This window comes from Patella vulgata, chromosome 8, assembly GCF_932274485.2.
Source record: "Patella vulgata chromosome 8, xgPatVulg1.2, whole genome shotgun sequence".
Taxonomy (NCBI): Eukaryota; Metazoa; Mollusca; class Gastropoda; family Patellidae; genus Patella; species Patella vulgata.
The window spans coordinates 4,828,795-4,900,883 of NC_065886.2; the positions used below are offsets into that span (position 1 = coordinate 4,828,795).

General features: G+C 37.4%; 4 protein-coding genes across 4 annotated transcripts; 3 read left to right on the forward strand and 1 right to left on the reverse strand.

The window, feature by feature from the left end:
* The first annotated feature begins 13,773 nt into the window (after positions 1-13,773).
* On the forward strand, positions 13,774-24,063 carry LOC126829422 (MIT domain-containing protein 1). The gene is made up of 7 exons (XM_050559329.1): positions 13,774-13,859; positions 14,987-15,166; positions 16,116-16,217; positions 18,014-18,150; positions 19,069-19,155; positions 20,519-20,637; positions 23,124-24,063. Exons 2-7 carry the CDS (start codon positions 15,016-15,018, stop codon positions 23,269-23,271), a joined length of 744 nt encoding a protein of 247 aa, XP_050415286.1. The 5' UTR covers positions 13,774-13,859; positions 14,987-15,015; the 3' UTR covers positions 23,272-24,063.
* Positions 24,064-26,800: 2,737 nt separating this feature from the next.
* LOC126829424 (anaphase-promoting complex subunit 10) lies at positions 26,801-29,413 on the reverse strand. Its single transcript, XM_050559332.2, has 3 exons — positions 29,225-29,413; positions 27,580-27,742; positions 26,801-27,268 (listed from the first exon to the last, which is right to left on the reverse strand). Exons 1-3 carry the CDS (start codon positions 29,337-29,339, stop codon positions 26,983-26,985), a joined length of 564 nt encoding a protein of 187 aa, XP_050415289.1. The 5' UTR covers positions 29,340-29,413; the 3' UTR covers positions 26,801-26,982.
* Positions 29,414-29,677: 264 nt separating this feature from the next.
* On the forward strand, positions 29,678-39,791 carry LOC126829398 (beta-alanine-activating enzyme). The gene is made up of 10 exons (XM_050559221.2): positions 29,678-29,814; positions 30,225-30,382; positions 31,440-31,531; positions 32,427-32,544; positions 33,364-33,584; positions 34,990-35,182; positions 36,053-36,282; positions 37,389-37,498; positions 38,845-39,035; positions 39,588-39,791. Exons 2-10 carry the CDS (start codon positions 30,236-30,238, stop codon positions 39,789-39,791), a joined length of 1,506 nt encoding a protein of 501 aa, XP_050415178.2. The 5' UTR covers positions 29,678-29,814; positions 30,225-30,235.
* A 16,393-nt stretch (positions 39,792-56,184) lies between these two features.
* LOC126829421 (uncharacterized) lies at positions 56,185-69,585 on the forward strand. The gene is made up of 4 exons (XM_050559327.2): positions 56,185-56,342; positions 57,679-58,071; positions 65,693-66,070; positions 68,799-69,585. The coding sequence occupies exons 1-4, from the start codon at positions 56,288-56,290 to the stop codon at positions 68,915-68,917; spliced, it is 945 nt and encodes a 314-aa protein (XP_050415284.1). The 5' UTR covers positions 56,185-56,287; the 3' UTR covers positions 68,918-69,585.
* The last annotated feature ends 2,504 nt before the right edge of the window (positions 69,586-72,089 follow it).

The following is a 72,089-nucleotide window of genomic DNA, read 5'->3' on the forward strand; positions in this document are numbered from 1 at the left end:
TTGATGTTCGCAGTATTAATAAGAATAATTCAACATTTAGATGAAAAGTCATTCATACCTCTCTACAAGACCCCATAGTAAGGACTAGCCGAATAGTTAGCATGTCATTGAGTCAACTGGAGTTGACAAGGAGTAGGGTCGCCTGTCCAACCTCGTGGTTTTTCTCCGGGTCCTCCGGTTTCCTCCAACTGCTAAAGACCCCTACGCGCAAGCGAATTATTGAAATAAAATTGAACCATGTGTTAGTCACGAAATGACCTAGTTTGTGTCGAGTGGACGTTAAATCTCATTTATCTCTCTCTTTCGTTTTAGGTGAGGCTGAAAATAGATCATTCACAATAATAAAGAAATTAAACATTGTTAGTTGTCTTTTATTTATCCCATAGTTTTATTTGATTCCAGCTTCACCAGTTTCTTCACATTTTTTGTTTCATCCAGAGTTTCCGGCGTGGTTCCCCCTTGTTAGTGTTGCAGGACGGATATCCTGACAAGTACAGTTGTCTAGTCGTTCGGATGGGACTAAAAACCCAGGTCCCGTGTACACATTGGCGTGCACGTAAAAGATCCCTTGACAGTTGGAGTTCGATATAAGAGTAGGCCGTAGTGCCGCTGTCCGGGCAAAATTTCCCTCATAGCACACTGTATGGCGTATGCCCGTCTTCATTAGCCCAGTTCGGAGCAGAATAGTAGGACATTAAACCCCATTTCATTTCATTTCATTTACATTGTTTGTTATATGTTTTTTTCTTCAAATAGAGTGTTAAAGTATCTTTCCCACCTATAAATGGATATATGTCCCCATTCTTATAATCCCGAAAGTTTTTTTAATTAACAAATTTATTCGTTTGCACTTGCGGTATTATGTCAGATTTATGTATATCTATAATATAACTTTCCTTGTCGGTGATTACTTGGACCGAAGAATTAAACCCAAAGAGAGACAGATGGTGTTTAATGTCCACTCGACACAGTCCATGGGCAATGTTTTCATTCTTAACAAACACAAGAAACTCAAGACACCTTTAGTATTGTGCTTTGTGCATTTCGAACAAAGTATTCGATTCAGCCTGCAATAGAAACCCCTAAATTATAACTGACATCACTGGGAAATATTGGAATAGGTTAAAAAAAAAACGTATGTGGCTTAGTAAGACGCTGGTTCACAAACCCACAATCTCGTCAATAAGCACCTGCCCTACCCTTATTTACATCTCACCGACCTTGACAAGGTGGTAATGGTACCAAACCACAAAGGTCCATAAGAAGGGGATGGTAATGGTATACCAAAACACCAGATACAGTGAAAGGGGTGGTAATGGTACCAAAATACCAGGTCTTGCGAGAGGGGTGGTAATGATACCAAAATATCAGGTCTTGTGAGAGGGGTGGTAATGTAACCAATTAAAACCCCACGTGGTGTGGGAGCGGGGGTGGCAATTGTACCAAATCATCTGGTCAAATTTGGTGTGAAGTATTGGAGTTGATCATAGGGTTACAAGTCGGAGAAGGTGCATCAGACGTTAAAGTATAAAAAATAAATATATTATTTGGGGAAAAAAGCCGTAATGCGATCTATTCAGCAAAATAAGTGCCTGAAATCCCATGGTGGCCTTTTGACAGTTTTCGGGCATCGATCATAATTAGTTTAATCAATTTGTCGGGCAAATTTTTCGGGCAGACGGATAAAGTGAAACAAAATGAAATATTGCCCGAACTTTCATGACCTCTGCATTGTACAACAGTTTTCGGGCATCGATCTTTATATTTTTGTGTCATCAATTTTCCTGGAATTGAAATTTCTTTAAATTGACTAATGGATAAAAATTTAAAACATATAAAGTCAGTGATAGTGTGTAAGTGTTGCTTGTTTCATCAGTTTTTCAGGACTGTGAATGTAACAGCTTGGTTGATTGGAGTTGAGATGGGCATAGGTTGGGATTTCACATCTAAAAACATATTATATATAACATAATATAATATTTTGGACCACTTTGAAGTGCTGTATATATGTATACGGGCTGAAATAGCTAGAAAACGCGTTTGAGGAAATCTAAGTTTCATAAATTTTCTGTGAGGGGGGGGGGGGGCGGGCGGTGGCTCACAATCCCATACCCCTCGACAGCAATGTAACCCGATCATTGCAGCAGGCCTCACGTGAGTGGGATGCAGTCGGTGCGCCGCCCCAGGGCCCATGAATATCTCAAGTTCAAAGTTGTAATGAGCAATTATGCATGAATCTTTTATTGGTCCTTTTAAAAAGATTTTTGATTCCTCAGATTATGTAACAGAATCATCAAGCGTATGACTAATGTTGGAAAGGAGGGGCGGCGGGGGGGGGGGGGGGGCAGCATATTTTTTTTCCTTTCAAGGGCCATGCAGGCCTGCCGATCAAGGCTTGACACCAGGTTAATTTTTAAACTAAACAGGGGCTGGTATATTTGGTTTTCTAACAGACTTAATTATCTTCTCAATTAGGTGTGGTAATTTAATTGCTGTAAAAACTCATTTCATGAAATGATTAAGTTCTTATAATTAACGGCTGGCACACTTTTAAAAAAGCTTGAGTTTAATTATTTACAACTCAAAGAACCTTCTATCTCCTAGTGCAGGTGTTTTTAAAGCAATTTAATCTCTTTAGTCTAGGCATCTATCTAAAATGTACGTAAGGTTCTTGACTTGACAACAAATCTGAAATGATTGTGTCAGGAGAAGGGGGCGTGTCGGTGCCAGAAGTCACTTTACAGATGTCAGGTGACCTATTGACACGTGATTGCCCGCCATTTTCAATATTGCCTCGTGAAACTGCAAGGCCTAAGAGTTGGAGAAGAAATTGTGTATAAATTTGCCACAAATGAAAATGAAAAGATGTCTGATTATTCCACAAGGCTGTTTAATCCAGAATCCATGTCTTTAAAAATATCACAGCAAAATTCTGGTAAAATGTCGCCCCCTGTAACTGTAAGTAAAAGACAAACTTCTTTTTATAAATGTCAGTGACAGTTCTGGTTGCTGCTGTCGCAGCCCTGCAGATTGCAGCCAACGGTGACCAGCATCTCAGGATCCACATTTTCAAAACAGGCATCTTGTTTGTAGTAAAAAAGTATGGGCATTCATGTTTGATGTGACTCTCATTTTTGTGTCTCAATATTTCATATTTGTTGTTCAAGAGTTTGTCTTACTTTTAAAGCCTTACTAAGTTACTGATTGGTTTTAATCTTAATAATCTTAAACGCCTAACCCTGAATTTGAGATGGAATGTAAAAGTGACAGAAATAGAAAAGGAAGTCGGATCAAACATGATATGATTGTCAAGATATGTCATTTGATTATTTTGGTTGCCCACACTATATTATCGTTTGCACTCCCAATTCCAAATTCGTAGGCCTACATGTGTAGACAATTTAAGGCTACACAATTTGCCAACTTTCTGAAAAGTCACTTGACCTGAAGTGTATGGAGGCTACACAATTTGACAACTTTTTGTAGCATTTATTTAATAGTTTACAGATCTTTCTGAAATTAATTGGTTGTTCAGCTTACTGATGACAGAGAAGACACCTGAACTATATATTTTTGAGGAATTTAATATACATTCCAACCATTGCACATAGAGTTGAGGTCACAATTATAATCAAGGGCTAAAGGTGTTGCCGAAAATTTGAAAAAATTGTTGAAGTTCAGGCTCTTACCCCGAAAAAATGCGCTTCTGATCTATATATCCAATATTTATGACAAAAAAACCCCATTTTACCATCGGTAGACGAATCGTGTACCATACATAATGCGTTTTAGCGCCATTTGTACCATGGGACACGAAGAACGAGGCTAGACATATTCCACAAGTCATGTCAAACGGTGACGCCATTTTCTTATATATGTGTGTGTGTGAGTTAGTTGTATGTTACGTCCGCTTCCACAGAGGTGATATCGCAGACATGGAGAGCATGCACAGTAAATACTACCGGTGTAGATTGGAATAACCAGACGCTAGAGATTGCCATTCAATGGAGACTTATGGCATATTTCGCCGAACATAACTGATTTAAAATTAGAGTAAAAATGGAAACAACTAAATGTAATTCAGTTTATATACATTCATATTACATTATTATATGTGTTGCGACCCATTTGTGTCAATTTCTAGATCCCATATATTAGCGATTTATCCCTGTATTGGCCGAGAAAGTTCACCCAGATTTTCTGGCGTGGTTCCCCCATGTCAGTGATGGAGGATGGAAGCTGACAAGGACAGTTGTCTAGTCATTCGGATGAGACGAAAAACCGAGGTACCGTGTACACTTGTGTGCACGTAAAAGATCCCTTAACAGTTAGAATTTAATATAAGAGTAGGCCGCAGTGCCACTGTCTGGGCAAAATTTCCCTCATAGCACACTGTATGGTGTATGCCTGTCTTCATTAGCCCAGTTCGGAGCAAAACAGTAGGACGTTAAACCCCATTTCATTTCACTTAAAATTTAGGTATGCCTGTTGAATTTGAATTATTTCCAACAATTAGTCCCAGAGTTATACCCCTTGATTTACAAAACCTTTTAAAAACTCTGGAGACCACCATATCCTTACTATGTTCAAAATTAGTCGAACCATATTAGCCATCTGCTGCTGACAACATTTATGGCGAGCCAACTAACACAGAATGAATAGGTGAAAGTCAGTTTTAACGTCCTACTATGCCATGCTGTGTGCTATGAGGAAAAATTTGCCTAGGGTTCTTTCATGTGCATGCCAGTGCGTACACAGGACCTTGTTTTTTCGTACCATCATTATGACAGCACCACTGACAAGGGGAAACCATGAGGAGAGCATAGGCGACTTTGCTGTTATGGTTAGCACCTGCGCGCTGTATCATAAGGTCTGTCATTGAGTCAACTGGTGTGGTTTCGATTCCCTGGTTGTACGTGACAAGGAGTAGGGTTGCCTGTCCAACCTCGTGGATTTTCTCCGGGTCCTCCGGTTTCCTCCCACCCATACACGCAAGCTAATTGTTGAAAAAAATTTGAATCAAGTGTTAGTCCCGAAATGACCTAGTTTGAGTCGAGTGGATGTTAAACCCCATTTCTCTCTCTCTGTCTCTGAGTTTATTGAGATGTTTTTCTAAAAACATGCAGTGTGTGCCGTAATTATTTGGTTGGTCTGAGGATGGGGTGGCCAAGTGATTTAATTTACGCTGGCGGTTTAGATCATACGGTTATTCATTCGAGTCCATTGGCATGGTATCAATTCACTGCTTGTACATGTACATGACAAGGAGTGAGGTTACCTGTCGAACCTGGTGGGATGAGTTGTCTTATTGGGATGAGTTGTCTTGGGATGAGTTGTCTGTATATCGAGTGGACTTTACACCCCTTTTCTCTCTCCATCTCACTCGGAGGAGCCAATTTGCATTCCAAATTGAAATTTTTAGTTAGTAAGAACAGGGCCTCGAGTTCTAAAAGCTTTTTCAGATTTAAGGGCCAGATCTTTCTTTAAAAGTTTTTTATTATCATTTTTCAGATTGAGTTTGAGTCATCAATGAAATTCATTCAGCAGCCCTTCAATCAACCATCCGTAAAAAAGTCAACAACAGAATGTATGTGTGAACGTCACATGAGAAATGTTTTATGTCGTGCGTGTGGCTTTGTTTTTTATGGCAGAATAAGACAAGCATGTCCACTCCATCCCAATGTAATACATTTAATGGATTGTCAGTGTTGTCCTAAATGTAGAGCAGGACTACTTCAAGAATTCTCAAATTGAACAGTGTGTTCCGACTATTGAACAGTGTGATCCGACTATTGAACAGTGTGTTCAGGCTATTGAACAGGTGTGTTCAGACTATTGAACAGGTGTGTTCTGACTATTGAACAGTGTGTTCTGACTGCATTCAAAAATAATAATAAAAGACATTTCATATCTTCAAGTGTGGTTTAATGGTCGAGAACGAGACATTAAGTAATATTTATAATGCACGAGGACTTTTAGTTAAACAGAGGCTATCCCACACGTTAATTTCAATGAAAATGTTTGGCGAGTCCAACCTTTCATCAAGTATGAATTAATGTTCAGGTGGTGCATTGCCTGTGCCAAAAGGATGACGTCACATCAGTATTTTAATTATCGTTACAGATATGCGTATATTTGCTGTGTTTTTATTTTAAAGCAGATTGGGTTTTAAAACAAATTGGTGCTTTTCAAGGAAAACCAAGCAAACATAATCAAGAATCTTTGGCTGCTACTTCCTGGTGTGGGGGGGTTGGATGGCTGAATGGTTAGCGTGCGCGCGCTGTATCATAAAGTCTGTCATTGAGTCGACTGGCGTGGTTTCGAATCCTCGGTTATACGTGACAAGGAGTAGGGTCGCCTGTCCAACCTCGTGGGTTTTCTCCGGGTCCTCCGGTTTTCTCCCACTGCTAAAGAACACTATGCGGAAGCGAATGATTGAAATAAAATTAAACCATATGTTAGTCCCGAAATGACTTAGTTTGTGTCGAAGGGACGTTAAACCCCATTTCTCTCTCTCTCTCTCTCTTCCTGGTGTGACAGTCTACTTTTCTTATAAATGTTAAAGTGTCTGATCATGATTTGGGTGATTATAAAACCCTTGTAAACTACGATATTGTAAAACCTGAATCTCTATAGTGGGGTTGGGTGGCCGAATGGTTAGCACGTCTGTCATTGAGTCAACTGCCGTAGTTTCAATTCCCCGGTTTTACGTGACAAGGAGTAGAGTCGCCTGTCCAACCTCGTACTGTTTTTTTCCCACTGCTAAAGGCCCCTACGCTCAAGCGAATTTTTGAAATAAAATTGAACAATATGTTAGTCCCAAAATGATCTAGTTTGTGTTGAGTGGACGTTAAACCCCATTACTCTCTCTCTCTCTCTCTCATCTCGAACCTAAATAGGGTGTTTTTTTCCCACTGCTAAAGGCCCCTACGCTCAAGCGAATTATTGAAATAAAATTGAACAATATGTTAGTCCCAAAATGATCTAGTTTGTGTTGAGTGGACGTTAAACCCCATTTCTCTCTCTCATCTTGAACCTAAATAGGGTGGACAAAACCCCAAATGATGACCAGAGACATTAATCAAGACCTTTAATTTATGTTGACAAAAAATATTTATATGTGCAGCCCATAGATTGGGTTGACATTTTCTGTTTGTAAAAGAACATAATTCTTGTGAACTAGAATGTACTACACCACATTGTTGTGAATATTAAATAAGAAAAACAATATGAATGTATGTGTTTTAGGGTGCACTTCAAGGTTCACGCTCTAAAATATGACAATCAAAAAGCCGAAAACCCCTGGCTTTGAAATAGGTTGTCATTTATTAATAAAGTTGTTGCTGTTGCATCATGTACATGTACAGTTATTCATGTGCCAAAAGAATTTTTATTTTGTAATTGAAAAAAAATTGAGTTGTGTTGAGTTTGAATATTAAAACTATTCTTACATTGTGTTTGCCGAGTGAGTATGTGGTACATGTAACTATTGACAACCCCATCCTTGAAAATGAGAGAAAAGTGATATATTAAACATACATTATGTAAGAGCTAAATCTGCCTATTGCAGGTCTTTCTTTAGGCCCGAAATGTTATATAAATTGTTATTAATAAAACAAGACCATAATCAACTCTCAATGGCATCGGATACTCAAGATTTTAACTAGATTAGAACGGTTTGCCATTTAAAAATTTAATTTAGAAATGGCAAAGCGAGGTTAAGTCCCGATTATACCAGTGCCCTGGTTACCACAATGCATACATCTTGTCAAAACTACAAACAGTGATAACTTGGTCCAGAATGAAGTAATTTGAATGAATTTTTCAATATTTTCATTTTACATTATCTATTTTTGAGCTATTAAAGCAAGAATGGTCAGCTCTTTATCTAAATCTTACATAATGTATCTTTAATACCAGTACATATACATCACTGAACAGACTGAAACAATCTGCTGTTCCTTCAGCCTAGTTCACACACACCCACCGTACCGGTATGTGTTTTGACTGGTTTTAGGGTTTGGTAGCTGACAGACTAGTCGCATGTAACTTTGTAAGTGCAGGACCAGAAGTCTCTACGGTCCGTCTGGGATCTTCTATGGTACCGAACACATGCACATGACGCGTAAACCTCAAGCACATGTTTACTAAAATTCTCCCAGTAGTACAACGTACGTCGGGTTGTCAGCTAGGCTTGACTGCCTCAAATGGCCCGAAATATGAGAATAGCTTTTGGTATTATATTGCTACTTACTAGTTTTTACTGTCACCACAGCTGATCGGGTTTCTTAGTGCTAACAGGTTTATTAATTGTGTTATTACTTATTATGTGTTTGTTATTTAAGATAATAAAAATATTAATTTCTTACCAAGTTTGTTGAAGCTTACTTTTGTGTTAAAACTGCTTGAATGATGGCCGGTTACCCAGGAGTACTCACATTCCCGTCAGCTATAAGAAGGGCCGCATTAACCTGATCTTGTCTGTGATATCACCTCGGTGGAAGCGGACATAAAATACAACTAACTCACACACCTGATGTAAGCGCTAGGACCTTGGAACTGTGGGGGCCCCCATCACATTCCACATTTCTGGATGCAACCTGCCCTTGCTGATGAATGAAAGAAGTGAAGGGGATTGTAAGAAATGCTTTAGAGGAAAGTAGCCTGAATGCTTTAAACAACTGAGTAAGTTTAGTCCAGGCATTTTAACTCAATTTCGCACCATTTCGGGCAGTTGCTGCAATAGAAATGCCGACCACGTTTTATGGTCGATCTAGACATATATTATCACCAAAAAAAGTCCCAGTCCGAAATCCGTGCCCAAATGGGTCAAATTGGCAAAAATCCAAAATGGCCGCCGGTTTTGACTGGAAAATGCCAGTTTTTATCCACTTACCATAATATGATTGAGTTTGGTATCAAAATATATCCTTTCGAGGTAGCTGGACCCATTCCCATACACATTTTGGTGATTAGTTATACCGCGGAGTCAATATTGGGAAATAATTCCAGATGGCGGCCAGTTTTGGCGGGAAAATTCGAATTTTACAAAATAACCACATTTGGTGTCAAAATATATGTTTTGGAGGCAGCTGATCTCATTTTAGACACATTTTTTTCATCTTGGTAATTAACTGGTTCCCCTGGGTCAAAATAATGGGAAATCCCATTGGAGATTTGTGGATTACGAGTGGTCGAGTTCGCCTCAGATCTAATACGATGGCATTCATCAAGCATCAACTAAATTTCATTTAGACGCTCTGGTCGACCACTGGTCACTACGGAAGCAGCGTAGCAGGTATGACGAAAGGGGTCACTCTCAGCCCACTGTGGACGCAGGGTCGTGGGCGTGTCCGATTTCGATCACCAACCTCGAAAATTGAGCCAAGATGGCCAAACCTATTGAAGCATGTGGTGAATTTATTTCAGAAACTGATTCAAATGTTGAGACACAGATGAATACAATATCGCTTGTTTGTCAGATATGCAGTGAACTACCCATCGTCATTCCCAAAATGACGGAAAGATAACGGTATTGGGGGGCGACAATAATGATCCGATTAAGATTCCTGGCTTACGTTAATAATGAGCGGAGATACCAATTTCAATGGCAGAAAATTTAGGACAGAATAAAACTTGGTGTAAAGTCATGACTAAGTGCAACAATAAGCCAAGGGCGTGCTAGGGCCTCCGAGGGTAGGCAGACCAAAGTTAGGGCACTTTAGGAGGGGTGGGGTAGGATCGTGGAAAATTTGAGTTCTGTGGCACATGGTAGAAGCGATTTGACGTATATACCATGGCATACCATACACTGACACCTGATTAAGGGATTATGACTAAGTCACAAAGATCCGAACATGAACATAGTTAGCTGCAGTCAAGAACTAAACGACCTGTGAGTAAAGAAAAACAAACATCAAAAGATGAGTTAGTTGTATTTTACGTCCGCTTCCACCGAGGTGATATCGCAGACAAACATCAAAAGGGACTGGTATTCCTTATAAAGGGTACCTGCCAAGTTTCATTCGATTCTGTTCCCTAATGAGGGTAGGGGTGGGGAGGTAGAATTGAAAGTAGACTGACAACCCCAAGAACGAGACGACGATCCAAATACACTTTAAGCCAGGCCAAGGAAGTTACTGGTGACAGATTAAATGTCATTAGAGTTCGTGGTGACGGTTAGCGTATTGGCCCTGAGTATGCTAACCGGCAATAATGGTCCCCGTCGCCCGTGTTGCAATTTTCCTAAATTCATTTAGATAAATAAATAAAACTAAGACAAATTAGTTGATTCTGAATATTATGGAAATATTAATCCGTCTGTAAAATCTATTCTGAAAGTCATCCGTGGAAATCATGGTCTGATTGAGCTTGTATGGGGCCCTTACATCATCAATGAAAAACGGACATTGTAGTATCTCTGGAGTTAGTTGGGACAAGGAAAGGACAGCAGAAAAAGGGGGCACAATATTCGATGGCACATTTTCGGAAGAGAAGGCCCATAGCCACCCCCGCTCCCTCCCATATACCTTGTTAGGAAATCTCATCGGATTCGAGCGTTATCAACCATTTCGAGTTTCTTTTGTTTTTGAATTGATGAGGGCAGGGTAGGCGGTTGACTACCTAGCCAGCATGCCTCTGCAATTAGATTTTTTTGCTTAGGTTACACAGAGTGAAGAACAATTTCTGTGCTAGATGTTTTATAAATAAGTTAGATGTGCAAGTAATTAATGAGTGTCATCTATTTAGGGACACCAGCCTCAATGCGGATTTATTAAATACAACTAGATTAATGTCAAGTCGTCATTTGTCCTGTCTTGGCTTGTCCCAAAACAAATAGGCATTCCGAGTTCTACTGTTTACTGTTGTAACAGCGGTCACTGATTATATGTATATGTTGTAATGGACCGTCTGCTGTCTTTCCTACAGACCATGTGAAAGACAACGGTCCGCAAAAATGAATTTTGGCACCGCGGACCCTTTAGACCTTGATACAGACTCCTCCACTTCATTAACCTTAAAACATTGACCAATAACTATGGGTTGTTCATTATTAAATGGTTCACTGCATATCTGACAAACAGGTGATACTGTATCCATCTGTGTCTGAACATCTGAATTATTTTGTGCCACGTATTTCAAAGGGCACGACCAGCTTCCGCAGTGACCTGAGAGTGACCCCAGTCGACATACCCCTATGCCGCTACCGCAGTGAAGTGGAAGACACTGCAAATGAAATTTAGTTGATACTAGATGAAAGTCATTGTATTAGGTCTAAGGTAGGAGTATCATTAATCTGCAATCCCTAATCGGAGATCTAAATCCCAAATTAGAATTTCTCCTATATTGACACAGGGAATCACTTAATCACTAAAATATGTACAAAAATAGATTCAGCTACCTCGAAAACATATATTTTGACACCAAACTTGATCCTTATGTAAAATTTGAATTTTCCCGCCACAACTGACCACCATCTTGAATAACCCCTAATATTGACCCAGCGGTAACACTTATCACAAAACTGTGTATGGAAATGGATTCAGTTACCCCGAAAACGTATATTTTGATACCAAACTCGATCATATTGTGATAATTGGGTGGAAATTGGAATTTACAAGCCAAAAGCGGTGGCCATTTTGGATTTTGGCCAATTTGACCCATTTGGGCACAGGTTTCGGACTGGGACTTTTTTTGGGTCATAATATACGTCTAAACCGACCATAAACCGTGATCGGCATTTCTATTGCAGCAACTGCCCGCACTTTTCTATCTTGCCTGGACTAGTTATGCTTTCCTATGTGATGTGCTGTGATAGAATGTTCAGGAGGGCCCCTCCCTACACGCGATAGTCTGGTAACAGGTGGGCAACTTGATATGGGCTCCATCCATTCAGAACTCCGGAGATCAAGCCTTCATTCCCTGCAATTTACACAACGGACATTCGTTGTGGAGAGCCCATACCCCACTGGGGTCCCATTGTCGATCCCGTACATAAGTACATTGTTATTTATGGGTTAGTCGGGAAAGTTCCCCACGATTTTCCAACCTAGTTTTCTGTTGTCAGTGGTGCAGGACAAAGGGCATGGCAAGTACAGTGTCTATTCGCAGAGGTGGGAACTCAAGTCCCGTGATTCTAAGTTGCATCAATGATCTGACTTGCGACGTGACTTGAAAAATTTATTGAGACTAGACTCAGAATTGGCAGTCGTGACAACTCGCGATTTGAAAGAGCTTAGGAGTGACTCGAGTCGTGGCAAGGGGGCATAACACTAACTTACTTTATTCGCTTTGCCATGAATTGCCAACTCATTGGTGAATGGGCACGATTTGAAGGGGCTCAGGCTTTGTGAAGACTTGAGACTCGACTCGGTACTAAAGTAAAAGAACCCTTTACAGTTGGGTGTAATTTGATATGGGACTAGAAGTAGACTGGCACTGCTGTCAGGTGAACATTTCCCTCATATAGCACACTGTACACTCATATAGCACACCGTACATGCGATAGCACACTGTACACTCACATAGTAAACTGTACACTCATATAGCACATGGTACACTCAAATAGCATACAGCACTCATATAGAACACTGTACACTCACTCATATAGCAAACTGTACACCGTACACTCATATAGCACACCGTACACTCATATAGCACACCGTACACTCGTATAGCACACTGTACACATATAGTACACTGTACACTCATATAGCACACCATGCACTTATATAGCATAATGTACACTCATACTCATATAGTACACTGTACACTCATATAGCACACCACACACTCATATAGCACACTGCACACTCATATAGCACACCATGCACTCATAGCACACCGTGCACTCATTATAGCACACCATGCACTCATTATAGCACACTGTGCACTCATATATCACACTGTACACTCATATAGCACACCACACACTCATATAGCACACCACACACTCATATAGCACACTGCACACTCATATAGCACACCATGCACTCATATAGCACACCATGCACTCATATAGCACACCATGCACTCATATAGCACACCATGCACTCATTATAGCACACCGTGCGACCATATATCACACTGTACACTCATATAGCACACCGAACACTCATATAGCACACAGACTAGGTCATTTTGGGATCAACATATGGTTTACTTTTATTTCAATAATTCGCTTGCACGTAGGGGTCTTTAGCAGTGGGAGGAAACCGGAGGACCTGGAAAAGACCCACATGGTTGGACAGGTGACCCTTCTCCTTGTCACGTACAACCAGGGATTCGAAATCATGCCAGTTGACTCAATGACAGGCCTTATATATGATACAGCGAGCACATGCTAACCATTCGGCCATCCCCATTCGTTAACCCCCCCCCGCATCAGAGAGACTTGATTAATTTTGATAGAAACTGAATCAAGCATCAACTCAGTGGGATGTAGAAATTGGTCCTGCTAATACTATACATGTAGATGAAGCTGTACCTGGACAAAATTATCTTTTCTTGCATTATAGAAATACATGTAGAAGGGTCCCTCGAAATGACTACACTAATACTTACAGAGGTTTCAAATCTTCTGATTGTTTTTCTAGGCAATACACAAAGACCACTGTAGCAGATAGTGCTAACATTTCTTAAAACACAGCCTGAATAATAAGCACCAATAACGATACTGACACGCCTACAACGTACTCCAACAATTAATGGCAGAACTCTGTGTCAGAGATAATTTTCTCTTTTACTCTGTTTATTCTTACTAAAAAAGAGACTTGGAGCGCAAGACTACAGTTAAATGGCGGCGTCCTCAAACTAAAATTGTTAATTTGATTTAGGCTGATATTACAGTAATATTATCGGTAATTATCTGAATTTATTACAGTTCAAAGAATCAAGCCAGGCTCTAGGATGGTATTATGTGTGAATGATTTATTTCAATTTCACGAATTTGAATGAGGTCACTGACTTATTGAAAACATTCGGTTTATGTCACTCATCAAACGTAAACAAACTTACAAAGTCAAAGATTATGTAACAATTACAGTAAAAATGTTAAAGTTTATGAACAGGCCTACATGTTTATGAACGGCAGTGTAGGAAACATCAATGCTGAGCTCTCTGATAACGATTGGTAGCGTGTGCCACGGTGTGCGCTGCATGTATCAGAATAAGGCCTGTCATTGAATTGATTCAACTGGTGTTATCTCGATTTCCAGGTTCTACGTGACAAGGAGTCGGGCGCCTGTCCATGTGCGTTTTCTCTGGGTCCTCCGGTTCACCCCCCCCCCCCACTGCTAAAGACCCCTACATGAAACGAATTATTGAAATAAAATTGTACCATTTAGTCCCGAAATGACAAAGTTTGTGTCGAGTGGACGTTAATCTCTCTCTCTCTCTCTCTCTCTCTCTCTCTGATTGGACCCGCAGTGGCTTATCAGCGACAGTAAGATGCTGCCCGGGGCTCACTCTCAGTGTTGGCAGATAAAGTTTCTCAGGATTTTACCAGCGTGGTTTCCCCTTGTTAGTGGTGGGGGATGGAGGGCCTGACAAGGAACAGTGTCTAGTGGTTCGGTAAACACCATTCCATTTCAATTCTGATTAAATCTGGGGGGTTGGATGGCCGAATGGTTAGCATGTGCGCGCTGTATCATGCGGTCTGTCATTGAGTCGACTGGTGGGGTTTCAATTCGACCCGGTCGTACGTGACAAAGAGTAGGGTTGCCTGTCCAACCTCATGGGTTTTCTCTGGGTCCTCCAGTTTCCTCCCACTGCTAAAGACCCCTATGTGCAAGTGAATTATTGAAATAAAATTCAACCATGTGTTAGTCCCGAAATGACATAGTTTGTGTCAAATGGACATTAAACCCCATTTCTCTCTCTCTCTTTCTGTGATTCAAACTGCAAACTTATTTGAAATGTTGATCAGGCGTCATAGTTTCTTATTTTTGCATCAGGTCTGCCATGTTTTATTATTTTATTTCAACAGTTCAAGATTTTATTATCCAATGTATTACGATGTCGTCTGATGTGAATAAATTAGCTGGTATCGAGACGTCTGCTATCAGTCTGTTGAGAAGAGCGGTAGAATTAGACACAAACAAACGATTCGATGAAGCCGTGACATGTTATCAAGAAGGCCTACAATTATTATTAGAAGTTTTGAAAGGTAATTTTAGGAGCCGCAGCGTCTTAGTAAGACACAGTCTCGTTAACTAGGATGTCTCGAGTTTGCTCCCGATGTTGGCCTATAAAATTTTCAGGATTTTCCAGCATGGATCCAACTTGTTATTGGTGCAGGACGGAGGGCCCGGGAAACACACTGTCCTGAAGAACTATTGACAGTTGGAATTCGAATTCCGTTTCATTTCAATATTTAATTTCTTGTTGATTTTGAATTTGAACCAGATTGGGACAATTTTCGGAGGATATCAAGTTGTCCTATTTTCATTTCCTGCTGTTCAAAAAGACACCCTACCTGACCCCCACCCCTCCTTGGAAAACGTACTATTCCCTTTTTTATTAAAAATTGGTGATTTTCTGTCTTTATTATACTAGTTAAATTTTAATGAATTAAAGGAGCTAAATCGCTACTTTTTGGGATCTAGAAATTGACAAAAGTGGGTCGCACCGCATATAATACTGTAATATGAATGTATATAAACTGATTTACATTCAATGATTTCCGTTTTTACTCCAATTTCAAATCAGCTATGTTCGGCAAAATAAGCCAGCAGTCTCAATCAAGTGCAAATTTCTAGCGTCTGGTTATTCCAGTCTACATACGCCGTTTGATTTGGTGCAATGTGTCTAGCCTCGTCCCTCGAGTCTCATGTTACAACTGGGGCTTCAGCGCATTATGGTACACAATTCGTGTACCAATGGTAAAATGTTTATTTTGTCTTACATATTGGATATCAAAAGCCCATCTTTTTCTGGTAAGATCACAACATCAATGTTGATTTAATTTGACAAATAAATCGTGTTTTCAATGTTGAAGATTTTGGATGATATTGAGTTAGAGACTTAGCTACTTTAAAACTGCTAAAAGCACACTACTATTTACTGTCTAATGGAACTTCAAGAATGGATAATCATCAGTTATGCATATTTTTCAGGAACAAAAGATGAATCTAAGAAAGAAAAATTTCGTAATAAAATACAGGAATATATGGCAAGAGCTGAAGAATTGAAGATACATGTTCAACAGGAGAAAGAAGGTATATTCAATCTTCTATAGGGCTACGCGATATTTTTTTCTGTTTTTGCTACCACAGGTCTCAAATATATACTCTTCAAAAAAAGTAGGGGATATTCAGAAACAATACAAAACTGCGGAAATGCACTGCTGTTTTTATTAGAGGTAAACAGTGTATGTTAATAACAGGCCAATTGCCTACACATGAACATAAACAGTTCATATGGGCGGCTTATCTGACGGACCCATTTCACTCGCAAAGAGATACACTGTCAAAAGTGAAAATTTCAGGATTTCGTCGTGGCATGCTCCTAATCAACTGTCCAATCACGATTTGGGCCAATCTGACCCACTCCTCTTGCAGTGCCACGGCCAATTCTTGCAGTGTTGTCGGTTGACGTTGACGTCGACGAACACGTCTCCCGATCTTAAACGTAACACACTAAAGCAAAGATAAGCTAAACAGTAAATCTTATGCAAGAACCGATAGGAAAGCAAACATGGATAGGATAAACCAGCAAGCGGCAGTTTTCATCAACCCTTCCTTGAAGTGTCAAATTTGACAATGAACCCCTCCCACGTGTATGGGGCTATTGCGTGTCGCACATGCAGCTCAGTGGTTCTGTTCGGGCGATAAGTTCTTCATCTGTGAACATACTCTCAAAGCATGTCAAGTGTCCATGACTATTTATCATATCACAACCTGCATAGGTAGTTGCATTTCAATATCCCTTACTTTTTTTTGAAGAGTATATATATATGAACAACCTGTTACACAATGATTGTGGATTTTATTATTATTATTATTATTTTATTATTATTATTATTTTATTATTATTATTATTATTATTATTATTATTATTATTATTCATCATCATCATCATCATCATCATCATCATCTTCATCTTCTATAGCGCTTCATTATATCCGGTGATATTTCTCAGCATTTTACAAATGTAACATCACAGTTTGCAGTAATATTTAAATAAGTGTGTTTTTAACTCTGATTTAAATTTAACAAAAGTTACTTTCCCCTATTGATGAACAGGTGTTGGGTTTCAATCTGACAAAAAAACAAAAACAAAGTCCAGTGTACACGTAAGAGAGAGATGGGGTTTAACATTCACTCGACACATACTAGGTCATTTCGGGACTAACATATGGTTCAATTTTATTTCAATAATTTGCTTGCACGTAGGGGTTTAGCAGTGGGAGGAAACCGAAGGACCCGGAGAAAACCCTACTCCTTGTCATGTACAAGCGGGGAATCTAAACCACACCACTTGACTCAATGACAGATCTTGTGATCCAATGCGCACGCATTAACCATTCGCGCAAGCTAATTATTGAAATAAAATGGAACCATATTTTAAACCGTTTCCCTCTCGTTCTCTCCTTTGCAATAGACATAATATAGTTCTAACATCCACTTGACACAACTAGGTCATTTCGGGACTAACACATGGTTCAATTTTATTTCAATATTTCGCTTGCGCGTTGGGGTTTTTAGCAGTGGGAGGAAACCGAAGGACCCGGAGAAAACCCACTAGGTTGGACAGACGACTGTACTCCTTGTCACATACAACCGGGGAATCGAAACCCCGCCAATTGACTTAATGACCGACCGTTTGATACAGCACGCTCGTGCTAACCATTCAGCCATCCAACCCCCATAGCTAACATAGGCCTAACTAACATAGGCCTAACCAATATAGGCCTAACTAACATAGGCCTAACTAAAATAGGCCTAACCGTTGTGAATAACAATTGTATATGAGTCCCTCAAGTGTAAAATCTGTTTGAATTATCTGTTTATAGATGGTAAATATCATGAACAGATTCACATAGACAGTGGATCGCTGGGGAATAGTTACGAGAAATTATTCTCACGATTTTTGGATGAACGAGTTACGTGTGTAGAAATAGAAGATCCTTACATTAGATCAACACATCAGGTACGTAAAACATCAAAATATTAAAGATACATTATGTGAGGTTTAGATAAAGAGCTGACTGCTATAATAGTTAAAAACTAGATAATGAAAAATGAATATATTAAAAATTTCATTCAAACTACTTTATTGGAAGTTCTGAGTGTTAGAAGATGTAGCGTTGAATGTTTATTAGCATAGCAATGGTACTGGAAAAACATGACATCCATTTTATTGTTAAATTTTTGTATTAATCATTCAGGCATTTTAAAGATACATCATGGGAGATTCGATAACGGGTTGGCAGTTCTCACTATAATAGTTAAAAACTAGATAATGTAATGGCAATTTGCTGAAAATTTCATTCAAATTGATCCACTATGAACCGAGAACTAAGTGGTTGAAATTTCCGGCTAGCCCTGATCATCATTACTAAAGTCAGTACGATAAACAGCGTAGTCTCAATTATCCATTTAATCGTTAAATCGTGAAGGAAAGTTATGCAGTAAATCGGCTCATAATCCACTAAAGATCACAGGCTGGCGATGCCATCTAGAGTTGATTATGGTCTGGATAGGTTAATTAATGTCTAATTAATAATTTAGATAACAATTCAGGTCTAAAGAAATACCTGCAATAGGCAGATATAGATCGTGCATAATGCATGTTTAATTTAGGCAGGTTGTTTTTATGGCCTCAAATGTTATATAAACTATTATTTCGACATTTATTCACATGACAAGCCTATAATCAACCCTCTAGAACATCAGATGGCAGACATATTGAATGGATTGGACCATCCACGCCATATAATCGATTAATGTTGATACATGACAATTGGCTATTTCTTGTCAAATCTTCAAACTCTTATATCTTCACTCAGAATTCAGTAATTTGAGTGAAATATTTCAATATGTTCTAATTTATTTATGTTTATTGCAGGTTTATAATTTATTAAGACTTTGTGAATTGATTGTGAAGTTAAAATGTCCTGTGAAAGAAATAAAATTGTTGACGAGTAAGGAAGAGGTGGGTTCCTGTTTTATCACTAATTAACCTTTGTTCATTTGTTGTTTATTACAAATTTAACACCCAGGGGCCTGTTTCACGAAATTTTAACTAAGATAAAATCCAAATTTTAGTAATTTGATTGGATAATATTAGATTGATTTTAGTGCTTAGTCAATCAAAATTGGAGTATCTCCTAAAATTGGATTTTATCTTTTGTTAAAATTTCGAGAAACAGGGCCCAGGTTAATTTAGTTAAGATTATTTTCATATGAAGGAATTATAAAATAAAAGGTAAAGACATATATATATATAAAACATAGAGTTAAGATTTGTTGTTGTGAGAAGATAGGGAGGGTCATCTTCTCCCTTTGTCATAATAAAGTCTAGTTAAACCGGGAGGTCCAGCTGTTTGGTATTATCAATCTGATCCTATTTCGGTTCAATATTTCGTTTTACTTGTCTTTACTACACTAGGATCTGTAAGAGTTGTTATCATTGACGTGTTCTGAATGATGTGAGGGAATAGCTAATGAAACGGTCTGTTACGGCGAACTTTAGACGTGTTTTGCACGGAACTGTGGGTAATCCACTAGTAACATCAGTGCTATGCTGATTGATTAATCAAATGTCTGATGTCATAGGGTCAAAAGCTGCTTGTATGACCTCTGATGCGACCTATCGCTACAACCGGTCAGATATTCATGTAGTGTAGGCCATCGGAAGTGTAAAAGAACGAAACAAAATATAGATCTGTATTTTAATCCGATTGTGGTATTGTCAATATAGATAGACCCCCCGTCCCGTCGGGAATAAAGAAGTCAGTACTGCGTTATAATCCAATCTAATTAAAATATAGATCTATATTTCGTTTCGTTTTTTATACTTTCTATGGCCTACACTACATGTAGATCTAACAAGTTATAGTGGGAGTTCACGTTCTATGACGTCAGGTATCAAGCAAGCGACATTTGACCCGATTACGTCAGTCATTCGATTAACCAATTAGCAACCGCCATGTATTTTTTTATCTACTTTTGCTTTGTTTTGATTTCTATTGCCGCTAATGTCTACCCCCAGTTATGCGGAAAAAAGGTCAAACGCTCGATTCGACAGACCATTTGATTGGCTGACCCCTCATTTCAATCAGAACACGAGTTAAATAACAACGCTTCCAGATCCAAGTGTAGTAAAGACAAGTAAAATCGAAATTTTGACTATAAAAACGAAACGAAATTGGATCTGTGTTTTAATCAGATAGCGTTATAATCATATTTAAGAAACGGTCTTTTACTGTATTTATGTTAGAACAAAAGGTGAATAATGCCAATAGTTTCATGTCACTGAGTTTTCTTTCCTTACACTAAAACATTTTATTTTATAGCATCCACAAGCTCAAGATCAACAACATCAAAAATTAGGACATGTAAAACAGGGACTACAGAAACATAATATAGACTTAGATATCCAGTATTCTTCTACTTTACATGACAGAGAAATAAGGTTATAAAGCTGTTGTCAATTTGGTCCTGGGGATGGGTTGCGGAGTGGTTTAACATGTTTTTTGATCATAATGCCTGTCATCCATGTAGATCATGGGGGCTGATAAATAATACCATGCAGAGGGCTAAGAGGGACATTTTGGGTCTACCGGTTCTTTCTAATCCTTACCTTTTAACTAGACACTGTCCTTGCGAGGGGTGGGGGGGGGCACGGTTGCTAACTGGGTAAGAGTCTGATTGATCCCTGCATTGGTCAAGAAAGTTCATCCAGATTTTCCAGCGTAATTTCCCCTTGTCAGTTATGCAGGACAGAGGGCCTGATAAGGACAGCTGTCTAGTCATTCACATGGCATGAAAAACCAAGGTCCTGTGTACACATTGGCGTGCATGTAAAAGATCCCTTGACATTTGGAATTTGATATAAGAGTACGCTGTAGTGCCGCTGTCCAGGCAAAATTTCCCTCATAGCTGACTGTATGGCATATGCCTGTCTTCATTAGCCTAGTTCAGAGCAGAACAGTAGGACATTAAACCCCATTTCATTTAAGTCCTTGCGAGGCCCCTCGTCATGTACCACTGTCGAGGGGATACCATACTGAATCCCGGAAAGAAGTCAGTTGAGCAAGTTTATCAGACAAGAAGACTAGGCAAACTGAATATAATACTATCTCTAACGTTGATTCATTTAATTATGTCACGATTCTGCTCACAACACATCTGAAATTGGGACGGACAGAACTGTGACAGGGTTACTACAATTCTGTGTCCAGCGATTACTACAATTCAATCCCTTCAGTTTTCCGGATTCGTAGAGCTGTGACTAAACTCAACCGGACTTCATAAACCCAGTCAGTGCAGAAAAGTAGGATGTTAAACCCCATTTCAATATATTTCTGTCTATTAACAAACATTCCCAACAAGTCATCACTTCTTCTCTCAGAAGATTTAGTGAGTTCTCTTTCAGGTTTCTGGCTGTATTATAAAAATCCAGCAAGGTTTTTGCAGTTTATTAAAAGATATAAAAGGAGCTAAACCTGTAACTCAATTTTTCCATGAAATTAAAATTAAAAACACAAATTAAAATTCAATAGTGGTCCATTTCAATCAATATTGATGTGAACGTGCCTTGACAAAATATGGGATCCTAATATCCAATGTTTAAGACATAATGAACATGTTAAAATCGGTACATGAGTCGTGTATTCTATGGTTTCGGTTGCCATTTTTAATGAACAAAGAAAAACTCATCCTACAATTAGTTATGACTGATTCACAAATGACAAAATAATACTAAAAAAAATGTAGAATGGATGAAGCAGGCATAAAGGACTGATGTTCAATTTGGACTGTTCACATATTTCACCGAACATAATTGATTAGAAATTATAATATTGTTTCAACAATTGAATATAAACCACTTTACATACATTCATATTACATTAAGGGGAGGCAAGGGTCGACAAATGTCAATTTTGACTCAAATTATCGATTTTTTATATTTGCATATTTGTGATGTTCATTCATTTTTATTTCACTTGTAATTAAAGAAAATACATATAAAGTGGTTTATGATAGAAAAAATGCACTTTTGAACACTCTTGCAATTCAAATTTTGCTGTTTTACCTCTTTATGTCTTAATTTCTCAAAAAGTAAAATATCAACAGTCGACAACCTTACAAAAAATCGTTCTTGAAAAGTTTACAACAGATATGTCTGAGACTTACACACATACTTAAGTAATGTTAGTTCCATGCAAATAAGGATTTTCAGTACTCTAAATGAATTTTTAGTGTAGTAAATTGGCATTTGAAATCTCTCATTGAAAACATTTTTCATAATTTTTGTTTTGTTGAATAGAATGACATGTAAGGACACAATAACAACACCATATTGATAATTGCACAGAGAAATGTCCTAGGAACATTTTAAAAAAAGTTCCAGGCTTCTACCTTTGATACTTTCAGAGAACGATTTTTTTTAAGCAGTAAAAATGATTTTTTTTGTTTCCATGGTAACCAGTAAAGCAGATTCCCCCAAAACTGCCGATTAGCCTATTTTGTCGATGTGAACAATTCCTGAAAATTTCAAGTTGATAGCATTATTAGAAGCCAGTTATTTTAAAATTCATATATGTCGAGCAGTGCCTCCCCTTAATATGTGCTTTTAGACCCATGTTCTTCTATTTTAAAGAGGACAGAGGGCCTGACAAGGACAGCTGTCTAGTCATTCAGATGGGACGAAAAACTGAGGTCCCATGTATACATTGGCGTGCACGTAAAAGATCCCTTGACTGTTGGAATTAGATATAAGAGTAGGCCGTAGTGCCGCTGTCCGGGCAAAATTTCCCTCATATCACACTGTATGGCATAAGCTCGTCTTCATTAGCCCAGCCCGAGCTGAACATCTCACTTCATTTCATTTCTATTTTAGGGTTCCAAAGATTAGAACCATACGCCTTTTAATATATATATTTTTATATATTTCAGGTTAAATACCGGCTGGGTGATTAAAATTGGACGGGGTTTAGACATATATAAAGGTGTGGACAAGTTTGCTGTTGGTTTCTGTGATTTTGACCTTCGACCCTGTCATGAAACGACAATCGATATATTTCATAGAAAAAATATAAAATAAAACAAGTGACAATAACTTGAAAAAAGTGATTAACTTTTAAACACATCAAAAGGAAAGAAAAAAAAATGGAATTTATATTGAAAACTTAAGTTTTGCTTAAAGGGGCATTATGTAAGAGCTAAATTTGTTTATTGCTTCTCTTTCTTCTAATGTTACATAAATGGTCGTGATTTTTAATAGATTGAAAACGATCCTCATTTAATAATTTAATTTAAAAATGGATAATCAAGACTTTGTTTATTATTGTAGCAATGGTACTTGACATTAGAGACTATCTTCTAAAACTCATAACTTGGCTCAGAATAAAGTAATTTTGCTAAAATTATCAATAATCATTTCTCATTTTCGATTTTTGATCTATTATAGCAAGAATGGTCAGTTCTTTATCTTAATCTTACATAATGCACCTTTAACTGAATTTATTACTCAAAATATTAATCTCAATTTCTGATCTCCGTTTTGTATAAATATGAATACATATGAAGGATCTGTATATTACCACTGCCATGGTTCAATCCACTCTTCTTAATTCCACTCATACAATCTGATGAGATATTATTTCGTTTCGTTTTTTATAGTTCAAAATTTCGTTTTACCTCTCTTTGCAACACTAGGATTTGGAAGAGTTGTTATATAACACGTGTTCTGGTTGACGTGAGAGATTTGCCAATGAAACTGTCTGTTATGGCAAGTTCTTGGCGTTTGATACAAGGAACTGTGGGTTAAACCAGCACAACCGGTCAGATCTTCATGTAGTGTAGACCATCGAAAGTAAAAAAAAACGAAACGAAAGGAAATATAGATCTGTATTTTAATCAGATTGGCACTCATAATGCTTGTTTTTAAGATTTCTTTATTCTATATAACATTTTTTCAGGGAATTCAGAAAAAGGCATTCCCGCCTCTCCTTAACTACATTTTAATTGAACCTCATGGCCTTTTCTTTTTGCAATATTTCTATGGTCTAGATCGATATTTGTGTATGTATATTGGTGGTTTGTTATTGGCCACATCAATTTGTAATATTTCTATGGCCTAGATCGATATTTGTGTATAGATATTGGCCACACCAATTACCGGTAATTTGATTCTCTTCGGATAAAAGACTAATTTAAGAGTCAAAAGTACTTGGTTGTACGTTTCTAAAGCTTTTGATTCCAAATAATTTAGGTTTTGAAATATTAAACAAAACATCCTGAACATGCGACCCTTGTCCTTGTCACGTATAACCGGGGAATTGAAACCACGCCAGTTGACTCAATGATAGACTGTATGATACAGCACGCACGTGCTAACCATTCAGCCATCCAACCCCCCTTATATGATTCAAATGCTATTTTGTTTTTAATCAAGATCTTGAAGAAAAGAAATCTAATGGTTGTGACCTTTAATATCCTTTAATAGTCAATTTTAGGATTCAATCATTTTAGAGACTTTTCCCATTTTGGGGGTTTTAGGAGCCAGGGTGGATAAGACGCTGGCTCGCTAGTCTGGAGGCCGCGTGTTCGATTCCTACATTGCCCGTAATCATCAGGATTTTCAGACATGGTTTCCCCTTGTGTGTGCAGGGACAAAGACAGCTGTCTAGTTGTTTGGATGGTATGAAAAACCAAGGTCCTGTTTATACATTGGCGTGCACCTAAAGGATCCCTTGGCAAAATTTCCCTCATAGCACATCGCATGGCGTATGCTCGTCTTTATTAGCCCAGTTAGAGCAGAACATAGAATGTTAAACTCCATTTCATTTCTTTTGGGGGTTTGTGAAATGAAATGGGGTTTAACGTCCTACTGTTCTGCTCCTAAACTGGGCTAATGAAGACAGGCATATGCCATGAGGGAAATTTTGCCCGGGCAGCGGAGCTACGGCCTACTCTTATATCGAATTCCAACTGCCAATGGATCTTTTACGTGCACGCCAATGTGTACACGGGACCTTGGTTTTTCGTTTGGGGGTTTGTGTTTTGATTGTAAACTGAATGATGTTTTAATAATGAATACGAACCAATCATGCATCAGAGATGTATTGTTTTTAAACTTAAATTAATTGTATTTTGTTGTTATTATTTGTCAGACATTTTTAAAAATATATTTTTATAAAAAAAAATAAAGTCTTAGCGTTTTGCCACATTTCTATTAAAGATGTATTATGTAAGAGCTAAATCTGTTGATTTGCCGTTCTTTCTTTTAGCTTCAAATCATATATGTATACTATTATTTAGACATTTATTCACATGACATGCCTATAATTATCTAAATGGATTTGAACACCCACGAGATTTTAAAATTTTACGATAAAATGGATAATAAACAATCTAGGCTACATCTTCAAACTTCACCCAGAATAAAGTACCAGAAATTGAATGAAATTTTCAATATATTAATTTTCCTTATCAATATTTAAACTATTATAACAAGAACGGCCAGCTCTAAATCTTACATAATGCATCTTTAACTGATTGGTTATAAACCATTTTCTTCCGTGTGGTAATATTGAGATATCCTGTCAACATATGACAGTTCTTAACACAAACTATTCCTGTTTTCGTTGATTTTCTCCCTTGTTGTGAGTCGGCCACCAATGGCCCCCGTTTTGAATGTATCTTAACAGACAAGGGATTTTACAGGCAGTCGATGCTTGTGTATCTTGTCTGCAGTTTTGTCTTCAGGAGTTGTGTCCGGTGCGATTCTCCTGCACTGACTATTATAGTCATATACAGAGATTCTACCTGACACATACAAGGTCATTTCGGGACTAACATACGGTTCAATTTTATTCTTATAATCCGCTTGCGTGTAGGGGTCTTTAGCTGTGGGAGGAAACTGGAGGACCTGGTGACAACCCACAAGGTTGGATGGACAGGTGACCCTTCTCATTGTCACGTACAAGCCGGGAATTGAAACCACAATTTAATATGAACACGTTAAAACATTCGACTACCCCCCCCCCCCCCAGTCATTTACAGGAAAAATTTGAGGAATTAGCTAATTAGTAGAGAATGGTACCCACACATTGTATGATAATGTAAGTAAGATAATGAACATTTATAGTTTGGCGATCCAAGTTCATAGACATATACAGTACATGTAACTGTATTCAAATCAGATGAACATTATGGAATGGTGATGACATGTGAATATAAATCAATATAACTTCAAATAAAAAGATACAGAAATGGGGTTTAATGTCCACTCAACACAAACCAGGTCATTTGATTAATCTGCTTGCGCGTGGGAGGAAACTGGAGGATCAAGAGAAAACCCTTAAGGTACTGCTTGCCACTTGACTCAATGACACACCTTATGATCTAATGTGCACACATTAAGCTACTAAACCACCCAACCCTACTGCTTGCCACTTGACTAAATGACACACCTTATGATCTAATGTGCACACATTAAGCTACTAAACCACCCAACTTTCAATAAATACCCTGATTTATAGTTGAAGAGACATTGTTTTTAGTAACCCATACATGTAGACTCCCTGTTGGCTGTGTTGAAATTTGTAAAAGAGAGGTTATTTCGGGACTAACATATGGTACAATTTTATTCAATAATTTGTGTCTTTTCCATTAACTCAAATAATCCTTCTCTAAAAACGTGTCTGATTTTTATGTGTTTAATATCACGATTCACATCCACCGTTCCTGATGACGGGAGAGATGTCATAAAGTACACACTTCTAGTTTTAACACAACTCAACAGCCATAATCAACGAACAACTGAATACATCTGTAATTCTTTACTAGTGAAGTTCTGTAAACCTGTGGTGGACAGATTAAACGATTGAGTTGGTGAACGGATTTTAATTCGTCGAACATGGGTGTCTCGTCCATTCTGATGATTCGAAAGTATAGCTACTTGTATCATAAATGTTCTAATTGGCTGGTCATACGAGTCTTTTAAAGGTATGGACATCCAGCCAACTGGCTCCGTCATCTCTAGTTGCTCGATTTCTATTAAATCATTAAAATGGTTTCCAGCTCGTATAGAAATTCTGAAAATAGAAAATAAAATTATGGGCAATAAAATGAGAGAGAGAAATGTAATTTAACGTCCACTCGACACAAACATGATCATTTTGGGACTAACATATATGGTTCAATTTTATTTCAATACTTCACTTGCACGTAGATGTCTTTAGAAGTGGGGCTGACCTGGAGAAAACCCCCAAGTTGGACAGGTGATGTTCCTACCCACTGTCACTTACAATCGAGGAATCGAAAACCATATGACAGACCTTATGATCTAAAGCCCATTTGTTAGGTGTAGAACTTTACAATCCATGTGGAGTGTATAATAACTTACTTGTTCGGTGTATAACTTTCATCAGCTTTATAATTAGCGAAGAAACAGATATCGTAGATGGTTGTTTTACGACGGAACTGGATATTAGCGAGGTGTGGTTGGGGGCCGTCTGATTGCCAGTACGTATCATGACCTTCATCTCGTAACTGTTCAACACCAAAACCTGCAAAATAAAAAAAAAATAAAATTGTTACGTGTCATCGGAATTTGGCATTGGAGATTCTGTCAGGGAAAATATATATTTTTTCAGTGTATACGATGTTCCATCAGGGGATTTGAAGATTTAAATTTACCTACATGTAACAACTGGTCAGGGATTCCATCAATGTATGATCCAGTTATTATTTTAATATCTACCGGTACCTGGAATCAATACAGAGCGTTGAAGACGAGATTGTCTTCTTTCGCCACGTCTTATTTTCACAAAGGCAGCTTACTGAACGTGTTATTTAAATCAGCAAGCTTGTTTTTTTTACTGGATTATCAAAATTTCCATTGAATGTGCTAATTACTCGGATTATGAACCACATGGTCGATTCCCGTCAAGGCATGATTAAGTAATAATTAACCTGTTGTAATTTATCCGAAAGTAGATTGATTTATGATTCCATGCCGGTTTATTGTTTTACCAATCGGCTAGATTAAACATCAATCAGCTAAAGCCGACAAAAAACAACAGGTTAAAGAAGCTAAGTTTCTAACTCAATATCATCCAAAATCTTTGACATTGAAAACACAATTTATTTGTCGGTTTAAATCAACATTGATGTTGTGATCTTAACGGGAAAAGATGGCCTTCTGATATCCAATATTTAAAGACAAAATAAACATTTTACAATTGGTACACAAATCGTGTACCATAATGCGTTTCAGCGCTATTTGTAATAAGGGACTCGAAAAACAAGGCTAGGAATATTCCACAAGTTATGTCAAACGGTGATGCTATATTCTTATCTGGACAGCATGCCCAATAAATACTATCGGCCTAGACTGGAATAACCAGTTGCTAGAGATTGAAATTCGATTGAGAATACTGGCTTATTTCGCCGAACCTAACTGATTAGAAATTACAGTAAAAACAGAAACGATTGAATGTAAATCAATATATATACATTCATATTACATTATTGTATGCGTTTCGACCCATTTGTGTCAATTTCTAGGTCCCAAATATTAGTGACTTAGCTCCTTTAAGAAAAGTGGATCTGACATACTGTATATTTAAAAACTATTAGACTTGATTGTCAAACTAATGAGAATTAGTGAGTATTTTGACTGGTTGACAGAAAGTACATTTATGGCCATGGTTAGGTCAATTTTGAGGTCATGAACTTTGATTCCACTCGTCTAAAGTTCAAATTTGAAATTAAACATCATCATTTTAGTAGAGAGTACAATGATCCTAGAGAACACTACAACAGGCAAGTAAATATTTATATCCTACTCTAGGACAAGGTGAATTTCTCGGTAACTTTCTCGGCCAACATCTAGAGCGAATCCAAGACTTCGTGGTTAGCGAGCCAGGGCCTTACTGACTCCCTGAGCCATCGCAGATCCTATTTATATTATATTATATTATTATGTAATATTTTAATTATTAATTATGTACTACGATATGAAATTGAAATGTTCCATTTTGATCTACCTGGTTTACAAGAGGATAGTGACCAAGCTGCCTGATTTCCAACCTCTCTCAGCTTTCCCGATTTCTCATCTTTAAAAATATCGGTCGTCTGTGTTCCACTAATTTTTATCGACATTTTACTAGTTTAGTTTGTATTTTTACGTTTAGTTTGTCGACATTTCATTCATAAATCGTTGTTGCTTAAATAGCGCCGCCTACCATGTCAAGGGGAGACCACTACCAAACATGAGATACAAATCATTATTCTGTCGAATAAAATGTCCACTAAAATTCTACTTAGACGGATAAAGATAATTTTATTAATCACATTCAATTAATTATAATAATCTTAAAATATCAATATTAAAAATTTGGAACAAAATTGAGAAAATCCGCATATGATTTACGCCTGGATGACAGGGTGTATTCTAGAGCATACTGTTTACGCCTCCATTCTTAAAGAGTTATTGTTTACATCTGTCAATGGTTAAGAATAAAGAAGCAAGGCTTTTACGTGCAGGTGTCAGAAAATTAACATCTAACAATGAACAATATTTCTTTGTTGTCAGTGCTTCATCTACCATGATCATCTATGTAGTCAAGGAACTTAGGTAAAATTGTTTCTTTGTGAAATTCATAGGTTTGAACTTGGACTTTTATTTTATATTTTTGGAAATAAATACAGTTATTTGTTTTTAATTAAGATGTGGAATTTGTACAGAATAAATTTGTTTCATTGAGAAATAATATTTTTTTAATTTTCACTTTTTGTCTATTATTAAATCACATGCATATCCATTTAAATTTTATTTTGATTACGTGTATTGGAATACTGTGCCTTTTTATTTTGTGCGTAAAATTGGAAATTCTTGACTTCATTGACTCTGAAAAATTGAATAAATTTTAATTTAAATCATAAATGAAAATCAATTTGATATCTGCTAGATTATAGATGTCTTTGTTTGTTAATACCAACAAGATGACAATATTAAAACTCTCAACATTTTCTTTGTCTTAAAAGATGTTGTAAAGATGGAGGGTGTTGATGAGGAAAGAAGTTTACTGAGTTTAGTGAAAGAGAGTGTCTCTACCTATCATGATAAAGTCGCTGTTACCTACGATGATGGGAAAATAAAGTCAAGTTTAACTTATGGTGAAGTATGGAGTAGAGTGGAACAGGTATTTATAATCAATCTAGTATGCTTTCATCTGATTCTTTATACAGTGTATCCAGAGTAATGAAATATATATAGAGAGAGAGAAATGGGGTTTAACGTACACTCGACACAAACTAGGACATTTCGGGACTAACATATGGTTTAATTTTATTTACATAATTCGCTTGCGCGTAGGGGTCTTTAGCAGTGGGAGGAAACCGGAGAACCCGGAGAAAACCCACGAGGTTGGACAGGCGACCCTACTCCTTGTCACCTACAACCGGGGATTCGAAACCACGCCAGTCGATAATGAAATATAGATTTAGCATGTAGAGTTGATCTTAAAACCTGTTTCCCTCGCTCTTATCAATTTCAATCCATCGCACATCTCTCCAAACCATTCTCACCATGGCACATCTCTCCAAACTATTCTCACCATGGCACATCTCTCCAAACTATTCTCACCATGTAGCTGCAATTCCATTCCATGGCACATCTCTCCAAACTATTCTCACCATGAAGCTGCAATTCCATTCCATTGCACATCTCTCCAAACTATTCTCACCATGGCACATCTCTCCAAACTATTCTCACCATGGCACATCTCTCCAAACTATTCTCGCCATGAAGCTGATGTATCACGTAATCTGTTACAGATATGATTTCATCCCCTGCTGTCCCCCGGTTCCTTCCAACAAGGACTAACTGATGAAACCAATACCAATCCATCATCTTTCTCCCAGCTGGTCTTGGGTCGTCGAATGGTTACTGTGTGGGCGTTGCATCATAAGGTCTGTCATTGAGTCAGCTGGCGTGGTTTCGATTCCCCACTTGTACGTGACAAGGAGTAGTGTCACATGTCCGACCCCGTGGGTTTTCTCAGGGTCCCTCGGTTTCTTTCCACTGCTAAAGACCCCTATGAGCAAGCAAATTATTGAAATAAGATTGAACCATATGTTAGTCCCGAAATTACCTAGTTTGTGTCAAGTGGATGTTAAACCCATCTCTCTCTCTCTCTTTCTCTCTCTCTGTATTGTATCCACTGTTGTTCCCTTCTCACCATATTCTATGTATTACAGATATCAAGTATAATAAGAAGTCATGTGACCAGTCAGAGAGTGATAGGAGTTTGTATTGAACCAACGATAAACCTTCCCTCAATTTTACTCAGGTAAATTTTATTATTACATACAGGTTTACTTATGGCCAGACAAGGGTGAGGGCCGGGTCAAGTGGTCTAACTAATGCTTGGGTTTCAATTCTCTGGTTGTATGTGACAAAGAGGGTCGCCTACCCAACCTCGTGGGTTTTATCTGGGTCCTCTGGTTTCCTCCCACATCTAGAGACCCCTACGCACAAGTGAATTATTGAAATAAAATTGTACCATATGTTAGTCCTGAAATAACTTAGCTTGGTTTGTCTGTTCGAGGTTGCTGACTAAACTTGGTCTGCCCTGAGGCTGGAATTTGGTACATTTGGGCAGTAAGTCCGGTCGAATCGAGTGACATGGGTCTGGTGACATTACACTACCACTTTTGGTTTCAAAATTGCGCGAAATTCCTTGTCTCATTGTCTCATTGTTATACTGCCTCCGTTTGCACGAAACCCCTATAAAGGTGTGTCATAAGGCTCTGTCAGTGGAATGCTGGGTAAATGTTAGGAGAGACAAAAATCCCAGTTTACATGTCTTTAAATATTCGTGATATTCTGTCACCTAATGTTATATTTCAATATTCGTGATATTCTGTAACCTAATGTTATATTTCAATATTCGTGATATTCTGTCACCTAATGTTATATTTCAATATTCGTGATATTCTGTCACCTAATGTTATATTTCAATATTTGTGATTTTCTGTAACATTGTCTTATATTTCTATATTCGTGATATTCTCTCACATAATCTTATATTTCAATATTTGTGATTTTCTGTCAACATAATCCTATATTTTAATGTTTATCTTTGTTGAATTCAATTGCTAATGGTACGAAGGACATTGTGATTGACTTTATCTTATTGTGTGAACGCAATAATCTGATTGAATTGTATTTTATTTTATTTACAGTGTATTACAAACATCTTGTAGTTTTTATCCGTTCGTGTACGATGGCAGGAATTCTGTTGCTCATGTTTTAAACCAATTACAAGTTAATTTTTTACTTGTTCAGTCAGAACAACTACAGGTACGTAATACAATATGGCTTTTAAAGTTTTACCATTCTATCAATTAGGGAGCTGCAGTGGCTCAGTGGGTAAGACATTAGCTCGCTAACCTGACGGATTCGTTTTTGATCCCTGTGTTGGCCGAAAAAGTTCTTCTGGAGTTTCCGGCGTGGTTCCCCTTGTCAGTGGGTCAGGAATCAGGATGGAGGACCAGGCAAGGACAGTGTTGTGTTGTTTGGATGGGTTGAAAAAACCAATTCCCTGTGTATACATTGGCGTGTACGTGAAAGAGAGAGAGAAATGGGGTTTAACGTCCACTCGACACACACTTTTCATTTTGGGACTAACATATGGTTGCATTTCATTTCAATAATTCATTTGCACGTAGTGGTCTTTAACAATGGGAGGAACCGGAGAAAACCCACGAGGTTGGACAGGCAACCGTACTCATTGTTATGTACAAATGGGGAATCGAAACCATGCCGCTTGACTCAATGACAGACCTTATGATACAAAGCATATGCGCTAACGATTCAACCCCCCGGCATGTACGTAAAAGAACCCTTGAAAGTTGAAATTTGAAATAAGAGTAGGACGTAGCATCTCTGTTAGGCAAAATATCCCTAATAGCATACTATATATGGCATATGCTCATCTTTTGGGATGGGGTTTGGGATGGCCTAGTGGTCTAGAGTGTCGCGCTTCGACATCTAGCTGGCCGGTCAATTCTCGCTTGTGGTTGTGCTTTCGATCCTTGGTGTGGCTTGGAGATAGGGGCACCTTCTCATGCTCGCATACTCGTCTTCATAATTATTTAATAACTATTTTTTTAATTGTAGAAACTAGATGACTTGATGACAGAAAATAAAGCAGAGATAATTCCTTCAGCAGAACTATATCAGTACAACCTTGTACTTATTGCCTTATATAGGCATCATGTGACCAGTATTGTAGACCAATCAGATTTAGCATATTGTATAACTACATCAGGGACAACCAGTCTACCTAAAATAGTTTGTGTACCACATCGATGCATTCTACCCAATATCCTTGCACTCAGGTATGTTCCAGTCTGATTCAAACACAGATTCTATTTCATTTCGTTTTTTATAGTTCAAAATTTCGTTTTACTTGTCTTCACTACACTAGGATCTGGAAGACTTGTTATATTACCGGCGTTTTGGCTGAAGTGAGGATTAGCCAATGAAACTACCTGTTAGAGCGACTTCTTGGCGCGCCATTGGACGGAACTGTGGATAAACCACTAGAAACGTCAACGCTGATTGAATAATCATTGTCTGAGGTTATAGGGTCAAAAGCCGCTCATATGACCCATGACACGAACTACCAGTACAACCGGTCAGATCTTCATGTAGTAGAGGCCATTGAAAGTATAAAAAAACGAAACGAAATATAGATCTGTATTTTAATCAGATTGGGTTTGTTCTTGATCTTTTGAATATAGGGAACCATGATGTTTCACTAACTCGGACATCTGATCCCAGTGTTTGCTGAGAAAGTTCCTCATCTTGGTTTCCTCCCAGTTAGTGGTGCAGGACGAAGGATCCGGCAAGGAAGAGTGCCTAGTCTTTCGGATGGGATGAAAAATGAGGTCCCCTGTACACATTGATGTGCACATAAAAGAACCCTTGACATTTGTAATTTGATGAATAGTCTGGCCAAAAGTTCTCACATAGCACACTACATGACAGATACCCATCGTCATTAGCCTGGCTGGTGCGGAAAAATAGGACATTTCATTTATACCGAGCAGGCCATAAAACACTAGCCTATGATGTTGACTAAATTCACTAGTGAAGGCACTGGCAAAGATAAAAAGCATGATTATTCAAAGAGAAATGTAGTTTGTAAAATAAAGAGAGGGGGTGGGGTAATTTCTTACAAGAATGGGGAGATAATTACTGTAAGGAATTGATGCATGGAAAGAAAGTATTTTATCACGCTAATATCACTACATTAGGTTGCATTAAGTTATTTTTTTCACTGAACTCTTTTACTGATAAAAATCCATTTGCAGTTGGAATTCGATATAAGAGTAGACCGTCAGGCCGCTGTCCAGGCCAAATTTCCCTTATAGCACACTGCATAACAGTAGGACGTTAAACCTCATTTCATTTCATTTTACAGATAAAAATTCATTATTTTACGACCCAAACATATTCCTAAAGTAGGAAGTTTGTCATATACCTAAGATTTGATTTCATATTTCTCATTTTTTCTCTAAACATTATTATCATTTATTAATTATGATAGTTGTATTATGGTTGTTAGCCGCGGTGGCTCAGGTTATATGTACATGTTGACGTGCACGTAAAAGAACCCTTGTCCGGGCAAACTTTCCCTCATAGCACAATGTAGGCCTATGGCACATGCCCGTCTTCATTAGCCCAGTCGGTGCATAAAAGCTGAATGTTAAACCCCATTTCATTTCATTTCTGTTTCAGGTATAAATTTGAGATATCAGAAAAAGATACAGTGTTGCTGACTTCTCCCTTGACCTTTGACCCCTCTATAGTTGACCTGTTCATGACCTTGACCTCGGGAGCATGTTTGTTGATTGTACCAGATAAAATTAAAAGAATGCCGTCCATGTTGCTGGATATATTGTGTTGTAGAAATCATATCACAGTCCTCCAGGTTTGTAGACCACTGTTAATCGATTCTCATAGGCTTTCCGTGACGTTTTGTTGATAGGGTGGGGGGGGATGAATGTTGTAACACATCCACTTTAGATTATAAGGTCTGTTATTGAGTCAAGTGACATGGTTTCCATCTAAGATTTGTATGGGACAGTGAGGTAACCTAGTTGGTTTTCTCTAGGTTCTCAAGCTTCCTCTCACTGCTAAAGACCCCAATGCGCAAGCAAATTATTGAAATAAAATTGAAACATATGTTAGTCCTAGTAATGACCTTGCTTGTTTTCAGTGGATGTTATACCACATTTCTCTATCTTGTTAAAATAAAGGAGACAAATCATTATTGTGAAAGAAGATAATTAGACTATAAAAACGTTTGGTGCACACATTATAAACCATTTGACAGTCCCTGAATGTTTCCCCAGCTCCATGCCAAGACAAATGAGGCTGATGCTACAACTGGCTTTCTTGGTTAATCTTCAGTAAGGACTGCTCATATAGTGGACACTCACTAGGCCTACAATATGTCACTGCTGCTTTTGTTCAAAAGGTTCAGAAATTTGATGATCAAATTTGGAGTCAGTCTATGTCGAGTTAGAGTCAGTCAATGTCAATTTGGAGTCAAAGTCGATTTGGAGTCAGTCTATGTCGATTTAGAGTCAGTCAATGTCAATTTGGAGTCAAAGTTGATTTGGAGTCAGTCTATGTCGATTTAGAGTCAGTCAATGTCGATTTAAAGTCAAGTCTAGGACGATTTGAAGTCATTCTGTCAATTTGAAGTAATTCTATGTTAACTGGGAGTCATTATATATCAATTTAAAGCCATTATGTTTGTTTGTTTACCACAAATAAAAACTTACGTATATTCCAGGCCACACCATCTTTACTATACCAATTCAACCCAACAGTCTTACGATCTGGACTACTAGGAAGGGAGACAACTCTACGTATTCTAGCATTAGGTGGTGAAGAGTTCCCTCCCCTATCTATGATAAACCAATGGTTAGGAGAAGATTGTAAGGTGAAGTTATATAATTTATATGGTATCACTGAAGTTTCCTGCTGGTCTAACTGTTATCATATAACACAGCAACAGATCAGGTAGGCCTACTGTTACTATAGTAACCTTTCATATCATATAACACACAACAGATCAAGGTAGGCCTACTGTTACTATAGTTACCTTCATATCATATAACACAATAACAGATCAGGTACAATATTCTTTATACTGTTACTCTATATCAACCTTTCATATCGTATTTGAATAAATTTGTTAAATATTGCAACTTATTGTTCAATTGGTAGCCTAAGACTAATGCTAGCAGTGTAGATGATCAGGTCTGTCATTGGGTCAAGTGGCGTGGTTTCGATCCCAAGTTTGAACTTGTTCGTTACAAGGAGTTTTTATCATGGGTTTTCTCAAGATCGTTCGGTTTCCTCCTACTACTAAACACGTGCGCGCTGTACCATAAAGTCTGTCATTGAGTCAACTGGCGTGGTTTCGAATCCCTGGTTGTACGTGGCAAGGAGTAGGGTCACCTGTCCAACCTCGTGAGTTTTCTCCGGGTCGTCCGGTTTCCCTCCCACTGCTAAAGACCCCTACGCGCAAGCGAATTATTGAAATAAAATTAAACCATGTGTTAGTCTCGAAATGACCTAGTTTGTGTCGAGTGGACGTTAAACTCCATTTCTCTCTCTCTCTCCCCACTGCTAAAGATACTAATGCATAAGGAAATTATTTTTATTTTGAATAAGATTAACGATATTCTCTAAGTGACATAGTTTGTTTCAAGTGGATGTTAAACCCCATTTCTCTATATCCTATTTATGCATTTCTAACCAGTAATAATAGCAACAATCCCATTTATTGTGAATCAAGTATTGGGTAAGATGCTGTATTGTGCTGGAATTTAAATCATTTACAGGTTTTAACAATACTAAAGGATGATCATGTGGTAAATAAATCTATTGGCCTATAGGATTAGATTATCCAGTCATAAACAGATGTATTACATATAGATTATGTAATTTTGACATTTTGAATATTATTCACCATGCCTTGATGTCCGATTGGGCACATTCCTATTCAGACAATTTAGGACGTTTGGAAAATAGCGTCGGACAAGTCTGGAATATACAGACGAAATCCCATCTCTGCATATAATATTAGATTCTTTCAATGATATTTATTTTTATTATAACAGAGATAACATTGATTCTGTTCCCATTGGAGAGCCATTACCTGGAACAAAGGTCAAGGTTACTGATAACTATGGTAACATACTCTCACAAGGGGAAGGTTATTTACATATAGGTGAGTAAATTGGCAGATCATCATTGGATCATACTCCTCGCAGTGTGTCGTTTGATTATACCTAATCCCACTTAACACTGCTTTAATGGAAACAAATTTCTGTTCCAAATTATGACTGGTCAATAGTCCGTTTAACAACCAATAGCTAATTGCGTAACAATATCATTACGCTTTAAACAGAGCTCCAAATTGGATGAAATATGTTACATCATGACTCACGACTTTATTACGGCCAATTAACCAGTGCATAGCAGAATATTAAGAAAAAGTAATTGCGTGACAAAAGCTGCTATCAAAACGGATACAATGTAAACGATACTGTTTGGAGACAAACAATACTTTCACCGTTTTTAATACCTTAAATCACTGTTTTTGCGAAGACCCAGATTAAAGGAAGGGCTGTCATGTTACTGTACTTTGGATGGATTTGATTGAACGGGAAGAATAGACACATTCCCTCAAAAGCTCAAGTATCAGAAGTCAATCCAACAATGGCCAGAAAGAGATTTCTCTGGCCATTGCTTCTGAATATGTCATTGGATATCATTTGATTCTGTTTGCCTGTGGGTTCTACTCTAATGTCGTTTCATTTTTTATAGTTCAAAATGCCTTCACTACACTAGGATCTGAAAGAGTTGTTATATAACCTGCGTTCTGGTTGATGTGAGAGATTAGACAATGAAATGGTCTGTTGCGGTTGAGTTTTTGGCATGTGGTGCACGGAACTGTAGGTAGACATTCGCAGCGAAGACAGAGAAAAATTAATATTTCCAAATACCCACTTGAAACATCAACACTGATTGGTTAATCAAAAGTCTGATGTCATATTATCAAAACCAATCGTATCACCCCCTCCTATTACAACTGGTCAGATCTTCATGTAGTTGAGGCCATCAAAAGTAATAAAAAACAAAACTAAATATAGATCTTTATTATATGATCAGTAGTGGAATACCGCGTTTTATCAGTGAAATGAAAGTGTTATTCCACTGGCTAGCAGTAGTCCATGTTGTTTTTACCTAAAATGATTGTAAAATCATAAAATAAATAGAACATTTGTCGTTTTGTCGTGAATAACATATTTTATTTCATCTCTAAGCAAGAAAACGTTTATATTTTCACGAATGCTACGCATTCTCGATGAAATAAAACATGTTATTCACGACAAAACGACAAATATCCTCTATGTATTTTAATCAGATTGACTCGGGATCCATCTGCGACAAATGTTGATGAATAATTGTTCACTGCAGTTGGTTTGACTTGCAGCAGCTAAGTTTACAAAGTTTAACATCCCCTGTAAATTATGGTAGGAATAATTTATTTGTAATTTTTTTTTTTAACAGGAAGTAAAGAACGTGTTTGTTATGTTGATGATGAAATAAAACATGATGGAGGAAAAGATGACAGAGTTGTGTGGAGAGATACGGGAGATATTGTAGAATTACTACCAGACGGACAAATAATATACAAACATCGAACAGATACACAGATAAAACGACACGGAAAACGTCTCAATCTACTCACAACACAAAAGGTGGGGATATTATTTTTAGTTTATTTCATGCAATCAGTTTCTTCTTGTCAGTGGTGCAGGACAGCTGTCTAGTTATTCGGATAGGACCCGTGTAGACATTGGCGCGCACATAAAAGATCCCTTGGCAGTTGGAATTCGATATAAGAGTAGGCTGTAGTGCCGATGCCCGTCTTCATTAGCCCAGTTCGGAGCAGAACAGTAGGACGTTAAACTCCATTTCATTTCTATGTTGATGTTTGTATGTGTTGATTTTTTTTTTGGTGGGGTTGGATGGCTGAATGGTGAGCGTGCGCGCGCTGTATCATAAAGTCTGTCATTGAGTCGACTGGCGTGGTTTTGAATCCCCGGTTGTACGTGACAAGGAGTAGGGTCGCCTGTCCAACCTCGTGGGTTTTCTCCGGGTCCTCCGGTTTCCTCCCACTGCTAAAGACCCCTACACGCAAGGGAATTATTGAAATCAAATTAAACCATATGTTAGTCCTGAAATGACCTAGTTTGTGTCGAGTGGACGTGAAACCCTATTACTATCTCTCTCCGTGTTGATTTTTTCAGGCAGCTGTTGAAGTGAGTGACGTCAAACAGAGCTGTGTTATTTATTATAATGATAGAATCTATTTATATATAACATCTACTAGTGATGACATGATGTCAGTAGAGACGACAGTGACACGTCATCTATTGTCACATCTGCCATCACATCATCAACCTGATACAATAACATGTTTACAATCACTGCCCATCACTAAACATGGTTAGTAACAATCCCATTTTAATAGTTCAAAATTTTGTTTTACTTGTCTTTATTACTGGGGTTGCATGGCTGAATGATTAGCATGTGTGGGCTGTTTCATAAGGTCTGTCATTGAGACGACTGCCGTGGTTTCGATTCCCTGATTGCATGTGACACGGAGTAGGTTTTTTTCCGTGTCCTCCGTTTTCCATCCACTGCTAAAGACCACATTGCACAAGCGAATTATTGAAATAATATTCTCTAGAGGTCACAATTTTTTTTTCCGGTTTTAAAAACTGTTTAAATTGTGTAAAAGTATGCAATATGAAGGTTGTCAACCCTGTAGAGGTCACAATTTTTATCCGATTCTGATGAAACTTAGAACATATTTTAATATCCCAAAGATCTCAGTCCCTTTTGATATTTGCGCATTTCAGACCATAACTTTCTGGATTATTGCCCCTGATTGTACCAAAAATCGCGTTTGTTTTTAGCTTGTTCATAATCCATCTCTGGCAAAATGTGGGCAAAAATCGTGGTTGTTTTTAGCTTGTTCTCTATCCATCTCTTGCAAAATGTGGGCATATCCTGCCTGGCAGCCGCTGTTTATGTCAAGGAGTTATGGTGGCTAAGTGGATAAGAACGCTGGCTCGCTAACCTGGAGGTTGGGTGTTTTTGATCCGTGCTTTGGCCATGAAAGTTCATTCAGAATTTCCGGCGTGGTTCCCCCTTGTCATTGTAGCAGGACAGGGTGCCTTGCAAGGGACAATTTATAGTCATTCGGATGAGACAAAAAACTGAGGTCCTGTGTACACATTGGTGTGCATGTAAAAGATCCCTCGGAAGTTGGAATTTGATATAAGCGTAGGCCATAGTGCCACTGTCTGGGCAAAATTTCTCTCATAGCATACTGTATGGCAGATGCCCATCTTCATTAGCCCAGTTCGGAACAGAACAATAGGACGTTGAACCTCATTTCATTTCTTTTTATTTCTGTATTTTAGGTAAAATAGATAGACATTCTCTGATCAACCAAATAGAATTAAGTTCAAAGATCAAGGTCACCATACCAACGACTTTATGTGAAATTTCAAAATGGTTGAAACAGTTATGGAGGGTAGGACATTGTATATAGTCTTTCAGAATTAACAAGAGATAGTATCATTAGGGCCCAACAGGCATATTGGTGCCATGTTAAACTATGTATGTTTTGTCTTGATGGCAATGAATAAATACTATTCTGTTGGAAGTACCGGTACCAATTTTATCAACCATTTACATTTTCTTTTTTGTGAGTGTTTGTGTTAGTAGAGGCGCCAGTGCACTGCGATGTAATCAGGGCCATTGAAGTGATTACAAATATTTGTTTTACGTTCAACCACAGTTATTTATTTACATTGGAGTCAAAATAAGGAATGACTGTAACAATGTAATCATAAGTGTAGGAGGACTGCACCACACACAAACAAAAACCAAAGGAAAAGCTGTTGGACAAGGCACACAAACGTCAAGACAACCTCACGGACAGGACACAGACACTGCAAGCTATAAACAACAACTGTCCAACTTCGTGGGTTTTCTCCGGGTCCTCCGGTTTCCTCTCACTGCTGAAGATCCCTACACTCAAGCGAATTATTGAAATAAAATTGATCCTTGTGTTAGTCCCCACATGGACAATTTTTCTTGGTAAATTAGCCATTCGTACGGTGGTCTATTTTTCATTTCATTTCATTTTGTCTTATCACCACTTTCTATTTCAGAAATTTCTCCACCCAACCGAAACCTCAAACATTGAAATACGTGATATTGAGATAGAAGATAAGAGTAATTTTATTCTAGTTGGAGGTAAATCGTTACAGGCTGTTCAACTCGTTGATTATTTACACAATGTCTTAATGAGAAAACATCCACTTATTCTCGATCTTGTTGTTAATAAAACTTTTCTTCATGTTGCTCAATATCTACATGATGTTGTCAACAGAGATGATGTTCATGTAGTTAACGATGATGGGGATAATGTAGTCAACAGCTACGGTCATATTTTAGACAACACTGATGTAGTTGACAGAGGTGATAATGTAGTGAACAGTGTTGACAACAGTTACCATGACAGCGCAATAATAAACACAACCTCGAATGAATATCAAAAAAATTCAAAAGTAACGGCAGAATTAGATTCTTTAAAATCGAAAGGAAATGGAAGACATTTTGATCCGGAATTGAAAACAGATGAGGACGACGAAGTCAATGACAGAACAACACAAGAATTTAATGCTAAAACTGCTGATACATCAGAAATAAACGAAAATACAAACAACCTACATTTATTACAGAAACGAAAACTTTCACAAGATATACACGCAGTCAAACATTCCAAAATATCTCACTCGGATGGTGAAATCAATTTAAAACCTTTTGTTGGGTCTATTAGTCGGGGTAATAGATACATCCAGTGTGATTTTAGTGTGAGCAAAAGTGTACCTGATGATAAAGACTACCATTTTACTATCAATAATGGTTTACCAGTCTTTTCTAACAATGCACATGCATATAAAAATGATTCAAAGATAAATGATCAATCCATGTGTATAACAGAAACCATGGCAACTAAAATAAAACCACCATCTTGTCTTGTACAGACTGATGATAGGTTAATGTTAACGTTACTATGGAAACATGATACAGGAAAATGTGTGGATTCGTCTCCATTGGTTGGTATTACCTGGTGAGTTGATGATTTTATGGCAGCATTAAAGATATATTATATGAATCTAATATATTGTATATAATGTAAATATTGTAACATCGTTAAAATAATGTATGTTTAACCCATATAAAGAAGCATCATATCAATCTAATATATTGTATATAATATAAATATCGTAACATTGTTACAATATTCTGAAGTCATTTTGTTACAGATGCATTATGTGAGAGCATAATCTGCCTATTGCAGGTCTTCTGTCTGTTTTTTGTGGGGATTGGATGGCCGAATGGTTAGTGCATGTGCGTGCTGTATCATAAGGTCTGTCCTTGAGTCAACTGGCATGGTTTTGATTCCTCGACTGTAAGTGACAAGGAGTAGGGTCGCCAGTCAAACCTCATGGGTTTTATCCGGGTCCTCCGACTTCCTCCCACAGCTAAAGGCCCCTACGCACAAGCGAAATATTGAAATAAAATTGAACAATGTGTTAGTCCCGAAATGACATAGTTTGTGTGGAGTGGGCGTTAAACCCCATTTCTCTCTCTCTCTCTTTTTCTGACTTCAAATGTTATATAATCAAGTCTCAAGGCCACCGGATGGCTGAGATATTAGATGGATTAAAACACATACGCTATTTAATAATATCACGTCTTACCCAATTAGCCACCGTGGCTCTGAGTTCATCAAGGACAAACCACTTGTTTTCATTCTGTTTACTCTTTTGTACCCATGATTAAAGATCAGATTAATTCCGACATTTGTTTTTATTTGTTTCAGTGATAAAAGAAATGTTGTATTTATTGGTTCTCATTCACATCGTTTTTCTGCCGTTCTTCTTGATAGTGGTAGCGTAATATGGGAGACAACTCTACCAGATAGAATAGAATCATCTCCATGTTTATCAAAATGTGGACGATATGTTATTGTTGGTAAGAAAAAAAATAATTAACTTTTGCTGAAAGATCTATATGTTTAGTTCTGCACCAGAACATAATTATGATTGGTTGCCAACTTATAATATATGTTTATGCTTTACAGCAGATGTGGGAACAGAAATCGCGCGACTTTTTCCCACCTCTGCCTTAAGATCAGATTTCTAAACAAATAAACTGTCAAATAGTTTAGTAGTTGGATTCAGTTTCATGTCAGATATATTCCGTAAGATTTGTACGATCAGGTTATCGATCCGTCCACAAGATACTTCCATAATAATAATAAATTGTGTCAGAGCATTTTGTTAAAATTTTGAATGATATCAAAATGATTCTGGTAGTAATATATTCATTGACTGGCAATGTTATTTTTCCAGGTAGCTTTGAGGATATACAAAATGTTTACAGGTTGTCATGACGATATCTAATATGTTTACAAGCTGCTATGAGGATATACAATATATTTAAAGGTTTCTATGAGAATATCCGGCATGTTTATGGGGTTGCTATGAAAAAATAGGTTATCATGACAATATTCAATATGATTACAGGTTGTCATGACAATATACAATATCTTTTAGGTTGTCATTACAATATTATGATTACAGGTTGTCTATGCAATATACTGGTACAAAATGATTACAGGTTGTCATGACAATATACAATATCTTTGCAGGTTGCTATGGCAATAAATAATATATTTACAGGTTGCTATGGCAATATTCATTGTGTTTACAGGTTACTATGAAAATGTACAATATGTTAACAGGTGGTTATAACAATGTACAAAATGTTTACAGGTTGCTATGACAATATAAAATTTATTTACAGGTTGCTATGACAGTTGTTTATATGTGCTCAACTCTACAACAGGTCATATAGAATGGTCATTTCAAACAGGCGATAGTATTAAATCTTCACCTGTCCTTGACCCTGTCACCTCTACTGTTATATTTGGATCACATGATCAGTGTGTCTACGCTGTAGATTTAGCGGTAAGAAAATGAAATGAAACTTTTTCACCAGGCTGGATAACTGTGAATTTAGGAAACAAAACCTTTGTTTTACCTCAATGAGTGATCATTTTACCTGCCACATTAACCCATTTTACCTGCCACATTAACCCATTTTACTGTCAAGTCCCTTAACGTTAGTACTGTAGCTCATGCTTCACACTTACACTATCATACTGGTGGTACCCATTTTACATTTATCTATACCAGTGGTTCTCAACGGCACACCTTTAACGACACACCTGGCTAAATATATATGAAAAATACATAGAATGACTTAAACTAAATAAAGAAAAACGCAGCCACGAACTTACCAATAGACACCAGTGAATACTCAATTGGGATCATATGGTTTTATGCATTTTCTAAGTGTGTCGTACAAAATTTCGCTGCACACTTAGGAAGATCGCGGCACACTGGTTAAGAATCACTGATCTATACAGACGTTGTGCCCGAATGATCTATGGTATGCAATTTAGATCATAAGGTCTGTCATTTAGTCAATTAGCATGGTTTCAATTCCCTGCATATATGTGACTATGAGTAGGGTTGCCATGCTAACATCGTAGATTTTCTCCAGTTCCACTAAGCTTCACACCACTGATAAAGATCCCTACACGCAAGCGAATCATTGAAATAAAATTGAAGCATATGACAGTCCCAAAATGACCTAGTTTTGTGTCATATGGATGTTAAATCTATCTCTGTATCTCTCTCAATTATGTAGGAATAACAGAAATATTAACCATAATTTTGCAGATATTTTAAACACCGTTAACGCTGAACCACTATCGGGGCCATGGTGTTAACATTGTTGTTTATCGCTAATGGAATAGTGGTAGCTGAAATGGCTACAATCGTTATTACATGAAAAATGTCGACATCATCAACATCAGACATCAGACTTCAAAGTGTACCTGATACACCAAAAAATATGGTATTAATATTATTTAATTTATATACTCATATGGGGAATTTATTTTAGTTGTCATTTATTTATTTATTATAGACAAGAGGATGTAGATGGAAAGTATGTTTATCAGCTGGTAGTATATTCTCATCACCATGTTTACATCAAGGGATGGTTTATATAGCTACACTTGGTGGACTCCTTACAGCTATTGATATCGTTAGTATATAACTGTATCTCTATTATATTTAGTTGTTCCGATGGGAAATGAAATGAAATTGGGTTTAACGTCCTACTGTTTTGCTCAGAACTGGGCTAATGAAGACGGGCATACGACATACAGTGTGCTATATGAACGGAAATTTTGCCGGGACTACGGCCTACTCTTATATCAAATTCCATCTGTCAAGGGATCTTTTACGTGCACGCCAATGTGTACCCGGGACCTCGTTTATTTGTGTCAACTGAATGAATAGACAGCTGCCCTTGTGTTCGGATGGGACAAAAAGCAAGATCCTATGTACACTTTGACGTGCACATGAAAGGTCCCTTTACAGTTTGAATTTGAAATAAGAGTAGGCCTTAGTTCCTGTTTCTGGACCCAGATTCCCTGTATGCCCGTCTTCATTAGCCCAGTTTGGAGCAGAACAGTAGGACGTTAAACCCCATTTCAATTTTGTATCTATTATAAGTTACTGGTCAAGTTCTAACAATCATTGATTAACCAGGTTGAGTGAGAAACTTCCTTGTGATTTTCCATCTTGGTTTCCCAATGTCATTGATGCAGAACAGAGGGCCTGGCAAGGAACAGTGTCTAGTTGATCGGATGGGATGAAAACCAAGGTCCTGTGTATACATTAGCATGCTCGTAAAAGAAAACTTTCCGGGCAAAACTTTTCTTCAAAGCACCCAACATGCTGTATGTCCGTCTTCAGAAAAACAGGACAGTCTCATTTCATCTCCCCAACGATTAATACAACAGAACACAACTATATATTAAAATAGTTGATACACACACACTATTGCTTTCTTGAGTGGGAGCTTATTGTCGTCACTGCTGTCCCCCCACTATTCTTATAGGTCTGAGGTTTGGAGATTGTGTTTTCAAGCTAATGATAAACAGCAAATACATCACCATGGTCACCAACATATAACGGGGGGTGTTAAAGTGTAAAGGCGATGTTATATGATATTTTTACAGTGTAAATGCGATGTTATTTGATATTTTTACAGTGTAAATGTGATGTTATTTGATATTTTACAGTGTAAAGGCGATGTTATTTGATATTTTACAGTGTAAATGTGATGTTATATGATATTTTAAAGTGTAAATGCGATGTTATTTGATATTTTACAGTGTAAATGTGATGTTATTTGATATTTTACAGTGTAAATGTGATGTTATATGATATTTTTACAGTGTAAATGTGATGTTATTTGATATTTTACAGTGTAATGGTGATGTTATATGGAAGTATAATATAAACAAACCTTTATTTAGCTCACCAACATGTCTGACTAATTGTATACTTGTTTCTGCTGTGGATGGTCTAGTCTATGCTATATCCTATCATGGTCACAAGGTTAGTAGTAATATCATTCTGATCATGGAACCATAAAACCCTTTTCATTTCTGATAATCTTATCATGGTCACAGGGATAATAATAATGGGCGTACTCGATTGAACGAACCGGAATTGAATTCTCTCAATCCCAAAAATAGTGACAATCGAGTGAAAATGGGTACTTCGGCCTACAACGCATGCGTCGAATGGATATATAAATATCTCATCCAACCATGCAGCCGAAACCCGTTCGTCGTATTTAATTACGTCACAATTCTACTCACACCACCTCCGTCGTCGGGACTGACAGAACTGTGACAGGACTGGATTCCGCGTCACTTGATTGTAATTCTGTCAATTCGGGACGTTACGGACTGTGAATCGAGCATCCCCTATATAAATCTGATAGTGGATGATCTAGTCTATGTTATATCCTATCATGGTCAGAAGGTCAGTAAAGACATCATTCTGATAGTGGACGGTCAAGTCTAAACTATTTCCTATCATGGTCACACCATATCCTATCATGGTCACAATTAAGGTTCGTAAAGATATCCGTCTGATTGTCTACACCATATCCTATCCCGGTCACATAGATAGTAATGACATCATTCTGATGGTGTATTGTTTTGTCTGCGCTATATTCAATCATAGTCACAAGGTTTATCTAACACAAGGTACAATTTTATGGATACACAATTACTGAGTTTAATACTAAGCAACGTTTGCTTGATAAAGACGAGAGTATCCTCGTCAAAACGTTGCTTAGTATTAAACTCAGTAATTGTGTATCCATAAAATTGTACCTTGTGTAGATATGTTCAATTACTAAATGCCAATCAAAGGAAATCAATCAAGTCTATGCATTCTGTCACGGTCAAAATTTAATGTGGCTCTGGGGTGGTTCTTTCTTTTACTTATAATAGCTGTTCATGTGTACCAACTGACCATGTGTTCAACTAAATTAGTTTGTTGGGTGGCTGAATGTGTTCTTTAGATCGTAAGGTCTGTTATTGAATCAAGTGGTGTAGTTTCGATTCCCTGCTTGACACGCAGTAGGGTTACCTGTCCAGTCTCATGAGATTTTCTCTGGGTCCTCTGATTTCCTCCTACTGCAAAAGATCCCTTCAAGCAAGCGATTTATTGAAATAAAATTGAACCATATATGTTAGTCCCGAAATTGGACATTAAACCCCATTTTTCTCTCTACTCCTGTAAATTTATTTTCTACTCTTATTTGTTTCTAGTTATGGACGTACCAGACATCAGCACCAATATTTTCATCCCCGTCCATCTGCAGGATTTGTAAGCATGGTGACTGTGTTGTCATTGGGTCCCATGACAACAACCTTTACTGTCTTGACAACCAAGGTCAATTAATATGGTCATATCAAACATCTAGTCCCATTTATTCAACACCGTTTATATTCCAATATAAAAAGTCTTTTCATTGGTCAGAATTACTTCCTAAGAACATAAACAAAGTCAGATCCGATGATTATCCAAAGTTGATGCAAAAAAAATCTTACGCAAGGGAAATAAGTCCACGAAATATAACAGATGACAGTATTTTAACAATGGATGCTGAAATTAGAACAGGACCCACAGTTAATTGTAAAAAATTACTTTCTGTGTTTGAATCTGAATCGGGAAAAGTGTCAAGTGAACTGAAAGCAAATAGGAAAACCTCCAACAATTCAAATATTCCAGAAAACCATACAGCATCAAAATCTGATTCAAAGTGTGATTGTGACAGTGATCCAACTTTAGTGTCCAACTCCAACCATTTAAATTGTGATACAATAAGTGACATCATTGACGTCAGTGTGCCTTATAATAAGAATATTGTCGCTGGTGTGCATTGTGGTAAAAATACTGCCGCCAGTAGTGTGCCTTATGGAAATAATATTTACAAGACTTTGTCAGATGATAGGAACATCAATCCCAATGTGCCCTATGAAAAAACCATTGACAGCAATATGCCGAGTTATAAAACAAGCAATGTCATCAATGCGCCATGTTTAAATCATCCAGTTCATCAACATTCATTTTGTCCTTGTAAAACACATTTAAACGATCAAATCGTTGTTAACCAAGACATCGGTAACTATGACAATGGTAACTATGACAATATCAACAGTGCAACATTTTCGGTTCAAGATTCAGTAAAAATGGCTGATAAACGTGATGATGAAACAGTAAATAGTGACAGTAGTATGTTTAATTGTGTGGTCACTATTTCTACAAATGGTGACCTTAGCATCCTTGACCTTGTAACTGGTAAGGTCAAGGGTGTTTATAAGTTACCAGGTGAAGTGTTTAGTTCTCCGGTTGTCGTTGGTAACAGAGTTTTAATTGGTTGTAGAGATAATTTTTTATACTGTTTACAAATCACATAGATAGCCTGCCTGAATAATATCTGAGCAATTCTTGGAAAATGACTTTCAATAGTATTCAAGTTATTGTTCAAACTTGTTCTGTGTTGTTGAAGAGACAAGGGGTGGGGGGGGGATCAGGGGGCGGGGTCAGATGGTCTAAAGTCCTTTATATCGTAAGATCTGTTACTAAGTCAAGTGGCATGGTTTCGATCCCAGACTTTGTACGTGATAAGGAGTAGGGTCGCCTGTCCAACATCATGGGTTTTCACTGGTTCCTCCGACTACGAGCAAGCAAATTATTGAAATAAAATTTTACAATATGAGCTTATCCCAAAATGACCTAGTTTGGAGAGAACAGGTTGACTGAAATACTACATTAATTACTGTTTTTATTCTATCCACAATGTATTTATTTATATACTTGTATTTATTTAGTTGTTTATTTATTTATTAAAACATGAACTATTACAAATGTCTGGCTTTATCCATTGAATAAAAAACGAATATTCTCACATGAACTTCATGCTGGTATGTGAATTCAAATGGAAAAGTTTCAAAAAGGTGTAGGATGTGTCGTTATTTTTTGTGGCAAGTTGTGGAGTTGCTACTCCCAGTTTGTACATCGATCGGAAGGAGCAGTGTAGCCATCACACTGATCAGCAGTGAATTTTCGCTAGGCCGCTACAATCACTGAAAAGGATGACATCGATGCGACTTAATGAACCGGAAATGTTAACTTTTTTCCTGCGACAAATTAAATTCTAAAACATTTTTTTTATGTATTAGAAAAATAAATAAAGACGTTTGACGTATTTTTAGGTAAAAATTATTTCCTATTTAGTGCAAATGGGTATTAAAATGAGTAAAAGTCTCCATTCTGCCCGAACTAGAACGTATTATGTAAACAATGCACGCGCCATTGAGCCATTGAGGGGGGGGGGGTCCATCAAATGGACACAAAACCAGACCAACTTTTCTAGAGTAAAATTTTGCGTAGAATACGATGCCGAGTGGTAATCAGTCCGCCGTACCATTGGGTCGTTTTCGAGATATTCGGGGTCAAAGGTCAAATTAGTTCATTTGCACTGAAAGTGAATGCGCAGTCATTCTTGTATTGTGAAAAGAAGGTGAAAATGATGGAAAGTAATCACACTTTCAATAAAAATGTAACCTTGCTAAATTCACCTTTAGTCTTAGTGACCCTGGAGGTCAAAATGTGAAATTTACCGTTTTTTCACTAGTAAGATTTAAAGCAATAAAATGGCAACGTAAAATATAAAAATTAAAGCGAAACCTGTTCTAATTAATAATAGTAACATTTCAAATTTATCTTTAGGTGGTCTTAGCACCGAACTTTTACTTTGGAACGTTGAAAATGATCTTGCATAACAGAACCAACACATTTTGAAACCTGTTTCAAAAATACGTAAAAACTGTCAAATCGAAATCTCTCCGATTTATTTTCACAACGATTGTTATACATAATGAGTTATCTGAAAAACAATTGAATAGTTTCAGTGTTGGACTCCAGCCTGCAGGCCGCGTGGATTTCCGAGAATCCCAGTCTAGGAAAACCGACGTTCATCTGTGACGGGAAAACACGCATCTGGCGACGAGATTAAAAGTTTGCAAACGTTTTATGAGTTTTTATGAATTTCGCCGGAACATGGACGCAGATAAAACCGACGAATGCATTGTACATAGTAGTTCACAGGATATATATGTCGTATTGGTAAATGTTAGCGGGGAAAATTTTGGCAGTTTTTGTGACGCGGCCTGCAGGCTGGAGTCCAGCCATGGAATTATTTAATTGTTTTTTTTCAGGCATTAGTATCATTATGTATAGCATTCGTTGTAAAACTAATTCGGAGAGATTTTGATTTAACAGTTTTTACGTATTTTTGAAACAGGCTCCGAAGCGTTTTGGTTCTGTTATACAAGATCATTTTCGACGTTCCAAAGTAAAAGTTTGCTGCTAAGACCACCTAAAAATAAATTTTAAATGTTCCTATTATTAATTAGAACCGGTTTCGCTTTAGTTTTTATATTTTACGCCGACATTTATTACTTTAAATCTTCCTAGTGCTAAAACGGAAAATGTGATTACTTTCGATCATTTTCAGCTTATTTTCATGATACAAGAATGGCCGTGCATTCACTTTCAGTGCAAATGAACCCATTTGATCCTTGACCCCGAATATCTCGAAAACGACCCAACGGCGGACTGATTACCACTCGGCATCGTATTCTACGCAAAAGTTTACTCTAGAAAAGTTGGGTCTGGTTTTGTGCCCATTTGATGAACACCCCCCACCCCCCGCGCTGAGCCTCCAGACTATACACTACGATCTGGTTGTGAAGGATAAGCTGATGAAACGGTCTGTTGCAGCGAGTTCTTGCATGTGATGCATGGAACTGTGGGTATCTTACTTTAGACTTGATCAAACAGGCCCATTTATTAAAAAATCAAAAAATCAAACTCCGGTTGGTTTAAATGGGCCTAGGTGATCGAATTTAGGACACGTTTACAATAAAATAGATAAATCCAACAGTTGTTACTGGTTTATTTCTGACCCAATGCGATATTTCTACTGTTAATTTGTGATGGCCTACTGGAAAATGTATGAGCAAATGCGATATAATTCGCTTGAATTAAATGCTACCATGCGAAGTGATAAGTTTGAATTAAATGCTACCATGCGAAGTGATAAGTTTGTTCAATATCGTCAACAACCAGGTCTTGCATAAAGATATAGTAGTCAATTACAAATTCTACATATCTTATAACGATACAGGACACTGTAGTCAATAATACATTCTACATATCTTATAACGATACAGGACACTGTAGTCAATAATACATTCTACATATCTTATAACGATACAGGACACTGTAGTCAATAATACATTCTACATATCTTGTAACGATACAGGACACTGTAGTCAATAATACATTCTACATATCTTATAACGATACAGGACACTGTAGTCAATAATACATTCTACATATCTTATAAAGATACAGGACACTGTAGTCAATAATACATTCTACATATCTTATAAAGAACCAAACGCTCAAATGTGGTGTGACCCCAAACAAATTACAAAAGAAACCAATGCAGTTTGGTTCAATCATACTTATATTAGACCACATCATACTCAAATTCGGCCAAAGTCTGCCAAGGCGAAATGACGTAATTAACATAATTCAATATGGCGGTCTCAAGGAAGTTTCTGAGAGTGATATCTTTAACTAGTGCGTTTCAGTGGTGGGACAATAAATAGATTTTTATTTTTTATTAAAATCGTACAATACAAAGTGGTAATAGAGGCGAAATGTTCCGGTAATAACAAATTTGACCATACCAATTTTAGAAAATTTCTTTCACATTTTTCAAAATGGCTGCCGAAATTGGTAAATGAAATGAAATGAAATGGGGTTTAACGTCATACTGTCTTGCTCCGAACTGGGCTAATGAAGACGGGCATACGCTATACAGTGTGCTATGAGGGAAATTTTGCCCGGACAGCGGCACTACGGCCTACTCTTATATCGAATTCCAACTGTCAAGAGATCTTTTACGTGCACGCCAATGTGTACACGGGACCTCAGTTTTTCGTCTTGTCAGGCCCTCCGTCCTGCATCACTGCCGAGGGGGGACCACGCGGGTAAATCTGGGTGAACCTTTTCGGCCAATGCAGGGATCGAACACACAACCTCCAGGCTAGCGAGCCTGCGCCTTAATTACCCACCTAGCCAATTGGTAATAACATGGCATTGTTCCCGTATATAATCAGTCACTATCTCGTAAGATATGACTTTTACTATGTCTTTTATATGGTGTTCGATGTCTCTGGATTTAAAAATGAATTTTGAAAATCCATCATGGTAGAAATTCAAAATGGCTGCCAAAATGGAATCCAAAATGGCGGATTTAAATTAATCTTTTTTTTTTCCTTTTTGGATACGACTTGTAACATGTCTTTCACGTGGTTTTAGATGTCATTTGGTTGAATTCTTATCTCAAAAAATTAATTTCGAAATCCAAAATGGCCGCTAAAATAAAGTCATAAATAGCAGATTTTTAATTAATCGTCATTTTCTTCCGTTGTATATGGCTTGCAATATGTCTTATATTCACAAAATATTCTCAGACTTAAGTTAAGAATTTACCCAAAATTGTTGGATTTATTTTAACTAAAATAGCCTTTCATAAAACTTTTGCTGTTTTACTGTATCAAATACATCAATAAGAAACTATGTGCACAGTTTTGTGTTTCTGAATCAAAGATATTTCTTATAAACGTGATTGAAAGTTGAGTAAATTCTTAACTTAAAGTAGCTAAGTCTCTAACTCAATATCATCCAAAGTCTTACACGTTGAAAATACGAATTATTTGTCAATTCAAATCAACATTGATGTTGTGATCTTACCAGGAAAAGGCAGGCTTCTGATATCCAATATTTAAGACAAAATAAATATTTTACCATTGGTACACGAATCGTGTACCATAGTGCGTTTTAGCGTCATTTGCAACAAGTGACCAGAAATGTAATACGGAAAACGTTTGAACACTATATCTTTCTACACGAGCTAACAATAAATTGTTCATTGGATAAAACTAAAACATTCTTTTTTATGTAACTGTAAAATAATATACGAATTATCATTTTATATGGCGTATTTTACTGAAATTAAAGATACATCAGTTAAGAGTTTGATAAAGAGTTGGTCATTCTTGCTATAATACTTCAAAAATAGATGATGAAAAAAGAAAATATTGAAAATTTCATTCAAATTACTTCATTCTAGGTCAAGTTATCATTGTTTGTAGTTTTGACAAGATGTGTGCACAGTGGTAACCAGGGCACTGGGATAATCGGGACTTAGCCTCGTTTTCCCATTTGTAAATTCAATTTTTAAATGGCGAACCGTTTTAATCTAGTTAAAATCTCTAGTATCCGATGCCATCGAGAGTCTATTATGGTCTTGTTTTGTTAATAAATGTCTAATTAATAGTTTATATAACATTTCATGCCTAAAGAAAGACCTGCAATAGGCAGATTAAGCTCTCGCATAGTGTATGTTTAAAGTAATCAAGTAATGCGGGAATTTGAAACACGTTTAACATCCTTTCCTTTTTCATGGACAGACTAAAGATGAGTAGCCTATGGTAGTTTCAGGGGCCCCTAAACGAATTGATAGTCATGATTTTACGTCGTTTTTCATGAATGGTTAAGATATATGCATAAGCTAAAAAAACACCAGGATATACTCGAGAAAGCGCCCTTTATAACAGTCAGTTTTTTCAAAAGAAATCCCCCCCCCCCCCTTTGAGAAATAACATGGTCTCTATCGTCATTTTGGCGTGTATCTGGGGTAACTAGAGCTCACTTTGACAAAACACAGATACTGGAATTTTACATTAAAACATACTATCGTCTCTAAATTACGTAGGCATACATACACACTTGGCTTTATAAAGAGAGAATCCAACACCCCGCTTCACGTCAATTTGTGTTATGAATTAATACGAACATTGTGATTCAATTTCATTGATGCAATTTACACTTTGGTTATGGGTTTCGATTCCCCAGTTGTACGTGACAAGGAGTAGGGTCACCTGTCCAGCCTCGTGGGTTTTCTCCGGTTCCCCCGGTTTCCTCCCACTGCTAAAGACCCCTACGCGCAAGCGAATTATTGAAATAAAATTGAACCATGTGTTAGTCCTGAAATGACCTAGTTTGTGTCGAGTGGACGTTAAACCTCAGGGAATTAAGGATACCACCAAACCTGACAATTTCTGAAACCTGTTTGATCTCCATCTAGAATTTGATCTAAAATTGATATTTTCATTTTTTATCTTAAACCTGTTAACTATTGAACAAGAAGAGTCAGTTTAATACATTTAGTATTCGCATAAAAATTAAGTCCATCGTATATATCTACGGTACAATTGATGTATTTTGAGACTGAACTGATATATAAAACTATTAACACTACTCTTAGGCCTGCAGCCAAAATTTCTAGCTTGCTTAGAAACACAATTCCGCTACAAGATCCTCCCTACTAAACAAACTATACATTTTTGGAAATCTTATAACACCAGGATAACAAGTCCAGAGAGTTCGAAGCAAAATGTTGGAGATCGTGCGGAATGAATTAAAATTAAATAAAATGGGATGTAACGTTTCTATACTGACTTGTCTAATGCAGACGAAGCGGAACAAACTAGTAAATATATTTATACAAGATCATTGAAGCTTTTTAACTGTAGATAGAGACCTTCACGCTGCCTGCTCTGCTAATCAAGCTCCCATCACACCAAACTAGTTCTCACTACGTTCTAGAAAATGTCGCCAAACGGCTGAAACTGTGTGCGATCAGAGTGAACGTAGTAGCAACTGTTTACGACCTGTTTAGGAACTTTGTAGAGTGGCAGGGTGCCCTAGAACTTTGAACTTGTTCACAATTTCCTCCGTTCTGCAATTAGACGGAGGGACAGCGTACTTAAAACGAGATGGACGAACTATGAACGGAATTGTCGTACTATGAACGGAAATACTAGAAACGTGTTAAACGTTACCGTGGTCGAGCATCAGTAAGTTAGTCGTTGTTTATTTATTCCGTTTTTTTCTTTGCATATCATTTATTTTGACTAGTACAGACAAGATAGACATAGTGTGGACTGTTTATGAACGAACTGGGGTCATATTATAGACACTACATGTATTTACAGATTCTACCCCGATCACAACTCTTTTTACGACTTTCTAGGATTGGGTATAGGGTGTTTTAAAGAAGTTGTTTGGTGTGATGGGGGCTTTATAATATGCATATAATGCCGGTCATGCAAGGCGTACATTGTGCTATATAAGCTATATAACAACAGCTGTAACTGCGCATAAACGTGTATTATATAAAATAAATATATTATATGACGTACATACAGAAATAAATCATATATACCATACAAACTATAGAACAACAGGTGTAACAGTGGATATTATACAACATAATGGACGGGAAACGTATTTTGTTATTGGCACTGATATATACTGCTGTAATTCAAGGTAAGATTACATCCATAGGTTTATTGTTTAATTAGTTCCATCAAATAAAATGAGGTTTAACGTCCTACTTTTCTGCGGCGACGTGAAGTTAGTTTGTTGTTCGTTGTTCGGTATTCGCGAATAACGAACAACGAGCCAGTTTGTTGTTCGTTATTCGCGAATAAGGAACAACGAGCCAGTTTGTTGTTCGTTATTCGCGAATAAGGAACAACGAGCTGGTTTGTTGTTCCTTATTCACCAGATATGGAATTAGTAATATAATGAAGACACTTTTAGAGAGATTATGCTGGGAGTGGGTTTTCTGAAGTGGTATTTTATTTACTTAGGGGCCATACCCTGTCAGCTGAAACACGAATAAAAGTTGTCCGTCATATCTGAAATAAACCTCTCTATCGGGGTCAGTGGGGAGCGTTCTGAAGTACAGAAACAAGATGATATTCTCTTCTGAAGGGCATTTTTTACTTATAGGTCAACTGTGGCACCATTCTCACGAAAGAAGAAATTTGTCCGCTATACTTGAAACAAATCAGTCTTCTACTAGTTCTACCGGGATTTTGTGATTTGTTCAGCTTGTAACCCGTTCTGGAGTAGGAACCCAGGGAATTATTTGTTCTGAAGTTGTATTTTATTTACTGTGGGGTCATACCCTATCAGCTAAGAAAGGAATCAAAGTTGTCCGTCATATTTGAAATAAATCTACGTACTCAGGTCACTATATATATAGGGGGCGTTCTGAAGCCAGAAGCCAGGTGATTTTTTGTTATGAAGGGCACTTTTAAAGTTTGCCTTAGCAACGTGAACATATATAGCGAAAATTAGCTTTTTCCGCAAAAATTTGAATTAAATCGACTTTTCCCGCGATTTCGAGGGCCTACAGCCCAAACCCTATCCCTAACCCCTAACCCCCCTTTTGTATATAGATCTATATCATCAGCTTCCATGTTGATCCATGTACATATATTTTGTATAAAAGTATTCATACGTATCTTCGAGCAAATACTGTTCATGTATAATTCTATTCATACCTCTCATAGTGTAAATATTTTCACATTTATCAAACAGCACATCTAATATATTTATTATCATTATGTAAAACATTTGTTCCGAATTTTATGCATGTTTGGTGTTGTTAAAAGGGCAAAATGTAAGAAAGGCCCCAGGCCTAATTTTCTACCATTTTGAATTAACCCCAGGGGATGTGAAACTTAAGAATTCCCATTCTGATCATCGGCCATCATGGTGCCTCCGTTAGGCATAGTGCCAATTTTGTCCGTGAGTTTAGAGACAACGGTCAGTTAGCTCCCCTACTAATACAGTAGTTGATATATATTTTCAGATATCAAGGCTGCTAAGCTTACAATAACACCATCCCCGAATCTACAGACAGGTGCTACATCTTTAACATTACGGTGTTCAGCTGATGCTAACTCAAATTATACTGAACTAAGCGCTATTGGGATAAACAAAGTGACCAAGGGATCATCATCATTAGTGGCGTTTACAACACTAGATTCGACTGGGTCGTTTATACGTGGAAATGGAATAACAGCACCTAAATATGAAATAAATGTGGCTTTAAGACCACAATTAACCAACAACGCCATACAGGTTATCATACATAATCCCGACTGTCACGATACTAGTGAATATATATGTGAAACAACTGGAGACACTGATACACCACCTTATGTATCTCAGTCGACAGACTATAAAAATGTGACAGTTCAAAGTAAGTATTTTATGTGTATAATGTTGATAGTGTGAAGTTAGCTTGTTTTTCGTTATTGATAAATTTCGATATTGTCGAATAGAGAATACCCCTTGCAATATTACATGTTTAGATATTGGTTATGTTAAATACGACCGACAATGTAATTTTTAGACGATATTACAACGGTCTTAAAAAAAGGCAATTATTTCAGCTCAGGTTATGTAATATTTAGAAAATTAATAGTCTAAAAATTCTAAACGCACATTGTCTGTAATAAACTCCCAATATTCCCCACCCGCACGACTACAGAAAGATGGGAGTGGGTTTTTAAAGATATCCGTATCATGTTGCGAAGATATTTGTAAATTTCCTTTTATATATACTCTTCAAAACAAGTCGGGGAAATTCAGAAACAATACAAAACTGCGGAAATGCACTGCTGTTTTTATTAGAGGTAACCAGTGTATGTTTATAACAGGCCAATTGCCTACACATGAACATAAACAGTTCATAGGGGCGGCTTATCTGACGGTCCCATTTCATTCGCAAAGAGATACACCGTCAAAAGTGAAAATGGACGTTTTTGATTTTGTCTTAATAATGAGTAATTGCTCCACCAATCCTCAGACATTCACCAGTTCGTCGTGGCATGCTCCTAATCAACCGTCCAATTACGATTTGGGGCAATCTGACCCACTCCTCTTGCAGTGCCAAGGACAATTCTTGCAGTGTTGTCGGTTGACGTTGACGTCGACGAACACGTTAAACGTAACACACTAAAGTAAAGATACGCTAAACAGTAAATCTTATGCAAGAACCGATAGGAAAGCAAACATGAATAGGATAAACCAGCAAGCAGCAGTTTTCATCAACCTTTCCTTGAAGTGTCAAATTTGACAATGAACCCCTCCCACGTGTATGGCACTATTGCGCGTCGCACATGCAACTCAGTGGTTCTGTTGGGCGATAAGTTCTTCATCTGTGAACATATTCTCAAAGCATGTCAAGTGTCCATGACTATTTATCATATCACAACCTGCATAGGTATATGCATTTCAATATCCCCTACTTTTTTTGAAGAATATATTATCTTTGCTGGCTCGCAACCTGCATAGGTATATGCATTTCAATATCCCCTACTTTTTTTGAAGAGTATATTATCTTTGCTCGAACTAGGGAGCCACGGTGGCTAGGTGGTTAAGACGGTGGCTCGCTAGCCTGGAGGTCGGGTGTTCGATCCCTGCATTGGCCGAGAAAGTTCATCCAGATTTTCCGACGTGGTTTCCCCTTGTCAGTGGTGCAGAACGGAGGGCCTGACAAAGGACAGCTGTCTACTCCTTCGGATGATACGCAAAACCGATGTCCCGTGTATATATTGGAATGCACGTAAAAGATCCCCTGGCAGTTGGAATTCGATATAAGAGTAGGCGATAGTGCCGCTGCCCTCGCAAAATTTCCCTCATAGCACACTGTATGGCGATGGCGTCTTTATTAGCCCAGTATAGGAGCAGAACAGTAGGGCGTTAAACACCATTTCATTTCTGCTCGAACTAGAGACGCAATAGAATTGTAATATTTGTACGTAAGTTTCATTAATCAGAACATTAATCTATTTATAATTTAAAAAACTAGAAAAGAAGGCCTGTCTTCAGTTACCAACCTTCAATGACCAAGAATAAGTTTATTCACTAGTTCGTTCCACTTCGTCTGCATTACACAAGGCCGTCTTGACAAGTTAAACCGAATTTTATTTCATTTTAATTCGTTCCGCACGACTGTCGTTCGTTTATGATTTATAGGGGTAACTGACATTTTGATAAAGTGGGGTAATATCAAAAAGCAAGTTAGAACTACAATGACTTGGAACTTGGACTGTGTAAACTATTTATAAAACCACTGACAAGACTGTACTATTCAAAAAAAGTAGGGGATATTTGATTTTGGGGGCATAATACTAAAATATGCAAATGACTACGAAAAAAGTCACTATAGAACCTAACAGAAGAAACATTTTCAGTTACATGTGACGCCCAAACGCACCAATAGCTACCGCATGGAATGCAGGTGATGCTTGGGATCATCATGGGGGTCCAACCCAAGATTTGCACGACTCTGACTTTGAATGTTACAGTCATTGTGGCATTGAATTCCAGGGTGGAAACATCAGTTTAATTGTTTTAGTGACCAGAAAACAAATTTTGATATGCGTCGGCTTACCCAAAATGAAAGGTTACGTGCCCTTGGCATGCTACAGATCGGCACAACACAGGCGGTTGTGGCGCGGACGATGAATGTTTCTCAGTCTGTCATAAGCAGGCTATGGTCCAGATACCGTGATACACAATCTGTACAGGACAGACCACGCTCAGGTCGACCAAGGGCGACAACTCAAGCCCAGGATCGATTTATCCGTACCTTGGCCTTGAGAAATCGTGTCATCACAGCAAATCAGATCAGCGCTCGTCTTCAAACAGACACTGGTGTGAGAGTGAGTGGCCAGACGATTCGGAATCGACTGCATAGGGGTCACCTTCGCGCCCGACGTCCTCGCGTGATCCCTTGTTTGAGAGATCATCACATTCAGGCAAGACGTCGTTGGTGTAGGGATCGTCAACACTGGGATAATCGACGCTGGAGCAATGTGATGTTTTCAGATATGTCAAGGTTCACTGTTGATTTTTTGAACAGACGTAGGAGGGTGTGGCGTCGTCGAAACGAGCGCTTCCAAGACGTTAACGTCATCAGACATGATCGATTTGGGGGTTGTTCTGTTATGGTGTGGGGAGGCATCACTGTTGCTGGAAGAACGGCTTTACATGTTGTTGCAGGGCGTGTTACAGGCCAGTACTACCGGGACAACATCTTGGCAGTCCATGTTGTGCCGTTCGCACGACGTCATGGCCGCCGTTTCATCTTCCAGGATGACAACGCAAGATGTCACAGGGCCAGGATCGTTACAGGTTACCTCCAACAACAGAACATCACCACATTACCTTGGCCAGCACTGAGTCCCGACCTCTCCCCCATCGAGCATGTCTGGGACATGCTTGGACAGAGGTTACGTCAACGTCAACAACGTCCTGCCAATGTCCAAGAACTTGCTGCTGCGTTGCAACATGAATGGGACAATCTGGACCAAAATGACCTTAGACGTCTCATTAGGAGTATGCCACGTCGGATCAATGCTTGTTTGGCAAACAGAGGAGGATTTACCCGTTACTGACTTGGTTGTGATGCTGTGGTAACTTTGCTGTTTGACCCCGGGTATCATTTTACCCTTATAATGGTCAGTCTGTGCCTTACTTAGTCTAACGATCATTTGGAATAAATCGATGAATGTGAACTTCATTTCATTTTGTCATTTGTTTCTTCGTCAGTTTCTTAGGTGACTTTAATAACACTTAAAAATCAAATATCCCCTACTTTTTTTGAATAGTATATATAGATTGAATGAGAATTAAGGATAATATACGGGTTGTATATCGACATGTAACAATATAAGATACTACTTATAATATCTATAAATAGTCACGTTTAGATTAATGTTAAAGGAGATAAACCTCTAACTCAATTGTGGACCATTTCAATCAATATTGATGTTATTACCTTACCGTGACAATATGGGATCCTCATATCAGCATTTTAAAATCACTATGTTAAAGGAGATAAAACTCTAGCTCAACATTATCCATAATATTCGAATTAGAATTCAATTTTAGTCCATTTCACTCAATATTGATGTTAATATCTTACCGTAACAATATGGGATCCTCATATCAGATTTAAAATACAGATGTGACGTCATCCTTTGATGTTGGCGTACCATATTTATTTCAAATAATCGTATGGGCAATGTGCCAAGTGTAACTATTTAGAATATTGAACCCGAGTGACGTATTTCATTGCAAAGCACGTGCAAGTGTTTGTATTTTAAGTTGATTAATGGCCTCGAGCTAAGACATTGCGTAATATATTGTAAAAACACACGGGCCTCACGGCCCTCTTGTTGTTACAATATATTACTTAAAGTTACAATTTCATATTTTCTAAGAAAGTCAAAACATAATTATTTTTTATGTCTTTTGCTCAATAGGTTGCCAACACACTATTATACGATCATAGGTTATCTTTCTCACACTTAAAAATCTTCACACCGGAAATAATAACACAATTACCTCCCAGTTACCTCCCTTGTTTTACTATTCCCCACCATGGAATAGCTATCTTCAAACGTTTGAATTTAAAGTTGAAAATGATATTTTAGCCAATTTCTCAACTGGCAATAGTAAATTATAGGATTAATAGGATTATTCTTTAACAAGGTAGGACTGTTTATAGATACCATCTATTTTAGGGCTTTATTTTAATACATTTTAAAAATATAACTTGAAAATTTGCAAACTTAGAAATATGAAATTGTAACTTTAATGTCTCGCTCTCGGCCATTAAACAATACATAATGGTTTCGAGTGCCATTTGTGATGGGAAGAGAAAACATACACATGTGTCCAAGAAGATATCGTGGTAATAATAAACATGGCTGATTCACAATCGACAAAATGATTTAAAAAACGTGTAGTATGGATTAACCAGGCGCAAATGACTATCGTTAAATTTTGACTGTTGCTTTTTTTTCAGCAAACGTAATTGATTTGAAATTACAATAACAATTTTTAAAAAGGTTGTAAACATATAGACTCATATTACATTAATATGAGCTTATAAAGATCCCTTTAATGAATATAATTTCAAAATTACACCTGCTATCAAATGAATGTCGTCTTATAGAATCAACCCTGATTAAGCCGCTTACCAATCATTTTATTCATAATGTGGACGTATTATGCCGTCGCCCATTTCTTGTATTTGTTTGTTTGTCGTCTACAGGCCGCATTTCTTAACGTATTATCTTGAAACTTTGCATACTCATTCTTTGTACCCTAAGGAACATCCATAACGTTTGGGGCGCATTCCCGACCACCAGGGGCAGAGCCACGCCCATTTTCTTTTTGTGTGTCTGTGTGTCGTCTACAGGCCACAATTCTTAAGTGAGTTCGGATCATCTTGGAAATTTACATACTTGTTCCTTATACCTATAGATGATCCCTATTGTTTTTGGTGCATGCCCAACCCCCAGGGACAGAGCCACGCCCATTTCCTGTATTTGTTTGTCGTCTATAGGCCGCATTTCTTAACGTATCATCTTGAAGCTTTGCATACTTATTCGTTGCACACTAGGGAACACCCCTATCGTTTAGGGTGCATGCCCAACCCCCAGTGACAGTACCACGCAAATTTTCTTTTTGTGTATCTGGGTGTCGCCCGAGCCCCTTGGACAGAGCCACGCCAAATGTTTGTGTGTCTTGTGTTTCGCCTACAGGCCGCAATTTTTAATAGATCCTTTTGAATCTTTGCATACTTATTCCTTATACCCTAAGGATTGTTTCTGTGTGTCTGTGTGTGTTGCCTACAGGCCACGATTCTTAATGGATTGTCTTTGAACTTAGTACATGTATTCCTTATAGCCTAAGGACGACATCTGCTTGTTCCGAACCCCAGGGGCAGAGCCACGCCCAATTTTTGTGTTTGTCGTTTACAAGCCGCAATTCTGAATGGATCAACTTGGTGCTTGGCATATGTAGTCCTTATAATCTAATCGCGCCAACTAATGATTTTGGTGAATGTCCCGGCCCCCAGGGGCAGGGCCACGCCCAAGTTTTGTCTTTAGCGCCAGAAAGTCACAATTCAATACGAATTATCTTGGTATACTTATTCCTTATACTCTAAGGACGGCAACTATTGATGTTGATGCACGACCCCTCCTCCAAAGCCCCTGCGCCTCCACCCCCTGCCACACTTTTTGTTGATATTTTGTCTATAAACGATATACAGGTTGCAATTATTAACAGATTTGGATCCAATTCGGAATGATAGAGTATAGGGTTGTACCTATATATGTTGGTTCATGTCTAACCCCGAGGGGCAGAGCCACGCCCAATTTTTGTGTTTTATGGCTACTGGTTGGAATTCTAAATGGATTATCTTGGAACTTGGCGTATTTATTCCTTATACTGTAAGGATAGCAACTATTTATTTTGGTACATGTCCCGAGCCCCCAGGTTTGTGGTACCACAACCACTTTTTTGTTAGTTTTTATCTGTAAATACTCTACAGGTTGCAATAATTAACAGATTTTGTTCAAACTGAGCATATCAATCATTTCAATAACAGGGTGGTACATATTTATATTGTTCCATATCCAACCCCCAGGGCCAGAGCCACGCCCAATTTTTGTATTTATCGTCTACAGGCTGCAATTCTGAAAAGATCATCTTGGAACTTTGCATATTTATTCCTTATACCGTAAAGACAGCAACTATTTTTTTTGGTGCATGCCCCGACCCCCTGGGGCAGTGTCACACCCATTTTTTTGTTAATATTTTGGTATTTGATAGTATTTAGTTAGTATGGAATGGTATTTGATAGTATTTAGTAAGTATGGAATGGTTTTTGTTAGTATTTAGTTAGTATGTTATGGTATTTGATGATAGTATTTAGTTAGTGTGGACTGGTATTTGATATTATTTAGTTAGTATTTGATAGTATTTAGTTAGTATGTAATGGTATTTGATAGTATTTAGTTAGTATGTAATGGTATTTGATAGTATTTAGTTAGTATGGAATGGTATTTGATAGTATGATTGGATGAACCCTATTGATAATCAGTGTTCTGCGACTTGGGGTCATGCGAGGATTAAAGGTAGGAATATTATAGCTGCGACTTTCCAGATTATCAAATTTTCTCTACATCCAAGTTTTCCTTTTCCATAAGCTGCAGTTGAGACAAAGCTGGTGTGTTAGGGCGTATTTCCACGCCCTGTGTGGCTATCTTTGGGATATACATATACAGCTCGATTGTACAATACCAGACGTAGTCTTGTTAGCCTAGTTCTTGTTGTCACTGGTACTAGCTAACGACTTCAATACATTAACCAGAGCATATTTACAGAACTTAGGTAAACTCTACAGTATAGACCCTATAGTATTTCCACGCTCTGTGTGACAATCTTAACAAATTTTACCCAAATATTTTTGTATATCCTTTATATGTTATAGTTTTCATATGTTTTTTTTTTAATTTCCACTTTGTTTCTCAATTAATTTTTAAAAATTCTTAAATATATTGATAAATCTGATTTTTTTAAGGCAATATTTTGTATATCTAATTTTTAAAACCGTGTATTTAACTTTTTTAAATGCCTCGTTGATTTAATACCGGATAATCTCATGTTATTTCACAATATGGCTTCTCTATATGGTCTTTTAGTGGGTCCGTTCAGTGCAAGCATAGTCACCGCCCAATCTAGCTGTCTTTATTATCATGTTATCTTTGTACATAGTTCACTAGACCCACCCTTATGGCTTCCCACCCCTTTGATGGTTTGTAAATGATTATCTGTGATTGTATATAGATGTTTGTCTTTCTTCCATATTTTGTATATATATATCCTCATTGCACTATGGTTGTCATTCTTTGCCTGATAAAGACTAGAGAACCCTCGTCGAAACGTCGCTGTAATAAACTCTTTAAGTAACTTGTATTCCATATAAGTGTGTCATGTGTTATAATATTTTATAGGTAATCCTGGTACGGTAGAAATGAAGATATATCCTGCAAAGATGAAGTATGATGTTGGTGAAAAGATTGAGATTACCTGTCAAACAGGTGTTGAAAATTCTGAATCAATCTGGACATGGGAAGCCATGCCACCTACTGATTCAACCAGGGAGCTTATGCAAATAGAAGAATTCCCATCTGAACATATTTTTTCACCTGCCGTAATGACAGAAAATGCAAGAACAACGGAGGTTGATCCACAAACATCAACACAATGTGGGTATAATACTGGAAGTACATTGGAGCATCACGTTGGTATGGAGGATGATGGACTGAAAATCAGATGTATGGTTAATAACTCAGAACTTTTAAGTGCCATTAAGACTATCCACTTAACACGTAAGTAAATATTACAGTGCAAGAAATTATTATATTTACTCTTTCATAAAGACGTGGTATCTCTTGTTATTATCAATTTAGATCACGTGGTGTGTTTACTTGATGTCATTAGTTGATGGTGATGACGTGGTGTATTTGACGCTGCCATTAGTTGATGGTGATGACGTGGTACGTTACACGCTGCCATTAGTTGATGGTGATGACGTGGTGTGTTTACACGCTGTCATTAGTTGATGGTGATGACGCGGTATGTTTACGCGCTGCCATGACGTGATGCCCCCCCCCCCCCTGCAAAAAGTTGTTTAGCGCTGCCATTAGTTGATGGTGATGACCCCCCACCCCCACTGCAAAAAGTTGTTTCGCCCCCCCCCCCACCCTGTAAAAAATTGCCGACCATAAAAACAAACAGATATACATTGTCCGTCAATGTTACAGCAGCCCTGAGAACTTCCCCCCCCCCCTCTTTGTTCTGAGCTAGTTACGGCCCTGATTGATGGTGATGATGTGATGTGTTTACACGCTGTCATTAGTTGATGGTGATAACGTGGAATGTTTACACGCTGTCATTAGTTGATGGTGATGACGTGGTGTGTTTACACGCTGTCATTAGTTGATGGTTTTTATACGTCCACATTCATAATGTGGAGGTATTATGCCGTCTACCGTGTCTGTGTGTCTGTCCGTATGTATTTATATATGTATGTATGTATGTGTCTGTGTGTCCCCTACAAGGCGGAATCCTTAATGGATTGTCTTGAAACTTTGCATACGTATTCTTTATACCCCAAGGATAACCACTGTGATTGTTGATGCTCGACAATTGTTGATGTGTGTTTGTGTCGCCTACAGCCCACAATCCTTAATGTGACACTGCATGCATGGTTACATCGTGATTATCCTTTGTCACGGTACTAAAACACATAGACACTTCTCTAATCAGGACTTTCAGGACTTGTGTATAAAACTTCAATGATCAAGTAACTCGAGAATACTGTGTTGTTATAACTATGTTTATATATGAAATACAGGAAACTACAACATCTATGATAGTACTTTTTCAGTTAGTATAATATCTACAGTCTGAGTTGAACAAGACTAGAACTCAGACCCAACTGCTGAAACACAATATGTTGTCTCTATCCAAGCCTCAAAGTCGAGAAGGCCTTTAGAGTGCCTTTTAAGAAACCCCCTATGATGTCTTCCCCAGGACCTCCGGGCCCTGTTTCACAAAAACTTAAACTAAAATCATTAAAATAGATTTTAACTAAAATCAAACTGAAATTTTAAATTTTATGCGTTTCATAATTTAAGAACTTTTAAACTAATACACGAAATAAGCAATGTTCCGGCGATGCCTAGATTTGAAATGTCAGTCCCATGGACCCTTTCAAAAATAATTTGAAAATGCCAAAGTGCCACACTCCTTATTGGATAATTCCTATCTATCTTACTAAATTAAAATGATTTTTTTCCCAATATAAAATACCCTTGGCTCCTATATAAATCATCATAACCCAAAAGCCATAAATAGCCTACTTTGCAAATGGCGTATCTACGTGACAGTCGCCCGTCCAAGCGAATTATTCAAAAAAAATTATCCATGTTCTAGTCAGTCTCTCTCTCTCTCTCTCTCTCTCTCTCTCTCTCGTTTTTTTTGGGTTAATTAATTATTTGAAAATAGTATAATTTATACTTGAATCATGGTAATATATAAAATAGTTGTTTACTGGGGTTTTGATGTTTTTTTTGTTCTTGGGGTTGTAATTTGGGGCGTCATCTAATTGCTTAAATTGCCTTACAATAAATTTCCCATGCAATGAAAAAAAATTGAATGAACATTATTTTTGTTAATGATAGTATGTTTAAATTATACAATCCGGGCCATTGGCAATATTATCATTATTCCAAATATATCCATATGTCGCAATGGATCCCACAACATAGCTCTAATCAATGTTTGTTAATGTCGTGATTTTAAGTTAGTACGGCTGTCCTAAGTTAAAATTGATTTTAGTTAAAATTGTCCCTAAAATAGCTTTGTGAAACGCCACTTTTTTAAGTTAAGATACAATTTTAACTTACAATATTATTTTAGTGGATTTTATCTAAAATGCTTAAAATCGTATTGTGAAACGCGTCTATCTTAAGTTAGGACGGAATTTTAGTTTAAGACGATTTTAAGGAGATTTAAGTTTTTGTGAAACAGGACCTCTGAATGATATCTAAAACCCAGCTGTGGAGCCTAGTCGGCTATACGTCCCTCAAGAGACGACAACGGTGTCTAAAGGGAAATTTAACCTCTCCCTTTTTATATAGACAGTATAGGTACGTCAGCTATCAGGGCGAACAATTACCATTTGTGGGTAAGTGTTTTGTATGGGTACCGTTTTACGTCAACGTTATTCTTTTTAATTTGACTAATCCATGAATTAGATGTCTGGACCATAGAAACCCACTCAAGAATTCCTTATAGCCCAAGGACGGCAGTTATTGATTTTGGTGCATGATCCGACTCCCTTGGGCAGTGCTATCTATACCCAATGTTTTGTTAATATTTTGACAGGACAACGTCGCTACGACCGACTCTTGTTTCAAATTCCACTTGTCAACGATTATTTTAAATGCACGACAATTTGTTCAAATATAGTTTGTTAAAAAAATAAAAATTGAGATAGACTGTTGAAATAAAACAACATTAAATAATTATTGCGTTTTTCTTATTTTTCAGTTGATGACGTCAAGAAAAGAATGCTACTTGCCGACACAGAACGGATCAAGTTAGAACAAGAAAAACTGAAACAACAAATATCAAAGAATACAACAAGCTGTAACTGTTGTTGTAATTAGATACAAATATATAATTGATATTAAAAATACGACCAAACTGTAACTGTTGTAGTTAGTTACATATATATTCATGTCAGATTAAATATTTTACTTTTACTCTCAACATTCCTCATCTTTTTAAACATAAATTATGAAACAGCTAAATCTGCCTATTGCAGGTCTTTCTTTAGGTGTGAAATGTTATCTAAATTATTAAATAGACATTAATTAACTTATCCAGACCATAATCAACTCTAGATAGCATCGCTAGCCTGCGATATTTACTGGATTTGAATCCGATCTGTTGTTCAACACTCATTGATGAATCTGTTGTTCAACACTCATTGATGATTAAATCCAAAAATGGATAATCGAGACTATATTTTTTTATCGTACTGACTTTAGTAATGATGATCGAGGCTAGGTTTTAAAATTAAAACGCTAATATCTCTGTTCAAATTGAATTTCATCTAGTTTGTAACTATTATAGTGAGAACTCTCAGCTCTTTATCGAATCTTCCATAATGCCTCCTTAAGTTTTTGCATCATGCATTATGTTTTCTTTTGGAGGGTGGGGGAAGGGTGTAAATCGTCTCGGGCAAACCTTTGTTAGAATGGGATAAAAATTAATAGTAATAATAATAAAAATAACTGTAATATTCTAGTAATAAAAGAACTATACTAAGTCATTATTTTGTTTATTGATGCTCAGCTTATTTTGAAAAAAATATTCCCAAAAGATTTAATTGGGGGTAATTCTCTGTTGATTTATGTGAAAATAATGGGTTGAATGGAGGTAATGTGATGTGTATGATTCGCGAATAAGGAACAACGAGCTGGTTTGTTGTTCGTTATTCACCAGATATGGACTTAGTAATATAATGAAGACACTTTTAGAGAGATTATGCCGGGAGTGGGTTTTCTGAAGTGGTATTTTATTTACTTTGGGGCCATACCCTGTCAGCTGAAACACGAATAAAAGTTGTCCGTCATATCTGAAATAAACCTCTCTATCGGGGTCAGTGGGGAGCGTTCTGAAGTACAGAAACAAGATGATATTCTCTTCTGTAGGGCATTTTTTACTTATAGGTCAACTGTGGCACCATTCTCACGAAAGAAGAAATTTGTCCGCTATACTTGAAACAAATCAGTCTTCTACTAGTTCTACCGGGGTTTTGTGATTTGTTCAGCTTGTAACCCGTTCTGGAGTAGGAACCCAGGGTATTATTTGTTCTGAAGTTGTATTTTATTTACTATGGGGTCATACCCTATCAGCTAAGAAAGGAATCAAAGTTGTCCGTCATATTTGAAATAAATCTACGTACTCGGGTCACTATATATATAGGGTGCGTTCTGAAGCCAGAAGCCAGGGGATTTTTTGTTCTGAAGGGCACTTTTAAAGTTTGCCTTAGCAACGTGAACATATATAGCGAAAATTAGCTTTTTCCGCAAAAATGTGAATTAAATCGACTTTTCCCGCGATTTCGGGGGCCTACAGCCCCTCTAACCCCTAACCCTAACCCCCCTTTTGTATATAGATCTATATCATCAGCTTCCATGTTGATCCATGTACATATATTTTGTATAAAAGTATTCATACGTATCTTCGAGCAAATACTGTTCATGTATAATTCTATTCATACCTCTCATAGTGTAAATATTTTCACATTTATCAAACAGCACATCTAATATATTTATTATCATTATGTAAAACATTTGTTCCGAATTTTATGCATGTTTGGTGTTGTTAAAAGGGCAAAATGTAAGAAAGGCCCCAGGCCTAATTTTCTACCATTTTGAATTAACCCCAGGGGATGTGAAACTTAAGAATTCCCATTCTGATCATCGGCCATCATGGTGCCTCCGTTAGGCATAGTGCCAATTTTGTCCGTGAGTTTAGAGACAACGGTCAGTTAGCTCCCCTACTAATACAGTAGTTGTTATATATTTTCAGATATCAATGCTGCTAAGCTTACAATAACACCATCCCCGAATCTACAGGCAGGTGCTACATCTTTAACATTACGGTGTTCAGCTGATGCTAACTCAAATTATACTGAACTAAGCACTATTGGGATACACAAAGTGACCAAGGGATCATCATCATTAGTGGCGTTTACAACACTTGATTCGACTGGGTCGTTTATACGTGGAATTGGAATAACAGCACCTAAATATGAAATAAATGTGGCTTTAAGACCACAACTAACCAACAACGCCTTACAGGTTATCATACATAATCCCGACTGTCACGATACTAGTGAATATATATGTGAAACAACTGGAGACACTGATACACCACCTTATGTATCTCACTCGACAGACTATAAAAATGTGACAGTAAGTATTTTATGTTTAGGCTGTTGAGCAGTGTGAACTTTTTGTTTTTCGTTTTTCGATATTGGTGAATATCGAAAACCGAGCTACTCTCTTTTCGATAAATGACGAATAATGAAAAACAACCATCTCTTTTTTTCGATATTAGTGAATGTCGTTTTTCGATATTCAAACTTGAATTTCAAAAAAGCAGATTTGATAGATGTATATCTACAGAATGCGAAACACATTTGATTAAATCAGTTTTCTATAACGAACTAAAGATGTCATAAATGAGGATGCCTGAGCAGTGGATTGATATAAAAACGTTTTGAGGTATTCTGTAGATATACGTCCATCAAATCTGCTTTTTTGAGATTTAAGTTTGAATATCAAAACACGAGTAGCTCGTTTATCGATATTCGCCAATATCGAAAAACGAAAATTGAGCTAACTTCACACTGCCATAATGTTGATAGTGTGAAGCTTGTTTTTCGTTATTGATGAATAACGAAAAAAAAAACCTTCGATATTGTCGAATAGATTTTCAGGGATCGATAGAGAACACCTGAAAGTTATTACTTTGGTAAAGATGATAATGGCCTGATAATCAGAGGCAAGGTTGATAACTCGTTAGCGTAGACATCCTCTTTCTATGTTTAAAAACATTGTATATTTAGATATTGGTTATGTTAAATACGACCGATAGACGATATTACAACGGTCTTAAAAAGGCAATTATTTAGGCTCGGGTTATGTAATATTTATAAATTAATGGTCTAAATGGCACTCTAAACCATTATGTATTGTTTAATGGTCGAGAGCAAGACATTAAGTAATATATCGTAACAATAAGAGGGCCGTGATGGGAAGAGAA

Coding starts and splice junctions, on each gene's coding strand:
- LOC126829421 (XM_050559327.2), top strand. CDS start 56,288: ATGGACGGGAAACGTATTTTGTTATTGGCACTGATATATACTGCTGTA. Junction 56,343..57,678: donor ATATACTGCTGTAATTCAAG/GTAAGATTACAT, acceptor ATATATTTTCAG/ATATCAAGGCTGCTAAGCTT. Junction 66,071..68,798: donor TAAGACTATCCACTTAACAC/GTAAGTAAATAT, acceptor CTTATTTTTCAG/TTGATGACGTCAAGAAAAGA.
- LOC126829422 (XM_050559329.1), top strand. CDS start 15,016: ATGTCGTCTGATGTGAATAAATTAGCTGGTATCGAGACGTCTGCTATC. Junction 18,151..19,068: donor ACATTAGATCAACACATCAG/GTACGTAAAACA, acceptor TGTTTATTGCAG/GTTTATAATTTATTAAGACT. Junction 19,156..20,518: donor TGTTGACGAGTAAGGAAGAG/GTGGGTTCCTGT, acceptor TTTATTTTATAG/CATCCACAAGCTCAAGATCA.
- LOC126829424 (XM_050559332.2), bottom strand. CDS start 29,339: ATGTCGATAAAAATTAGTGGAACACAGACGACCGATATTTTTAAAGAT. Junction 27,743..29,224: donor ACTATCCTCTTGTAAACCAG/GTAGATCAAAAT, acceptor TTTATTTTGCAG/GTTTTGGTGTTGAACAGTTA. Junction 27,269..27,579: donor GAAAGTTATACACCGAACAA/GTAAGTTATTAT, acceptor TTCTATTTTCAG/AATTTCTATACGAGCTGGAA.
- LOC126829398 (XM_050559221.2), top strand. CDS start 30,236: ATGGAGGGTGTTGATGAGGAAAGAAGTTTACTGAGTTTAGTGAAAGAG. Junction 30,383..31,439: donor TATGGAGTAGAGTGGAACAG/GTATTTATAATC, acceptor TATGTATTACAG/ATATCAAGTATAATAAGAAG. Junction 31,532..32,426: donor CTTCCCTCAATTTTACTCAG/GTAAATTTTATT, acceptor TTTTATTTACAG/TGTATTACAAACATCTTGTA.